At 33.7% G+C, this 65,424-nt stretch overlaps 4 protein-coding genes and 1 non-coding gene across 9 annotated transcripts; 2 read left to right on the top strand and 3 right to left on the bottom strand.

Annotated features, from left to right (window-relative positions):
* The first annotated feature begins 5,264 nt into the window (after positions 1 to 5,264).
* On the top strand, positions 5,265 to 10,494 carry LOC110029413 (sucrose synthase 2). Of its 2 annotated transcripts, none has more exons than XM_020731693.1 (16): positions 5,265 to 5,386; positions 6,372 to 6,509; positions 6,736 to 6,865; positions 6,968 to 7,119; positions 7,206 to 7,398; positions 7,495 to 7,613; positions 7,715 to 7,931; positions 8,122 to 8,217; positions 8,294 to 8,467; positions 8,555 to 8,671; positions 8,757 to 8,923; positions 8,995 to 9,219; positions 9,305 to 9,623; positions 9,707 to 9,951; positions 10,042 to 10,180; positions 10,268 to 10,494. In XM_020731693.1, the coding sequence occupies exons 2-16, from the start codon at positions 6,409 to 6,411 to the stop codon at positions 10,322 to 10,324; spliced, it is 2,451 nt and encodes an 816-aa protein (XP_020587352.1). In that variant the 5' UTR covers positions 5,265 to 5,386; positions 6,372 to 6,408; the 3' UTR covers positions 10,325 to 10,494. The 2 variants fall into 2 exon arrangements, with proteins under 2 accessions (XP_020587352.1, XP_020587353.1); XM_020731694.1 differs by having other exon boundaries at positions 6,377 to 6,509.
* Positions 10,495 to 14,372: 3,878 nt separating this feature from the next.
* On the top strand, positions 14,373 to 20,581 carry LOC110029434 (mitochondrial inner membrane protease subunit 1-like). Of its 4 annotated transcripts, none has more exons than XM_020731732.1 (5): positions 14,373 to 14,595; positions 14,669 to 14,893; positions 14,995 to 15,105; positions 19,459 to 19,550; positions 20,420 to 20,581. In XM_020731732.1, the coding sequence occupies exons 1-4, from the start codon at positions 14,443 to 14,445 to the stop codon at positions 19,501 to 19,503; spliced, it is 534 nt and encodes a 177-aa protein (XP_020587391.1). In that variant the 5' UTR covers positions 14,373 to 14,442; the 3' UTR covers positions 19,504 to 19,550; positions 20,420 to 20,581. The 4 variants fall into 4 exon arrangements, with proteins under 4 accessions (XP_020587391.1, XP_020587393.1, XP_020587392.1 ...); XM_020731734.1 differs by having other exon boundaries at positions 20,432 to 20,581; XM_020731733.1 differs by having other exon boundaries at positions 19,459 to 19,540.
* A 4,345-nt stretch (positions 20,582 to 24,926) lies between these two features.
* On the bottom strand, positions 24,927 to 27,908 carry LOC110029450 (ethylene-responsive transcription factor 1). The gene is given in 3 exon segments (XM_020731754.1): positions 24,927 to 25,272; positions 25,274 to 25,889; positions 27,558 to 27,908. Coding segments are annotated over 3 exon segments (1,050 nt in total). The 5' UTR covers positions 27,814 to 27,908; the 3' UTR covers positions 24,927 to 25,094.
* Positions 27,909 to 36,478: 8,570 nt separating this feature from the next.
* TRNAP-AGG lies at positions 36,479 to 36,550 on the bottom strand. The gene has a single exon. It is a non-coding gene; the product is annotated as a tRNA-Pro (tRNA).
* Positions 36,551 to 37,937: 1,387 nt separating this feature from the next.
* LOC110029452 (translation initiation factor eIF-2B subunit alpha) lies at positions 37,938 to 49,882 on the bottom strand. The gene is made up of 6 exons (XM_020731756.1): positions 49,324 to 49,882; positions 40,762 to 40,914; positions 40,555 to 40,696; positions 40,039 to 40,280; positions 38,618 to 38,828; positions 37,938 to 38,244 (listed from the first exon to the last, which is right to left on the bottom strand). The coding sequence occupies exons 1-5, from the start codon at positions 49,795 to 49,797 to the stop codon at positions 38,622 to 38,624; spliced, it is 1,218 nt and encodes a 405-aa protein (XP_020587415.1). The 5' UTR covers positions 49,798 to 49,882; the 3' UTR covers positions 37,938 to 38,244; positions 38,618 to 38,621.
* Between the last annotated feature and the right edge of the window lie 15,542 nt (positions 49,883 to 65,424).

Raw genomic sequence — 65,424 nt, forward strand, 5'->3', positions numbered from 1 at the left:
GTTAGGCTTAACGAACGAGCCGAACACGAGCTGCTTAACGAGCCGAACACGAGCTGTTCACGAACAACGAGCCAAATTGACAGCCCTAGTCAAGGTTGGTTTCATTGAGTTCATCTCGTTGAGTAGGTCATCTTGATTGTAAGTTTTTGGAATCAGAGTTTTGAATGTTTTTTTTATCTCAATTTGAATGTTTCTTGCTAAAAAACTTCCCCGAGATTAGTGTCGGATGATGAAAATTTGTTTTTGACATATCAATTACCTCTCATTTTTGGGCGAGGCTAGCTTCATCATTAAAAATTACTAGAATTTTGAATTCTTGATATTTACTTCTCTTTCTTTTTTTTTTAAATATATATTAGAAGTATATCTCTATAAGTAAAGCTGTGTGGTTGAGTTGACATGTGCGTCGTTGTCTTCCCGACTGCTTCGGGTTCAAACCTCCTTGGCTTCACGTATAATGAGATTATTTTATTGGGGGAGGCGAAGGCGATAACCGATGGTGGACAGCATGCGGCGGTAAGTGGCGATTGTGAATCATCGAGTCGTGTCGCAGGTCTGACATGTTAGACAGGTTCCATTGCAGAGTGTGTCCAAAGAGTCAGGTGATGTCGCGGCTGTGTAATCATTTCTCATCTGCGGGACCTCTATCTGTGCATATAAAGCAATAGTAGATTATTTCTACTTGGGCTAAGCCCCATGTCTTTTTCCCTTTCCGAATTTTCCACATAAAAACTTCTTGTGTTTCTACATGTAGCTTTTATCTGAGTAAGAATGTTTTTTGCTAAGAAAATTATCCCGAGATTCATGTCATATCCAAAAATTTGTGTCCTATGATGAAAATTTGTTAGGTGAGCCTAGCTTCATCGTCCGAAAATTCTGTAACCTTGGATTCTTGATATATATATTTTTTGTTTCTATTTTTAAATATATATACCTATATACATACATGTGTGTATTTATTTATTTATAAGTATATAAGAAAAGTTAAGTAGCCCAGTTGGCATGTGTCTTATAGTCTTCGCAGTTGTCCCACATTCAAACTTCCTTTGCTCCACATATAATGGGATTATTTTGCTCGCGGCAGCCACGGAAGCAATGACTATCGGTGGCCGGTGAGGGCTGGCAGCGGAATTGATGACCGTCGGCAGTGGACGGCAGCGGCCAGCAACAGATGGGTCATCGGGTTGTGCCGCAAGTTCTACAGGTCAGGTGGGTCTCGACGGCGAGGCAGGTCCCCACGACAGAGCCGGTCCAATAAGCCATGGCTGAAAGTTATGCAGTTAAATATGAAAGTTTGAAGTGATAAATAAGTAAATATATAGGAATTATGTGATTTGCATATATATTTAAATGCCCATAAAAAAATTATAGTAAATAAATAATTTATAATTGAAAAAAATTTAAATTGCGTTCTAACCCAACATCAATCATTTCCCTAATTATTGAACATGACGCAAAATTATTAAGCCATTAATCCTCAATAATTTTTTCTGTTATTATATTAATCTAATATAAGAGAAATTACTGCTTTTAATGTATTTATATATTAAATTAACTATTACCACATCTTCACATAAAAGCTTCATGATTCTTATGTATTTACATAGCTAACAACTAAACTTTTAATATTTACATACATAACACTCAAATCTTTATTATCACATTAAAATATGATTATAATTAAGTTTTTAAATAGTGAAATAAACTTTTCTTTTTATAGTTTATGACACTAAAATAATATAAATATAAATACCAAACTTTGAAGGATTCATATGTAAATACAAAAAAAAATTGTGTGAACTGTGTAAATTTTCCTAAATTTTGATAACCTAGATTGGTTATCTACTTATCTGTTAAATATGTCATCTGGGATAACTAAAATATTAAACTTTCATATTTGAATTGTTGTAAATATATCGTGTTAGTTTCTTATTTATGTGATCCACTGTCATTTATTTTAATAGTAATTCATTAACTAAAAAGAAGAGGGTCGCGTCTCTTCCCAATAGACACTGCATCTTTTCACTTTAATTAATTAATTCAATTATCCTAAATGAAGAGTCATGTCTCTTCCCAAAAGGCATCATATTGTTTCACTTTAATTAATTAATTAAATTATCTTAAATCTTATCTTTTCTCTTAATCGGAAAGTACAGAAAAAAATAATGATTAAAGAGAGAAATTCTATCTCTTCAAATTGAATTCTATGATCATAAATACAAGTACATATATCTCATTTATGGGTATGTGAAAATTATAAATTAAAAAATCTTGGTCATTTAATTTTTATGAATTTTGAGTCATGAAGTTGAATTTTATAAATTAAAAATCCTAACATATCTCATTAAAGTTAGAAAATTAAATATTACTTTATGTAACATACTAAAATACATTATATTAATATGTTATTTTATTTAATTTTAAATTTTAAATTTTTAGGTTTACCAATATCTGGATATTCTTAGCATGATTCCCATAAATTTCAATTTATAAAATGCATTTTTCTAAATTTGTAGGGACAATTATCAATAAACAGGTGTTGGATACGAAAATACATAAGAATTGAGTGGTATCTTTGTAAATCTTCCATTTTTATAAGATTTCATTGGTTTGATGAATATTAATTCTCCCTTCACCACATAAGTCGCCATCTCTTATCTCTACAAAAATTAGACAAAAAAAGAAAAAAAAAATCTTTAATTAAATAATCATAAATATTGTATGCCTTTCAATTAAACCTGCATAATTTGTTTTATTAAATGGATAAAAATTAATTAATTATTTTAAAAATTATATAAAAGGACCATCAAATCAAGCATACGTAATTATATCATATACTCTAATTATTTTAAAATGAATAAAAATTTTTATTCCCTTAATTATTCAGGATTGTGAATAAAATATGTGCATATAAATGTCATAAAAAATAATTAATCAAATTAAATTATTCAGGATTATGAATAAAGAATATGTACATAATATCCGTGTATTTGGTCTTTCTTTTCAAAAAGTTCTTCCGAAATATGCACTTTTTTGCGTCTATACCTGCCTAAATACAGTGGTAGAAAGCTGCAATATGAACTTTAAGAAAAATGTAATAACCACCATAACTTTTTGAATAAGTGTTTATTTTAAAACAATTTTATATCTGATTCTTCAAACAGCTGCAGTTACAATTAATCATATTATCAGTATTTTGACCAAACTAATTTAATTAATAGTTTTTTTATGAGGCTTATAAGGCAATACTTTTAGGTGACAATGACATAGTATTTATCCATGGAAGTATCCACGTTAAGAAAATTAAATTTGTCCGCATGCACATTGGATGCCATCCTGCTGGACCTGACATGCATGATGCATCTCAAATGATTCATTATTTTTGACCCAAATTATGTGAGGTGGGCCCAAAAAGGGCTCTACTCACACTCTCAACTACTACTATGCTTTTATGTAAAATTTAGTATACATTTTATTATAGAGGATTTAATTATAAAAAACTAAGTAAGACAATTTAGAATTAATTGAAATTGATCATATTGGATCATAAATGAATCAGCTATGAATTTTTATATAAAGTTTATAGGTTGAAATGAACATTTCTATAAGAAAATCCAATGAAACCAAATTGTTATGATCCAAATCTAATTGGATGTAGATTAATCACTTGAAGAGATCTTAAAACCTTCATTATAATACTTTTAAGTATGAGGAATTAAGATAATCATCTTAAAAAGATAATCTAACGGCTAGTAGTGGGCGGGGTCCTCAAAAGAAAGACTTCATAAAATCAAGTGGTTGACGGAGTTTACACCAAATAATTATATAAGTCTGGCCTAAGAAGGTACAAGTGCACTAAAAATCTCATAAGACTATGAGCCTCAAAAGATTCAATTACATCAAAAGCCTCAGAAGACACAAGTCTTGGAAGACAAAAATCTGAGTACGCGACAAATTTCGGATGATACAAGTACATCAAATGCCTCGGAAGGCACATACCTAAAAAAACACGAACCTCAAATGACATGAGCCTTAAATGTACATGATTTTTCTATATGCAAATAACATAAGCTAACCTTGGGGGAGACGGATTTTGCACAATCATGAACGTTAGCAGCGGAAGTGACCCTTGTTCATCGTTGTACATTTTGTCTTCATCTTCATCTAATTTAGCACCTTGTGGTCATCGCTTTGCAACGTCCCATGCCTATCCAAATTTTATTGCGACATCTCTAATTTTATTTTTGGAACCACATAAGTACTATTTAAAAGCAAACCAGAGATGACTAATATATATATATATATATAATTGCTATATTTCAAGCTAGTGTCTTTTCACAAATCAAGAGGCATATCATTATCAGCAGTGAGACAATGCATCATTGAAAAAAGTATCAGGAGTCTAATGAAATATATAATATATGCAACTTATCGGAAGCAAAAAAAGCTCAGCTCAAATAAGAATTCGAGCCAAACACACGCCTAATTCGAACAAATGAATATGATTCAAGCTGAACACAAACAAGCTACCCATAAGTCATTTCGAACATAAGCCGAACACGAACATTTTTTCTATTTTTTGAACTAGCGGAGCACAAACAAATCTTAATCTCTTTAAAATACGACTCCTTTACACCCCTACCTCCAAGCCACCTTTTTTATGTATCATTCAACAAATTCTAACTTTTTTCCATTTTGCAACTAAATAAAAAAATAGTTGGATACTAAATTTACAATAATCTAATATTTTATTTGCAGCTAGGAGACAAAAATTTTGCGGGAAGGAGAAGACCAGACAGTTATATTTTACATTAACCATACGTTGCTTATGTTTAGGATAAGATCAGAGTTAAATGGTAATACTTCAGAACACTAACGTCTATAGCAACAAATTAATTATATAGCATTAATTACCTCACAATATGGTAATGATATAAATGAAAATATATTTTTATAAAACATAAGTAAGGACAAATACTTTGAAAATAATCCAAATATGAAGGAGGAAATATTGTCAAAAAAATACGAAATAAATTTAAATACTGAAGTAAAAACTGTAAAATATTATTAATTATTATATTTTAATTAGTTAATTAATTAATTTTCTCGGTTATATCGATCTTTCTCTCTCTCTCTACTCTCTTTTCTGCGCTGTGGGTGGTGAAAGCGACGGCCCAGCAATGGGAGAGTGGCATATCCACCTACTTTAAAAAATGAAACTTTAATTCGCCTTTTTTTTGGGTATTTAAAGGGGCGGAGTGCAGCTATTCTCTTCATCCATTGCTCCTAACTCCGTTCACTCCGTTTTCTTGTTCTCCGTTTGCTTTCCCTCATTGCAGTCTGCCTTTTCTCCATTATTTTCTTCATTTTGGTCTTCTTCTGCAAGGTAAAGGTCACTTTCGTCTGCCGAAAGTCCTACAGAAAGTGAAGCTTTTTTTCTTTTGAATCTTTGATTAGGGTTTTCGGTGGGTAATTTTCTAGCTAGCTTCTTCATGAACTAGTGCAACTAAATAATGGAAGTTCTGAACGGAAATTAATGGCAAAATTACGATTTTTATATGAAGAAGATGATATCTGTGGAGGCAGGGGGGAGTGCTCTTGCTCCACTGGAACTATGGAATGGATGGTTTAATGGTATTCCAACATATGTAAACTGTGAGCACTGCGAAGCATGTCCTTAGACAAATATAAACTATAATTTTCAGCAAAAAAATGAACTTTTTATGCGGGGGATTTGAGTGGTTTGCACCGGAAAAAAAGAAAAGAAGTAATTTTATTTTCAAATTTCGTCATCTTATCATTCCAAAAATATCAGCTTTCTATCTACGGATTTTTTTTTAGTCACACGTATCATTCTGAAAATTTTCTTCTTTGTTATGCTTAGTAAACTACGAAAGATCCGCCTTTTATCAGCAAAAAAACATCACGTTTCTGATTTCAATCTCGCTGCCTTTTATGCCTTCATCACGTTTTCTAACTTATCTTTAGTAAGGCGTGGGAGTGCACCTAGTACTGAGCGAAAACCTCACTTGTTGTTTTCTGAAGCCGGTCTAATTTTCCTGGTCCATTTCTGAGTTTTTCTCAAGGAAAAAGTAGGAATCTTGCTTAAGATCTGCACAAGTTTGTTACCTCGAGATTAGATCTGGCTAATCTCCTAGTTTATAAAATATTTGTTTGCTTGGCTTGCCATGCAGGATGGTCTCTGCTCACATGTGGTTTATCAACTCTTACATTTTATTTTATTTTATTTGTAGATATGTTATTGAGCCTTTCTTGTTTTAATTTCTAAGTCAAAGATCTAAACTTTTATAGATTTTGCTAGAGATTTCTGACAAACTCTTGCTGTGCTTCTCTGTTTTTTTATTATGTAGTTTAGCTCTACTGAATCTGTAGCGGAGGAGAGGAGCCATGGCTGATAATAGATTTTTTGGCCGCGTTCATAGCGTTCGTGAGCGGCTTGGAGACACACTTTCAGCTCACACAAATGAGTTGCTTGCACTCTTCTCAAGGTGCTAAATTATTTTCCTGTTCTGTTCTTGTTTCACTGTTATAATTCACCATTAATCTCTTGTTAGATTGAATGATCGCCAATGAGTAATTGGTTAAATCGATCTTTTAATGATAAGATGGTTTTCAAATCATTAAAAAAAATCACTTATTCTCTGTTTAAAGCATTTGAATCTGCATGGCAAGTTTTGGTTAAAAGAAATTCATACAAGGAGTTACATCGTGTAGATTTGTCAAACAAGGGAAGGGGATGTTACTGCCCCACCAGATTCTGGCCGAGTATGAATCTGTGATCCCTGAAGCAGATCGTGAGAAGCTCAAAGGTGGTATTTTTGAAGATGTTCTCAAAGCTTCTCAGGTTTGATCGATTAGTTCCCTTTTTCTGCGCTTCCTTGAGCGTTTTTTTGTCCAAAGTAGTCCCTTTTTGTTCATTATCGACATCATTGTGTATGTTTTACAGGAGGCCATAGTTGTACCTCCATGGGTGGCGCTTGCAATCCGACCAAGGCCTGGAGTGTGGGAATATGTGAGGGTTAATGTAAGTGAATTGGCTGTGGAGGAGCTCACAGTGCCTGAGTACTTACAGTTCAAGGAAGAGCTCGTGGATGGGAGGTTGGTTCTCAAATTTCGTGGATCTATGGCTTAATTTACAGATTACAAATTCAATTTAAGCTGATTTACTTGTTTGCTTCTTCCAGATCTCAGAGCAACTTCACTTTAGAGTTAGACTTTGAGCCCTTTAATGCATCCTTCCCTCGCCCCTCCCTTTCGAAATCCATTGGTAATGGTGTGCAGTTTCTGAATCGCCATCTTTCCTCGAAACTGTTCTATGACAAGGAAAGCCTGTATCCGCTGCTCAATTTCTTGAGGCATCACCATTATAATGGGGTGGTGAGTTTTTTTCTGTCATGTTTATTAAGTTTCTCCTTTCCTTTTGTTCCACTGATTAGTAGTAGTTTGACTTGTAATCCTAAAATTGACTTGTAGAGCATGATGCTGAATGATAGAATTCAAAGCCTAACTGCTCTCCAAACTTCACTAAGGAAGGCTGAGGCACATCTACTCGGTATCCCACCGGACACACCTTATTCAGAGTTCAACCATAGGTATTCCATGGCTATCTTGCCTTTCTGTTTCATGCATATCTGAAGATTACCAGTGGCCACCATTAAATTTTTTCATTCAACGGAAAACTGTCTGCTTTTAGGTTCCAAGAGCTTGGCTTGGAGAAAGGTTGGGGCGATACAGCCGAGCGCGTGAAAGAGACCATTCATCTTCTCCTTGATCTTCTCGAAGCCCCCGATCCATGCACGTTGGAGAGCTTCCTTGGTAGAGTTCCCATGGTGTTTAACGTCGTCATCTTATCGCCTCACGGCTACTTCGCTCAAGCTAACGTCTTGGGTTATCCCGACACCGGCGGCCAGGTGATTTTCTCGAAGAATCAGTTCTATATTTTGAGCGAAGGTGGTATTGGGGTGATATTTTAATTTTAATACTATCTCAATATCACCAATTCACACCTAGCTCATCTGCACCTAATATTTTTAACCATATTTCAGTTCATGTTCATTCTTCCTTTTTCGGTTCAGCCATGATTATTAGTTTGATCTGCAGGTTGTGTACATTTTGGATCAAGTTCGTGCCTTGGAGAATGAAATGCTTCTCAGAATAAAGCAACAGGGGCTTGATATCACTCCAAGGATTCTCATTGTATGTTTTAATTATCTGATCTGATCCGATCCCTTGCGTATATTTAGAAGAAATTAAAGTATTCTCTCTGATACAGGTGACCAGATTGCTGCCAGATGCAGTAGGAACCACTTGTGGGCAGCGTCTAGAGAAGGTTATTGGGACTGAGCACACACACATTCTTAGAGTTCCCTTCCGAACAGAAAAAGGAGTCATTCGGAAATGGATATCGCGTTTTGAAGTGTGGCCTTACGTCGAAACTTTCTCTGATGTTCGTCTCTCTGATCTCTGCATTTCCATGAAAAGGCTTTAATCTTGTTTTGAAAGCAGACTCATTTGAATGATTGTTGTGAATCAGGATGTAGTGAACGAGTTGGCTAGAGAGCTGCAGGCAACCCCGGATCTCATTATTGGAAACTATAGTGATGGAAATCTCGTAGCTTCTTTGTTGGCGCACAAACTCGGAGTTACTCAGGTTTCCAAAATCAAATTTTTATTTATGTATTGATGAATTTATGAACTCTTGATTGTTTAATCACTGATATTTTGTTAATATCCAGTGCACAATTGCTCATGCCTTGGAGAAAACCAAGTACCCAAATTCTGATATATATTGGAAGAATTTTGAGGAACAATATCATTTCTCTTGCCAGTTCACTGCTGATCTTATTGCCATGAATCATGCTGATTTCATTATCACGAGCACATTCCAGGAGATTGCTGGAAGGTACTAAATTTTCACTAAGTAAATTCTTAAACATATGTTAATGAGGATTATTAACATGAATTATATTTCAGTAAGGATACTGTGGGGCAATATGAATCACACACTGCTTTCACTCTTCCCGGACTCTACCGAGTCGTTCATGGCATCGACGTCTTCGATCCCAAGTTCAATATCGTCTCCCCTGGAGCAGACATGTCGATCTATTTCTCCTATGCTGAGGAGAGCAAAAGGCTTACCGCACTTCACCCTGAAATTGAAGAACTGTTATTTAGTGATGTTGAGAACAGTGAGCACAAGTGAGATCCTATTCTTTTGCTCTCTTAAACATTATAAAGTTAAGATTTTGATTTCTTGACTGAGTTACAAACTATATGATTTCAGGTTTGGGTTGAAGGACAAGAACAAACCTATCATCTTCTCCATGGCTAGGCTCGATCGAGTGAAGAACATTACAGGCCTTGTTGAGCTCTACGGGAAGAATCCTCGTCTGAGGGAGCTTGTTAACCTCGTGGTGGTTGCTGGAGACCATGCGAAGGCATCTAAGGATCTTGAGGAACAAGAGGAGATGAAGAAGATGTACAAGTTTATCGAAGAGTACAAGCTCGACGGCCACATAAGGTGGATTTCAGCTCAGATGAACAGAGTCCGCAATGGCGAGCTGTATCGCTACGTCGCAGACAAGAAGGGTGCATTTGTTCAGGTAGAAAGAACTACATCTCTACTGGATTCCCAGCTTTCAAGTTTGAATTTTTAATAAAAATTTGTGTTCTTCTCTTTGTTCAGCCTGCATTCTATGAAGCTTTCGGATTAACGGTTGTCGAATCTATGACCTGCGGTCTGCCGACGTTTGCCACTGTGCATGGAGGACCTGGAGAGATCATAATACACGGAGTTTCAGGTTTTCACATTGATCCATATCAGGGCGATAAGGCTGCTGAGCTGCTCGTGAACTTCTTCGAGAAGAGCAGGGAGGATCCCGGTTACTGGACGAAGATCTCCAACGGAGCCATCAAGCGAATCGAGGAGAAGTAAAGATCTCAACTTTAAGCTCAAAATGACGAATTTTAACAAGATTTTCCGTGTTACAGCTTTGATTAACTCGATTCGCGAACTTGCAGATATACCTGGAAGCTCTACTCTGAGAGATTGATGACGTTATCTGGCGTTTATGGTTTCTGGAAGTATGTCTCGAATTTGGATAGGCGTGAGACCAAGCGCTATCTTGAGATGTTTTATGCGCTGAAATACCGTAATCTGGTACGCATAATTTGGATTTAAATTGATAAGAAAATTTCTTTGGATCTGTTTTAAGTTAATATTTTGCGTTTTTTTCTGCTGTTTCAGGCATTGTCTGTTCCTCTGCATTCTGATGAAGAGGCGGTTGTGAATGGAACAAAGTGAGGTTGTGCTAGCTGTGAGTTTCGGTGAGGGTTGTGAGATTGGCTTGTGTTGTTCTGTTTCTGCTGCGTGTTTTGAATTCATAATGTTTGCGTTTTTGGCCCAAAAATGTCATATTTGTAATGGAATTTCGAGGTTTCGGTTTGAATGTGATTTGATGTTTTTATCGCAAATATAATTTTTTTCCTTTTCTTGGTGAAAATATGGTCTTTTGAGATCTGAATGCACAACATGGAAGTAACAAAATTTTGTATTTACAGAACAACGATTAAAAGCTGTAGAAATATTGTTTTGTGCCAAGTATAAATTTTAAACACTCAGCTCGTACTTATAATTAAAGAAAACAAAAAAACAGGAAGAGGAGAAAGATTGAGAGATGTAGACAGAAAGAAATCAGAGTTGGGAGCCTGAAGAAGATAATTAGATATTTTATTATTTCATTACAGCTTGACACAATGTGATATAAATAGATAATCTGATGGCAGTGTAAAGGTTAAAATAGATATAACACACTTTATTTACACTATAAAGCTTTTGTTCCGGCAGAATCCCTAAGCTTTGGAAGAGTTGGCCGAAGCAATAGATGAGCGGCCAAAGGAAGGCGCAGTTCCTTCCATTGATCTAGGTGAACCTCTCGCCGACCTAACCAGAAGAGGCAAGTATGAACATGAAGGTCCTTTTTAACCCTCCTTGAAGATGAGGATCAAGTTGAGAGATTGTCATCTTGTTGGTGAGTTTTTTATGTCGAGCAGTTAGTAAAAATGCGGCATTTTGTTCTTCTGTCATTAGATGTTGTAGATGTATGTTTTCGAGCTAGATATATGGTCTTTGATAAAAAAATATTCAATTTCTATATGTTTAGTACGATCATCAAATACGGGATTGTGCGCAAGTGGGATAGCATGAGTGCTGTCATTATGTAGAATGGTAGAACGGGATGATTGATTTGTAAGTACATGCAACAATCTTCTTAACTAAATTATTTTAGTTGTGGCCGAAACAAGAGCCCTATATTATGTTTCGGTGAAAAATTTGGTGACCATGGGTTGTTTCTTTGATGACCACGAGATGAGATTGAGAAATAGATGTAGAATATAGAAATGGATTTCTTGTCGTTCAATCGACTTCTGTATATGCACTTAAGAGCAAAAATTTTGAGGTAATAGGTAAATCATAATTAAGCGTACCTTTTAAATACTTGAGAAGTAGTTATGATTGTTGGTAGTGAATGGCAGATGGTTGATGCATGTGTTGACTTAGGTAATTTAAAATGAATGTTCTATATGGGCGAGTAATTGTGAGACACTGTCGTGATCCTATGGCTTGTCTGTAATCGTTTAGATCGGTCAGAGGGTTGGGGTTATCGGTGGGTTACTGAAGTATTGTGGGCAAAAGTGTTAGAATTGGATTGGCTTGAACCATTTGAGTTTTGTGTAGGATATCAATGAGATATTGTGTTTGATTGAGAGAGTGCCCATGAGAGGTGTGATGTATGTGTAAACCGAGAAAAAGAGATATTGAGCCAAGTTGTGTTAAATTAAACGGAGCGCTTAGTATAATAATTAATTTGATAATAACAGTGGAGAATTTTCAGTTATTAAGATATCATCAAAATAAACTAATAAATAAATACATATGTTATGGTGATGATAAATTAATAAAGAGAGGTCGTCAGTGCTTAGAGTAAAATGTGTGTATAAAAAATTGCAAAAAGTGGAATACAACTGTCATGGATCCTATTTCAGATCATAAGTGACCTTGGTTATTTTGGAAGTAGGGCTAGGACGTGTAGAGTTAGTGAAGTCAGATGGTTGTGTCATGTAAATAGTGTCATCAAGTTTCTCATGGAAAAAAAATATTGAAAACATCAAGTTTTTGAATTTCCCATTATTTGGTGGTGGATAAAACAACGAGAAGATGAATGACATGAAATTTAACAATAGGGTTGAAGGTTTCATTGTAATCTATGCCTTGTTTTTATTTAAAACCTTGAGCCACAAGCCCAACTTTATATCAGGCTATTGAGACATAAACAAGATATTTAATTCAAAATGTCCATTTAGATCCTAGAATATTTTAATTTTTGGTGGGAGGAACAAGATCCCAAGTACCTTGCAGTTGTAATGCCATAAATTTGTCGGACATGGCTTGTCGTCTGTGAGAGAATTTGACAGCTTGGGTATAAGTATTGGGAGTGCCGAAAGAACTAATGGTGTGTTGAAGATCAAAACATTTTGTTAATTTTAAACTGTCAGCTTGTTGTCAGTTTATCATAGGATGTTGTTTGGTTTGGGAAGGTAAAGAAGATATGGAGGGGGAACACATCCAAGAGCAGGGTGTATGAGGGAGGGGAGTTGAGTTAGGATGGGCATCATATTAGTGGGGGAGGTGGGCAGAGAAGATTGATGTGATAAAATTGAAGAGGTAATGGGACCAGTTAGTGATGTGGATTTGTTAGTGAGAGATAGGTAGCATAAGAGGAGTATTTGTGGAGTGACTAGGTAAAGAGGAGGAATCCAAAGATTGTTTGAAAGAAAAAAATATCTTCAGCAAAAAGAACATGATGCGAAATAAAAGTGTCGTTCTTTTGAATATCATGACATTTGTAACCTTTATGAGGAGGGTTATAGCCAAAAACTATATATTGAGATGCTTTTGGATAAAACTTGTGAGTGATATGTTGTGATTGCCATGGAAAACATAAGCACTCAAAGGTTCAGGTGACATACTATATAGAAGTTGAAATGGGGATAGATGATAAGTGATGATAGAAGGGAGGCAATCGATTCGATAGTTGGCAGTTTGGATGGCATTAATCAAAAACTAAAGTGGAAGATGAGAAGTGTTGAGTAATATGTGTGTGATTTCTATTAAATGCCTGTTTTTACATTCTATAATTTCATTTTGTTCAGGAGTATACGAGCAACTATATTGGTCATGTGATGTGTATTCTCCTCCTCCTTCAGTTCTTAAAAAATCTATGTTAGCTTGAAAATGATTTTAAACATTTTATGCAGAGAAATAAACAGAACAATGGTTTTAAATTTATTTTGTAAGAGAATGCACCAACAAAAATGAGAAAAGACATCAATGAGAGTTACATAATATTTGTAGCCTTCTAAAGAGGCATGAGAGAAAGGTCCCTAGATATCTGAATGTAACATTTCAAAAAAAAATGTAAGTAGTGAACTATGAGAAAAAGATAGTTTGAGACTTTTATTTTAAGCAAATTCAGTACATAATTGAGAAGAGAGATTTTGAGGTGAGGATGAGAATGAGCTATCCTTTCAAGAACTTTCTTATGGTGATGACCTAATATGTGATGCCAGAGATTGAAACGTTTAATGCTATGAAGAACTGTGATCGTGTATAAGCCTTGATTTGCAGTTTCATAAAGAAGAATTGTCTTTGTTGATAGATCTTGAAATTAAAATTTATTGGCTAAAAAATAACTTGATAATTATTATCTTGTGTGAGTTTTTGAAAAAAAAAATGAGAGATATATTGAGAGATGCAGAAGAGAGGAAATCAAAGATGGGATTTTGAAAAAGATAAGTCAATCCTTTATTATTTCATTTCTTTGATCATAATTACAGCTTGATACAACGATATAAATAGATAGCCCAATGACAAACTAATAAATAATGTGAAGGATAAAATAGATATAACATTCTCCTTATTTACAAAATAGTATTTTTGTTCTACCAGAATCCCCAAGCATTGGAAGAATCGGCCAAAGCAATAGATGAGTGGCCAGAGGAAGACGCAAGCCCATCCATGGATCCAAATGAGCCCCTCTTAGAGATAATTGATAGAGGCGGGTATGAACACTAAGCTCCCTTTTTACTAATAAACTCTTTTGAACTTATTTTTGAAAATAATTGATCGTCAAAGTATAGGTTTTATGTAGATAAAATTCGTGAAAGTTTTATTTATGTACACCACTCAATCTTATGTAATTACATATCTAACCTCTAAACTTCAATTATATTTAGATATAAGAATTGGGTGACATAAATATATAGTTAAGGTTGAGCCAATTATGTAAATACATATGAATAGAGTGGTATGTATCTAAATGACGTTTGATCTCCGTCGGGCTTCTTCCTCTCCCGAAGTCCATGGCGGCGGGTCGCTTCTCCTCCTTCTTCAGCCGAGCCGCCTCCGTTCCATGGAGCAGCATCGCCGGAGAAGCCTTTGATCGCGTCGTACTCGTCGCCAAGACCGTTTGCTTCGTCCATGTCATCAATAACTACGTCTGCAGCATCGCTCTGGTCCTCTCTCTCTCCCCTTCACACCCTCTTCTCGAATCTCTTCGCATGGATTCCTAAACGCTGATGCTTTCAGGTTCGAGGTCCGAGCATGCTGCCGAACATTAACATGACAGGAGATATAGTGGCGGTGGAGCGGTTTAGCCCTCGTTGGAACCTGATCGACGTTGGTGACGTCGTGCTTCTCCGATCGCCGGAGAACCCAATGAAGACCGTCACGAAGAGGGTGCTCGGTCTTGAGGGCGATACCGTCACTTTTCTGGTCGATCCCAGCAATGGGTTCGCGTCTAAGACTGTTTTGGTGGGTGCGGTTGTTTCTCTCGTACTTCGGCATTCAGTCGATTATCTCTGAGCTCTTCTCCGCCCTTTTTGTTTTGCTAAGAATGTGTGTTCCATTATTAGGTGCCGAAGGGACATGTTTGGGTGCAGGGGGATAACATTTATGAATCTAGGGATTCAAGACAATTCGGGCCGGTACCTTATGGATTGATACATGGGAGGGCATTTTGTAGGGTGAGCTTCTAGTTTTAACTTTTTTTCTTCCAACATATGTTTTTGTTCAAGAAGCATTTTTTTAACTAGTTAGCAAGCATCATAATCATTCTGAACTTTGCTTTTCTTTTCCTGTCACATGCAACATATTTTTCATTGTTTCAGTGCTATGTTGAGAAGCAATTGTTCAACTACTCAATGGGGCATTTTGGGTTCCCCTTCTTCTCCCTCCACCACCATACTCTCCCTTCAATTCCGTATACATATTTATGTTTCAAATCAATTTTTAGATCTCAGCCTCATTCCATTCAATTTTCAAGAAAGTCGTTGAGCTTAATAAAAAAAAGGCATTTTTTATGCATACGGCCCAATTCTTGTTATTTAAATATCTTTTTTACCTCCCAAATCTTTCACATGACATTAAAAGGATCACTATTTTAACTTTTAGAAAGTGAAATACACTTTTTCATGCATAGGTACGGTGGGCATGTATGTAAAGTTGAAGTTTACATGCTTAGATGTGTAAATACATGGGAATTGAGCGGTTTGCATTTAAATCTTCCAATAAAAAAATGCTCTACCAGAAAGTAGAGTTGATTGATTACCATTAAACATATTTGTCGTACCAGTGAGGAATAAATTATACTCTTACTTGCTTCTTTATGCATACAGACAAGGTTCATTTGGTTATAATGCTCTTTGTTATTTGCTTTCTTGATCAGTAGAAACAGTTTAAACTCTTCGCTACTACGCTGTTCATTTTGAGTTGCCCTTGATCTCCCATCACTAACATCCTCTATTCCAATTTCAGGAATGTCATTAAGCTTAAAAATAGGTTCTACGAGCAAGTAGAGTTGATTACCAATAAACTGGTTTGGTATACCTGCGAGGACTACTAAATGGGTTTGGTGTTATTACATTATTCAGTCTCACTTGCTACTAATAGAGAGTAAGGTTCATTTGGTGATTTTTTTAATTTTATTATATTCTTGATCAGTAGAAAGAGTTTAAAGAATCTGGTTTAACTATTGTGAGGAATGCAACTTGCTTTCAATGGTAGGTTAGATGGCTTCCTAGAAATTATATTTAATGAATAAATAAATTATTTAAATTAATCATATTTAAATTAAGTTTATCTTATCCTATTATAATGATATTTATTTCAATCATGTAATTGCTCATGTCAGTGTCACGATAGTTTTCTTAACCAAACAACTATAATTTTTACCACACCTTAGTCATTTAGTTCATCAAATACGTATCCGTTTTGCTTTGCAGCACCAACACATCATATAACAGCTCTACTATGTCATATTGAGCTTTAATTTTGGATCTCCTATTGAACTATTAGAATTTGATAAGTCAGCCTCAGCTGTAACAGGCATATCCTGAAAATTAAAAACGAAGTCATTGTTATAAAAATCTAATTGTTAATTTCTTCCAGCTCATCGGAATCATTTAAATTATTATGATTACTATTCCTAATCATATCATATTAGTTGCTAACTTGCTATATAGGCTTGTCGATTAATATATTTCACAAATTCTCTTCATGTCCGCTCTGTTTTAGATGCATTAAAAAAATTGAAGTATGCCTTGCATTGAAAAAAATTATATATGATAAGGAAAAAAAGGAATACTCCGCCGCATTACATAATTTTAGTTTGCCACTTCAATTTTGAATTTCATCTATGTTTTTTTTTATCAGAAAGGTTATTTTTTGGTGCGTTTAAATAATGCTTAACATTTGACATGTAAAACTCTTGGATCTTTTGATATTTTGTAGGCTTTCTTTATCCAGACTTAGGAGCACAAAGTAATGATGCCTTGAAGTTTAGACCGCTTTATTGAATGCTATAATCTACAAACTGATTAAAAATAAAGGGGCAATTACATATAGATCACCTAAAACATTACTATTTATAAATCAACCACCCCTCTTTCTTCCATTTTTCAAATTCTCACTTAAATATCAAAATTCATTGTAAAACTCCAACCCATATTTTTCATTTTCATGAAACTATCAATAGTATGATTGTGGCACACATATAAATAAATCGGTTTGGTATTTCAAAAGAATAATTTGGGTATTTGGTTTGTAAATAGCAATGTTTTGGGTGGTCTCTATGTAATTATCCCAAAAATAAAATGAGACTCTTTAAATATTTTAATAAAAATGCAAGTGTTGTTTAGCTCATTATTATATACATAACAATGTTATCTAATGACCTGAGGATCTTTTAGGAAAAATCTTTTTATGATCACACAGTTGGATAGGAAACTTTGATACAGATGGATCATCCATGGAATATTATATGAGGGAGATCAATGAATGGGAAGCTTAAAAACTCATTGAAATCATGATTACAGCTAGATAATGATGTCTTTTTAACATCTTTGGCACACAATTACTTTGTAATTTTCACAAGATTAGTACGCATGACTCTGGATATATTATCTTAAGTTCAACTATATAAATTCAACCACATGAATCTATATATATATATATTATAGCTTAAATTTTTATTGGTATCTATCCGCTAAAATATTAGATTTATTGTTGTTGTAATGTTCCACCATACCAACAAATGGTATTAGAACCAATGATTTGACTAAAGATCAATGTACTATGTTCCATAGGTCTTAGGAGCATCTACTAAGTTGAGCAAGGTCATTATATGGTTGCTCTTATGCAGGCTTCATTTATTTGAATGTGCTCTTTTTGCTTGATATTTAATGATATTTAAGTAAATTTGAGGAGTAATGACCAACATGGAGAATGCTCATACGATAAGGAGATTGTTGCGATACACATTAAAGTGGAAAACAATCTCAAATCAGAAGTTAAAATAAGCATTGAGCTCCTATTATTCTATTTTTAGACAATATATTGTAGTGTTTAAGCTTTTGTGTTGTTGATTATCCATTTAGTAATTTATTGGCCATTACTTGGACCCTTGATGTTCTATCCTTCTAACAGCCTTGTATTATCCCACTAAATAAAGTTATTAAAGCATGTCGCTTTTATATTGTTCCATGCTAATATTCACTGACTATTGGGATGAGATCTATAAAATGTGCCATATTTTAAACTTTGAGTGTACTACACAAATAGGCTTATTTATATGCAATATGCAATATTTCAATCCTAACCTAACCAGACAATTTAGGAAAATTTATTCTTTCCTAACTCCATCATGAAAAAAAACAAGGAAATTCAAATTTAAATTTAAAACACAAACATATAAAAAACAACATAAAAATTTAAAATTGATCTCAATCTTGTTGTCCTTTGAATCACTTTGTCTTCAAATGAATTTTAAATCTTTGGCTCCTGAACTTGATTGGTAGGTGTTCAATTGAGAATTCTCCTTCATTTATGGACTTACTAGCAATTTGATCTTCAATCTCGACAAAATGAGCTGAGAATCTCCACCACCGGTATTCTCCATTAAAATATTGAACTATCAAAATTTTAACCATCACGATTCGTATTATCTCTTCATTAGAAGATGCTCAAGTCACGATTATGGATGATCATCCGCTTGATCCAATCCCTAGAGCACTGGTAGTGAAAGAAGTTAACTTGGTTCAATTCGAATTAATTTTCTAATTTGAGACCTCTAGCTCTATCCTTCCCAAATGGACTCATCTTAGCTTCTCATTTCAAGCTATGTTACACGGTTTACACTTCCACTTGATGAAGAAATAAAAGCACTTGGTTGAAGAGAGCGACTATTACAATCAAGGAGAAAATCATTTAGAAATTTTTAAAAAATGTTAATTTATTTAGGAATTCGTAATATAAAGCCATAAAGGTATTCAAAATTAACAAAGTACTTGGTAAAGACCTGGGGTCCCTGGATTAGAATAGTATTTGGCAAACAATTATAGTGCTCAGCACTAGCAAAAGTGCTTGCCAGTAAGTAAATTCTCAGGAAGTAATAAGAACTCGATATTCAGAAACTAATGCTGAGAAATTGTCGGAAATAAGATAAAAGTATTTAGAGTACAAATGCTCAGTAATCTGTAATCACTTCTCAAGACACATTGAATTGCAGATGTCCTTTCACAAGCAATTTACTTGTCATTAAAATTAGAAAGATTTACAAATATACCACTCAACTCCTATTTATTTACATATCTGACACCTAAACTTCAATTTTTACGTGCATGAAAAGGTGTATCTCTCATTTTAGAAGTTAAAATGAATGTATTTTTTCTGCGATATGAAAGTTTTTGTTGGTATGTTGTTGCTTTCTTTTTCCACAGTGAACGCATAACATTTGAAATGCTGTCAGCTTTCAGTACTCATAATATTACACTATTTTGAGTTTTTATGGTTTAATTTCTGATTTTTTGGGTGATATGAAGGTTTGGCCGCCTGAAAGTTTCGGCTCTATTGGGCAAAAGATGTAAATTTTGTCGAGGCGCGCATGAAGATTATGCTTCTATGGTAATTTTCTGTGAGTACATCTTTTCTGCTCTGCCTTCTTCCTTGAAAAAAATGTTCTTTTTATAGCACTGTCAATGATATTCCTTCTACTAAGTCAGTAATCTTTCATCACTTTTCTGTGAGCACATCTTTTAATTTCTTCTTTTATGATTTTCTTCGTCCGATTTATGTCTAAGATCCCTTCGAAAATTATTGATAATTCATTCGCTTGTTAAGTTCCATGAATGACCATGACATGGAGGAAAATTAGAAAACATGTTTAGATTTAGCCATACTGATATGATATAATTATATGATTAGTTTTTGTATTAGGTTAATCAGAGAGGTTTGTTTGCAAATTAGTATTAATGTGATTCTTATACTTGTATAAATAGATTCTATTTTTAGACCTCAGTGAGTGCAAAAAAATGAAGGTTCTTCCTATTCTGTGCTTCTTTCTCCTACTTTCGCTATCTTTGAATTGTCATATATTTATGTTTCTCCTCCCTAGTTCTGGGTTGGGGGGAATCAAAGAAGTGAATCACTGATAGATGACAATTCAAAGACGGCGACTACTCTAGAAACAAGTTTTTGTTTTATTAGCAGGCGCATTTACATAAGTACCACCCAATTCATATATTTATTAAGCTTTAATTATTATATTTATAATGCTCAACTCTTTCATATCACATCAAAAATATCACTAAGTAAATTTTTAAAAACTAAAATACACATTTTTATGCATATGTAAAGTCGCATATACGTAAAAAATTGAAGTTTAGAAGTTAGATTATGTACATGCATAAGAATTGAATGGTATGTATGCAAATCTTCCTTTCCATTTATATTGCATTATATTTTTAATTTGGAAATTCTCGCCTATTGACTGACCCTTCTCAGGCTTCTTTGCAGGGTGGCTGTTTATTAAATTCAACCAATCCATGTAATCTACGTATGCTTTTTCTGTAATGTATGATTCACTCATGATTCATCTCTATGAATTAATGTTTCATCAATTCTTCATTGTGCAAAAACTAAATTTTATTGGGTGAAATATGATAAATAATTATTCATCAATAATTTTGTCTTAATTATTATTTTCAAGAAGTTTCAGAATTTGGTAGAATTTGGTTTTGATTTTATTATAAAATTTCAATTGTGATGGGTGTGATACTTTATTTTATTTTGGGAGTTTTTTATTTTATCTATTAATTTTTTTTTATTATAAAATATTACAGAATGTATATTTCAATTATTAAATAAAGATGATTATTTAACTGAGGTTTATGTTAAAGTATGAAATGTAATTTAATGTGCCTTAATTATAAAATTGCAAGCATTTATATATTTTCCACACAATTCTTAAATATTTACACATCTAACACCTAAACTTTCATATATAGGTGCATATTTTAGGCATTTACTTGTTCTCTCGGAAAAAAAATAAGTTTAATATTACATAAAAAATATTACTATTAAAATATATCTTTTGTTACATAGATTTATGATACCAAAGTAAATATCAAATTTTAGGTGTTATGTAAATATATAGAAATTGTGAGGTATGCATGCAAAATTTCTTTATATTGTATTGCATTCAATTCTTTTATATAAATTTGGTTTATTAATATAAAAAAAGATTTTATGCTACGGGTGAGATATTGTAATATTACTTCGTTAAATATATATATTATTAAGTGTAATCTTTATATAAAATAATCAACCAAAAAAATGCATTAAATTAATTAATAATAATCACCATTGTTACATTAAAATTAAATCATTATTTTAAATTTCAGTATTAGACTACTTTGGAAAAACTCAATTTACTCTCAAAAACTTTTCTTAATTGTGTGTATATATAATATATATCCAATGTGCCAAACAATTCGAGTACCACAACCCCACGGGTGAATCGAACCCCAGACTAGAGAGGACTTACAACTGACAAACAGATGTCCGACCAACTGATCAGAGCACGCGACGTGTGTGTGTGTGTGTATCAAAATATTCAAATATTTTCTTATTATGTGGATTTGTCATAAAACCACTTCCTTGGATGTATTTGAGTATAACTATTAATCTTTTCGAACTATTTGTTAATGATTGTCACATTTTTTATAATAAAATAAATAATCGTTCGGCGAGATGGAAGAAAAAATATTTATCTTCATTACCAAGCTTAGGCTTAAATTTATTATTTTGAGTTATTTATGCCTAAATGTTTAAAAAAGAAAACCTCTTTCATGATATCAAATTTTCTTCAAAGTAATGATGATTTAAAAAACTTCATATTATTGCTTGGGATAAATTTATTAAGCCTAAATATTGTGTGGGCTTGATCTTCAATCTCTAGACACTATCAATACTAAGATTAAAATCATTTAGAAATTATATAATTTTAATTCTATTTTATCTTATTGGTGTTTTAATTATTATGGCTCTATTTTGAATATTTTGTGTCTGAAAGTTTGTCCATTTTTGGAAAGATCTTATTAATATGGCTACAAGAATTAGACATTATTATAACTTCAAAGTTACTTCTGATAGTCAATTATATTTCTTTTATGACACTTCGATAATGGGCTATCTTTGAAAGAAAACTTGGGAGATATTATTTTTAATTGGTTTAATCTTCCTTACAATGCTAAAATTTGCGACGTTTTAAGGAATAACAGTTGAAACCGTGATATTTTTATAAATGCTCTTGTTATCTTGATTAATGATATAGTCAAAATTTCTAAATTTCATGGTCTTTCTTGTCTTTGGAAGAATGTTAACATGTTGTGTCATAAGTTAGTTTACTTCTTTTTATTTGAATCCTTTTTCTCAGTGTTGATTGGTTTAAGCTTACATGATTTAAAGTTTATATTATTAAATATACTTTTATTACTTAGAAAACCATACATAAAGGTCATAAACTTGTGATTTTCTTTGTCTAAGTTGAATTAATATGTATAATATTAGTGTTCTTTGTTCGAATATCATTGAGAATCACGATCATCTCTTTTTCAATGTCATGTTTTGGAATGAAAGAAACTTTAGAAATTTTAAAAATAAATTTACTCCAATTGATTCAATTATTCGTAACATTTATTGGATGATTATTTTTAAAAGCGGGAATTGGAAATTTAAAAAGGGATATAAGTAGCATTATTATTAAATCTTATGGTATTATGGATGATTTTAAGTAATTTTCTGTTTGCTCTGTTTCTAGTATTTTGATTTTGACTTGTTTGTTTTTTTGCTTTGTCTGATGTGTTTGAGCTTATCCTTTTTTCCTAGTTGTTGTTTCAATGGTTTCTGTTGGTATTTGTGATTGTTTCTATTGCATATATTTCCACCTATTTTTTCTTACTTTTTCTATGTATTCTTCTTTACTTTGTCTTCTTTTGATCTTTTGATGAGTTCCTATTGAATGTTGGCCTCCTACCTCTATTTATTAAGGGTCTGTTTGAAGCAGTTTATTTGGTGCGGTGACGTTATGAAAATGAATCTGGATTGTTTGGGTAAACTGCGTTTTGATAGCTTATGCGTTATGAAAATACGTCTAGATTGTTTGGGCAAACTTCATTTCTTAGGTAATAAATCTTTTAAGTATTAGATAAATGTTACCACCCAAATCTACTAGGCATGTCATTTACATACATACCACCCAAATCTTATGTATTTACATATACAAATTGCTGAAAGTAAAATAACTTTTCCTAACGTTTCTGGGACCATGAATGATGACAATGCGAAAAGCAACTGTGATTCTTCGGAAAAAGGGAGCATTTATATACATACCACCCAACTCTTATGTATTTACATATCTAACAACTAAATTTTACTTTTTTACATTCATACCACCAAAATCTATCATATCACATAAAAACATCATTATTTCCTCCTTTAGAAAGTGGCATACATTTTCTTGCATAAGATGTCATATATGTACAAATTAACAATTAAGATATGTAAATACATAAAAACTGAGGGGTATGCATGTAAATATTCCAACAACAAAAAAAACAAAAAACAAAAGAACAGTACCTGGTGCATTGCGTATATCATGTTCCTCACTTTCTCCAGAAGTGGCGGGCCATTAATTTTGTCCCATTCCAATCCAAATCCAATCCAGATCTATTAGAACCCAACAACTCCAAAACAATATAATTCATAAGTCAGAATCATACCAAGAAACAAATTTTTTTTTTCTTATTTTAGAATCAAAATCGAATTGAAATAGCTTTGCACAGCTTTTCATATAAAACAATTTGAAGAACAAACTCTTTGTTCAAACAATGCAGAAAAAATACATTACTAAGGGCCCGTTTGAGGCAGCTTATTTGGGTGGGGGTGGCATTTTGAAAACGCGGCCTACTGTTTGAAAAATGCTTTCGGCGGACGTTTTCAAAACGCCCCGACGCTCGGTGTTTTATTTGTGCTAGGGAGTCGCACGCGGTGCAAGGTATGCGTTCGACGTTCGCGACTGGCGTTACGAGAAGAATTCCTCCCGAGCCCCTCGACTGTTCTCTCTCGCGATCTCCCTCACCCCCTCTTCCCGATCTACTCCCTCGCGAAGAACATCGTTTCGCTGATCTCCTCCCTCGCGAAACCCTCGCGAAGCCTTTGCGCATTGATTCGCCGATCTCCTCCCTCGCGAAGCCCTCGCGCATCGATTCGCCGATTTCCTCCCTCACGAAGAACTCCCTCGTGAAGCCCTCACAAAGAACATCTATTCGCCGATCTCCTCCCTCGCAAAGAACATCCATTCGCCGATCTCCTCTGTAAGCTATCATGCTTTCTGGATTCAATATTGATTTCCCACAATATTTATCGCGTGAAGGGGCAGCATGCTCTCGGATGGTGAGAGTGAAGACATATCTTCCTCTATTGATTTTAGAAGTTTATTTCACTTTTCATATTTCATTTTTTAGCAATAAAACATGTTTGATAGGTACAAATAAATAAAATTATTTTTGAAAACAATTAGAATTACTCACATCTATTTTGAGTATTTTTAAAAATATATTAATTTCACTCTGCTCCAAACATGGGCATAGTGGTCATTTATTCAGTAACAACTATAAATAAGCTATTATGAATAAGCTCCCCCAAACAACAAACCAACTTATCTTGATAATCTGCAGATTATCAGATTATCAGAATAAGCTGATAATCTGCTTATCAGCAGATTATAAATAATCAACAGCTGCCCCAAACAGACCCTATCTCAGCAACAGATTATATATATATATATAATTGGCCAAAATTGCATGAAAATAAATGCAGACAAATCATAAATAGCACTTTGTCAGCTACAGAAAGGCCATTAAACAAGACATAGGATCACATATAATCATCCACAAATATATATTTATATAAAGAGAACATCAAAGCCAAAATCCACAGTGCAATTTAATCCATAAGATTAGCATTTCAGGTTCTGCATAATCTCCTAAACACAAATCCTAAAAAATATATAAAAAAAGAAAAAGAAAACGACATGGAATGAAAGGGATAATAAAAATATTTGACACTTTATCTCTTAATTTACAGAAATTATCCATCAAAACCAGTTCAGACAGATTCAGAACACAGCTCCTAACATTGGCATGTCTTCAAAGCTCCAAAGGTCCCCAAAACTTATACCATCCTGACTCATCTCAGACCCAAGAAGCGAATCAAATGATAAATCAGAGTTCCCTTCAATGAAAGGCATGAATTTCATGTCTGGCTCAAAAGCTGAGAGCTCTTCCGGCCGCCGCTTGATCCGCAGAAACAGCTTCACCAGAATTGTTCTTCAGTTTCTTCATTGGTGCAGCAGTTTCTTCCACAAACTCAGACTTAATATCTTCAACAATGGGAGGAGGAATAGATGTAATCTCAGGGAAATTAGTTTCACGTTCCCACCCAAATCCCGAGCAATTCAATGAGTTGCTTTCTTGCTCGGAACGGAAATTTATGATAGGTTCGAGAGGCGAAGAGATCGCTGAGTCGACCTTAAATTGCTCCTTTGCTTCCAATCCTGAACTCGAGTACACATTGTAATTCATGTTGTTCGAGTAACCAAAAGAGTTGTTGAAGCAAAATTCCTGGGACGAGTTTGGTTTACATGTTTTTGTTGAACTCATTTTAGGGAGGTGAGTTTGGGGAATTTTGGGGCCATCATCGGGGAAGTTTACCTTGGCTTTCTTACCGCGAATCTTACGAGCTGCAGCATCGTAAGCTTTTGCAGCTTCCTCCGGAGTGTCAAATGTTCCAAGCCAGACCCGCTCGCCTTTGCGAGGATCTCTAATCTCAGCCGCCCATTTACCCCATGGGCGCTGACGTATTCCTCGGAATTGATTCTTTCTCTTCCTTTTAGATGATTTATCGTTAGGTCCTGCAACATATAGAAACTCAACAATCAGAATTATGATGTAAAATTATTATTTGACTTATAATTTGTTTATAAAATGTTATTAAAATTATATTTTAAAATGAAATGAGAAGAATTAACTATTTGGGGCTCAAGATGTATTAAAATATATCTAATGATAGAGTTCTAGTAGAATTTTGGCAACTACTCAAGAATTTTGATGATTCTTTTGAATTTCCTCCGAAGCTCAGTTAAAATTCTTCAATTTTGGTTTAACCTATCGAAAAAGGCCGAAAATGAAAATATTAAGAGGTTTTGGATTGATTACAATCAGTGACATTAACTTCTGATCTACTTTTATGACACTGAAGCTCCTCCTTATAGTCTTTTCTTATTCTTCTAAGCCATGCAGTTAATTCTATCTCTATAAGATTATGAATAGATTATAGATCCACCTTCAAGACTAAATTTTTATTATCTTACCAAATCTTATACCAACACAAAGTTGAAAAATTTATGTCTGTATTCCAAGAAAATTCCTTCCTTGGAATCAACAATTCATTGTCAAAAAGCTAAACATGAAAGGGTCATTTCACAACTTATTTGTTTAAAATCAATTTACAAAAAAAAAAAAAAAAAAAAAAAAAAGGTTCCATGAAGGGTAAAAATGATACTAATTATCCATGTACTAAATTAGAAAAATAAGGAAATCTAGTGACAAATATAAATCCCTAAAACCAGTTTAAGGCGGCGATTTATAGGCGTTTTATAGACAGTTTCGTGGCGGTGCTCTGCCTAACCGTGATCTCAAAAAGCTGCATTTTCTCGCTAGACCTAACTAAAAAAGTTGTCTTCTAACTTTTTTTCGAAAAAAAAAAAAAAAAAAAAAAATTTAAAAAATATAGACACCGTAACTTTTTGAAGAGAAGTTTTTCCTTCAATAATTTCATAATTGCTTTTTCAAACAACTTCACTGGCCCCAAACAGACACTTAACGATTGATTTAACTTAAATCCAACCAAACATTAAAGTTGGAAAATTTAATCCAACGCCCTGTTAACTCAAATTTCCTCGTTTTTCTTTCTTTTTTTCAAACGTCCTGTCTGTTTTCCCACGTAAATCTGGATTTATTAAATTCTATTGAGAGGCTGATTTATTCCGTCATCGCTGGCGACCTCCTATGTCTGCAATTGGGTTTGATAAATCCGGTTTTATCAGATTTGATAAATCCCCTTTAATGAAAATATAAGGTGCAGCCCAACACCCCCTTAGAAATTCAAACCCCACAAGGTAGAACCTTTAAGCAACACAGTACCGAATTATGTTAGCTCAGAGACCACAAAATTATTCTACTGATAAGTAAGACATAGCTTTCTTCCATTAAAAGAGATACCATTCCAAAACCTAATTAAAAACAGATATACCATAAAGGCTTTAAGAAAATAGAAGCTCAGCAATATTCTAAAACGACTGCACGAAATAGAAAAGTAAAAATTCAAAAGATTAGAAGCCTAAAAGGTCATAAACCTAAAAATCCACAATCATTCACATGCTCTCCATCCAAATAAATCGATCAAAAAGACTCCAAAATCCCTAAGAAAAAACACAATCAAATCCCTATTTCAGCACAGAAAACCAAAAATAAATAAATAAATAAACAGGAAACAGTGAATTCTCCATTAATCCACTCACCTCGGGAAAAAGAAGACGCCTTAGGGCGAAAGACCAACGGCTTAACCTCGAACAAATTCTCCAGTTCCTCCTCCTCAGGATCGTCCTCAAACTCCTGAAAATCGGCCTCGAAATCATCGTCGAACACCGCCGCTCGAATCCTCCGGCCGCCCTTGCTCTTCCTCCTCCGATCCGGCCATAGCTTGTTGGCGGTCACTCTGCTTGACCGCAGGCTCGACGTCGAGATGAAATCGGAGATGATCGCTCCACCGCACATAACGAAATCGGAAAGATAATTATTTTTTTCTTGTTGAAGAAGACGAGGGCAAATGAGACGGAGGACACCATATATAGGAATGGGGAGAGAAATTCGGGGAAAGCGTGTGGCCAATGTAATTATATACAGAGCTTTTACATATCTACCACCCAATTTCTATGTATTAACATATCTACCGTTCATTTTTAATTTTTACATGAAGATCATCCGACTCCTATATTTTTTATATAAAATAATGTAGTAGCTCAAAATATATTAATTTAGGATTAAAATATAAGTATAGTTTAAACACGAATTCTACTATTTTTGTTATATGATTTAAATTTTATTTGAAGTTTATTTTAAATGCCTAAAAATTTTTAAAAGAAGTTCATTTAATAGTAGATCATGGGGAATGAGCTCTCCAAAAAAAAAATAAAAAAAAAAAAAAAAAAAAAGAAAATTGATTGTTACCTCACAAAAGAGCTCTTTGGCTTGGTGAGCAGCCCAGAACTTAAATACAGTTTTTCGGTCCTAAACCTAGCCGATGTGAGACTTTTTGTCCGTGACATTCTTCTCCACTCAATCATGTGGCGCCCTCGTCAAGGATCGACTTATCTGAGGGTCCCACTTGACCATGAAGAGTCAACACACCTGACAAACAGTAATATGTTGTGATATCACTTGTTATCTCCTAAGAGATTGTCACATACCAACTTTACCCAAGTCACATGTGTGGCTTTAGCGCTCTCATTTATCATTAAATTAGCCTACTCATTACAACGCTTAGACTTGTGAGCACCAAACACTCTTATGAAGAAGAGTAGGGAGAAAGAAACACTTCACACTTGAATATTTAATGCTTTGATTCAATACTTGGGAGATTACAAATGAGAGGAGGGACACTTATTTATAGCCCCCTCCAAGCCTAATGAAATACTCTAGAACACCTTAAATTATTATAATTTCTTAAGAGTTCTATATTCCTCTCTTATTACTCACATAGCTCTAGAACATTCTAGGTTATTCTTAATTTCTTCTTGGAGTCTTTCTTTTTTATTTTGTCTAGAATTGTGTAGAATCTTCTAGAACCTCCTGGATGGCTCCTTACATTTCAGTTTTCTCTAGAATCTTCCACTCCATGCTTGTCTTGCCAACTTCTTGAATATAGCAAAGGGTGACAATACGCTCCCCTCATAAGGGGTATTTTACAAAAAGTTTCCCTTAGGGGAGTTTCTTTAAAAATTATTTTTTTAAAAAAAATTATAATTTAGGAAATATTTTATTATAAATAATATAAATATTAATATATATTAATTATTATTATAAATAGATTTGTTAATTAATTTTTGTATCAATGAAAATATTAAATTTGTTAATTAATTTTCACATAAAGTAATTTATATTTAATATTAAATTATAATTAAATAAAGTGAAATAACAAAAAATATAAAATCCGTACAATTCATTTAATATTAAAGTATTCTCGCAACATAATATTTACACAAAAGTACTATCTTCTACACCAGGATAAAATGAGACAGAGCCCAATGTATATCGAGATGGTGGTCGTAGGATTGTTATTTGTGAATTTTTTTTCCAATATTTTTTTTTTTTTTGTTGGGTCATTTGTAGCATCTCGTGGTATTCATAATTTTTTTTCATGAAGATTTGGCGGAGAATAAAATTTGTGTACTAAAATTCTTGTCTACATCAGAAATAAGAACATAAATGAGAATGTTCTGAAATTTTAAATTCAAGTCATCCTCAGTAGTAGTTTTCCACTGCAAGTCAAATGATGAAAAAAACATATATGTAGGTTCCTACATAACTAGAGGGTATCACATATATTATTTGGACAGAAAAAGCATATGACTCGGGTTGTTGTCGTTCTTGTGACTCTTGAAACGAAGATCTCTTGGAACTTTATCGTAAGGTTTCTAAATCAAAAAAATCATATGTGGATCTTCCTTATTCTCTTTGTACTTCTCCATCAAACCTCTCAATAAATGTATAGCTTCCATATTAGACCTGCCCAACATAAATCCAAACTAATTGTGAAATTTTTTTCTGTAATACGTCTTAACCTATGTTCAATTACCATCTCCCATGATTTTAAAGTATGACACATCAACTTAATTCCTCTATAATTTGCACACTCTTGTGCATCTCCTCTATTCTTCAAAATATGGACTAAAATATTTTATTCTTAATGAGATATTCTATATTTTGCACACTCTTGTGCCAAAATTGGAGACGTCGTCCATGAGGACTATCGTATATATTTTTCACCTTCTTTAGTACTAATTCATTATAAATATCACTGAAAGCAAAATTTTATTCATCATATAAATTTATATTTTTTCCAGTTCCCTATGTTTTTTATATTTAAATTAATTTTTATAATATAACTTCTTATATTTTATTTTTTTAATACATTATTACTCCAACACTAACTGTTTTTATTTTTATTTATAGAAATTTTTTCTTTGTGATTCTCCAAGTACATCTTTTGCCACTTACTTATATAATTTGGCCTATATTTATTTATAGAGCCTTTACATATCTACAACCCACCCAATTTATATGTATTAACATATAAATCATTCATTTTAATTTTTACATAAATATCATCTGATTCCTATATTTTTAATATAAAATAATGAAATAGCTGAAAATATATCAATTCAGGATTAACCAGCTATTTTTGCTATATGATTTAAATTATATTTGGAGTTTCTTCAAATTAAGTATGTGATAAATCAAACATTTGAGTGATATTTTGAACAGTGACATGATCAAACTATTGATAATTTGATAAAAAAAAAAATGAAAAAATATGTTTTGAGAGTTTATGATGAATTTTGATATTTTAATGACAATTTAAAAAAAAAAATTTAAATTTATAAATAATAATATTTTGAGGTATCGTTGCATGTAGCTGCCCTTTTTTATTTAAAATTAAATTCCAAGTCTTTTTTTTTTTTTTTTTTGGTGGAAAAAGAGCATTTTTTTATTTTCTTATTATTATGATAATGAGAAGTCAAATTTTTCTACTATTTTTATTTTATTTAGGCCAAATATTCCCGTGTCCAGGCTTTGATGGGGCCCACTTGGTCCCCAGCTTTTCGGGGACCGAAAAGCCAGTCGACATGGTGAGCGGCATAGCGCACGTGCCCCGAAAAGTCAGTCGACATGGTCAGTCGACATAGTTTACAACTTTGCCCTCGCCAAATTACATAAATACTTTGAAAAAAAACATGTCGACAAAAAAGCTCAATTTTAAAATTAGTTTTTTTTTTTTCCTTAAACGTTAAATTATTTTAATTTTTTTAATGTAGATAACATGGAATAGCTATTTTCATTTTATATTTTTGCTTAAGAAGTGGTCGTTATTGTAATTATCTGTGATGTGAGTCAAAAAAATTCACGACAGTTGAGTAAAAATTTAAAATCTTAGTGTTGAACGAAATCTAGTACAGACACAAATAAAAATGAAGTGGATATGACTCAAATTTTTTTATGGAAAACCATGCAAAGAGAAAAAAACTATGGGGTCTAGCACAGTTTAAATAATTCAACATATAATTATAAATACATAGACGTGTTTTCCTTTTAAATTAGAGAATAAGAAATTACAATTTTGATGTATAATGTAGTTTAGTAATAATAGTTATAACGAGCCGTAAAAGTCGTAGTCAACTGATATGTTGCGATAATGTAGGTTGGTCAGAAAGGCTATAGCAGAGGGTTGTAATAACAATTGACAGCCACATAGATCATAATAGTGAGTTATGAGGAGAGATGTTCAGGTGTCCAGAGAAGGTCGTTGTATTCTTTATATGGCATTTGTAAGCAGTTATTATGGGAGTTTTACCATACTCGAGTTTTGTTATTATACGACTTTGGAATGCATCATTACATCGTATTTAGGCTGCGTCGTTATATTATCTTTGGGGTGTGTTGCTACACCTTATTTAGTTGTGTCGCTACGTCTTCTTTGGAGTGGATCAATACAACATATTTCGGATGTGTTGTTACACTATCTTCAGGGAGCGTTGTTGTACCGTATGATTCATCGATATCAGCAACTTGGAAATGGCTTGTGAGCAATGGTCGATATGGTCGGCGAATCCAAGATCAGGAAATGTTTTCCAGATCTTTCATCTAGAACATCATTGGAATTTGACTCCTCCTGTTCCAGCTCCTCACTCTTCATGAGGGGAGTAAGATTCTATTTATAGAGTCTAGGAGTAATCTCTGTAAATAAGGACAGAATTTGAACCATTTCATTGGACGACCTAGAGACATTCTCACAATCACATATCGTAATGCAAACATTCTAGTGACTTGATATCAAAATTGAGTGATCTTTGGCTCAAATACTAGAATTGATTAATCATGGGCTCATTGTATTAACCCTATCAAGAGACTTGATTTAACTATAAGCTCGTTATATTTAGAATCCATTTGACCTTCAAATTAGCCACCGAAAGCATCTAAAATGACTTGATGGCTTAATTTGACTCAGATTTGACAAATTTGTGTCATTGTGTTCGTTACGTAGAGCTGCTCTGTTTGACTATAGGTTTGCTGAAATGAGAGTTTTGGATATTTTTAATTTGAGTTTGAACATTTTTTTATAAAAAAAAATTTAATTTGTGTTAATCTCCTCGGGATTTATGTTAAATAAAAGAATTTGTTGATGATAAATCAATTTGATTTAAGGTTTAACCACACTTTAAAAATTATTTCAACCATGAATGAAAATGAATCAATCATAACATTGTCATTATTCAATCGTATTTTGAAATTATTTGATTACATTTGAATCATGGTGTTGATTATTATTCTAGGAAAATTTTGAGTTCATTTATTCAAAAAACATTTGACCTAAAATAAAATTTTAAACATATTTTAAGGAAATTATAATGTTGAATCTGAATTTATTTCATGAATCACACCATAAAAATAGAGCGTAGGAAGAGAGAGGGGGAACAAGAGAGAGAAATCACAAACATGAACAATAGAATGAGAAAATTATGTAACATTTAATTCATGAAATGATTCTATATTCTGGACAAAGGAGGTGCAATATATGAAGTTACATTTATGCCCCTACTTAAGTAAGGACTGTAAAAATTATTACAGGTATTTCACCCTTATGGGCCCAGTGCTTTATTGCTCTTTGGCTCTGTCGACTAGATTTGATGGTGCCACTGGTCAAATATATCCATCGATGTTAGGCAGCTTGCTAGATTTGGAGAGGTGAGCAGGTACTGCAATGCGAGGTAAATGTCCAAAGCATAAAGAGCCTCCCAAAAGCCTTATAGTCCAACAAGGACTTATTTTGGTGCCTTTACATGTTGGTCCAAACCTTCTAAGTGCTGGAGATTTATGACCACCCATGTGAGTCCCCAAAATAGTCAAGCAGTACTGTGAGCCTCAAAGTAGGAGTGTGTGAGGTGTGTGTGTGGAGTGGAATGTCCAAAGCCACCAAGGATCAACAAGGTGTCCCTAATGCCTCATGATTTTATAGGAACTCATCATGAAACTTTCACATGTTGGTCCTAACTTTCTAAGTGCTTAAGGTTTATAAACATCCATGTGAGGCTCCAATAAGAGTTAAGAAGTGGTTTGAAATCGTGAATGAGGTGGGCCCCATCACTAGTCTTCTAGGATAGTCAAAGGAAAAGTCTTATAGCTAGATTCTAAGTACTAATAGAAAGACTATACCTCACCAAAAATGAGGTCAACAAGGTCATAAATAGTCACATAGGTCGTAGTAATGAGCTGTGATGATGTCGATTGGTGGAGGGCTTTAATGACAGTAGTCGACCACATAGGTCAAAGTAGTGAGTTGTGAAGAGAAAACTTTAAGAGTCTCATGAAGGTCATCGTATTTTGAGTACGATAATTGTAAGTTGTTATTATTGAGAGTTACACCTTACTCAGGGTTCGTTGTTATAAGGTTACACTATCCTCGAGGTGCATCATTACACATTTTTCAAGGTGTATCGTTACAATGTATTCGGGGTGTGTTGTTACATTATACTTAGTGTTCTTTGTTACATCATATTTGAGGTGTGTTGTTACATGATCATTGGGGTGCACAATTACGTCATATTCAGGGTGTGTCGATACATCATCTTCAGGGTACATCGTTATTAGAGGTGCAAACGAGCTTAGCTGATTGATCCAAAGCTTGAATCGTCGAACAACGAGTTGTTTTGACATCCCTAATCATGCAATCACACGATGTTAAAGGTAGGGGCGAGATTTAAATCTTATTATTTATATTAAAATATTCATTAAAATATGTTTTTATTCTATATTTTTAATTAATAATTTTAATCAATTATAAATATTTGTAGCCGTATAGTCATGAACAAATCTTTGTTCGTGTTCGGTTCATTTATATATCAAGCACAAAAAAGTTTTTTTTTTTGTTTGACTCGTTTACTTTTCGAACGAATTGAACACGAGCTAAATAACAAGTCAAGCACGAGCTATTTGTGAAGGATGAGTTGTTCGAACAGCACTAATATTTATATCATATTTGAGTTGTGTTGTTACACCATCTTTGTGATGCGCTGTTGCAATGTAAGGTTGATCAACGTCAGCAACCAAGTGCAGCTGACATTAGTCGATGACGATCGTTGAGCAATGATTGATCGTGACCAGTAGCTGTGGGAGCAAAAAATGGTTGCTAGGTCTTTGGTCCAAAATAACACTAGAATCGACTCTTTCTCATGATCCTGCTTTAGCTCTAAATCCAGCTTCTCACTTTTCATGAGAGGATTAGGGCTATATTTATAGAGTATAAGAGTAGCCTCCTCTATAAGTAAGGAAAGTATTTGGACCACTCCATCTAATGACCTAAAAAAAATCCCAATACCATATAGCCTATTGTGGATATTTCAGTATCTTGATGATATCATAATTGAGTAATCTCAAGCTCGTTAGATTTGTCTCATCAATATGTTTGAATTGACCACGAGCTTATCAGATTTGGAATCCATTTGACCTTCCAATTTGTCATTCAAAACTTCAAAAAGTGGTTTAATGAAATCCCAGCTTGATTTGACCCATATTGGACCAATTTTAATGTCATTGTGCTCATCTCGTCGAGTCTGATAGTTTGACTATAAATTTGTTGAAATCAAAGTTCTCAATGATTTTTAATTTTTTTACTCAAAAAATAATTTTTGATATTCGTGTTAATCATCTCGAGATTTGGTATCAATCATTTCAACCATAAATAAAATAATACAATCATATAACACAATTACTATTTGATCATATTATGAAATTATTGGATCACATTTGAATCATGATCTCAATTTTTCATTCAAAAAAAGTTTTGAGTTCATTTATTCAAAAATAATATTTTGACCTAAAATAAATATTTTAAAATATTTTAAAATAATAATAATTATTATTATATATTTCTCCAATCCCAGCTCTCATAGTATATAAAGTCAAATTTCACAATTAATTTCCTAGTCTTGTACTCGATGGAAAATCTTATTCCTTTTAAATTAAAAATTCGAATTTTATTTAATAATTTATTGCTGGTCCAACTAAAAAATAAAATAAATAAATAAATATTTTCTTAAACAATTGATGTACTATTACTCAGAATATTTTATATATGCGAAATATTTATGTCTTCCTACAATGAATTCGGACACCTTGTGGAGATGCGCTAATTCGGGCTAAGCACGTTTATTTCTAAGGGGCGAAAAAAAAACTCAAGTGATCTTAATTAATTTATTAATTTATTTTTTATTAGGTTTGAAAGGTGGGGGCGTCCTGACGGTCGTCATTTCTGTCTCTCTGGCAACGATGGTAGTAGCTATCAGTGGCAACCGAGCAGTGGTGGTTCAGTGGTGGTCTGGTGGAGTAGGTGGATAGGTTGTGGTGGTTGTCCAATTGTGGTTTAGCAATGCGGCAGTGGTTGAGCAGTGGTAGTCCAACAATAGTGGCAGGCATGTAATGGCAGTCCGACGGTGGTGGAGCACATGAACGACGACACTCCGATGTTGGGGGAGCTCATATCTCCTTTTAGACTTCTCCAATTGTATGTTCTGGGTCCATTTTCCTTAAGGGAGTAGGGTTATAATTATAAATGTTATGAGTGACATTCTCTGTAATTATCTCATGAATTCGAACCACTCCATCGGACGGCTCAGCATGATCCATTTGATCAGATGGTGTTCTATAAACATTTCAGTGTCTAAATGATGTCAGAATCAAATGATATTGGGCTCGTTGGTTTCGACTCGACAATACACTCGATTTAACTATCATCTTGTCAGATTTGAAATCTATTTAATCATTCAATCGTCCATAAAAAAAAACATTCATTTGTTATTAAACGGTTCGATTTGTGTTGGATAGGACTTGGATCAAACACGCTCTAGCTTCATTGTTCTCTTCTAATCGAGGCAGTCGGCTTGACTATAAATTTATTGGAATTGAAGTCCCTGAATGAACTTCATTAAAATCTTAAATATTTATCATTCAAAAAATATTATGAGATTCATGCATTTCATTATAGCGGCAAAGTGAGATACGAAAACAAAAAAGTCAAAAAAAAAAAAAAAGGAAAAATATGTTAATTCCGAGTAAGCAAAATTTTGAAGAACAATAGATGGCAGAAAAGAAAAAAAAGATTAGGATTGGGGCATTCCGAGAATTGAACTCGGGACCTCTCGCACCCTAAGCGAGAATCATACCACTAGACCAAATGCCCTGTTTTGTCTTTATTTGAAGCTTTAATCTATATAAATTATTTCAATTAAATGGTGCATTTAAGGGTCAATTGTTTTTATAAAAAAATTAAAAAAATGGTGTTTTTTATATGATATGAGACTTTTGGGAGTTATAAATCTGCGAAAAAAAATAAATTTTGCTTCAAAACAGAGTTTAAAGTCACTAAATTATTTTTTAAAAGGAGTAAATAAAGATATTGATTGGTTTTTTTTTATAAATTTAGGGTTTTTTAAAAATAAATTTAGTAATTTTAAGGACAATTTTGATGAATTCCGATCAGTTGGCTCTAAAAGTCTAAGAAATATTGTTATTATAAAAAATGACAATAGAGTAAGAAATATATGTTAGTTAAACCAAACTTGGTGAAATACATCTAAAAGGTGTTTTTTTCCTCCCACATAGATCTGCTATGCCATGCCACCAAAGGCTAATTGCTATTGAGATTAACCTTGATGCCTCAATCTTACCAACAGGACTAAAACGTCAATTGACATCAACATCAACACTCTCTGTAGTTATTATCACTAAAAGTACGTTTGGGTCGGCAGTGTGTGATAATGTGGTGTTGCAACACAGTTTTTACAATTTGACAAAATTACGTTTTACATGCGCTCTCGAAAAGCCACAACTACAAGTTGTGTTTTTCAACCAAGTCTTGCTACCTATGGGGAGGTCTTAGGTGAAGCTAGGGATCAATTTGGGTAGACCCCTCTCTTAAGGTGGATTTTATTGTCAAAGTGGTTCATAGGGTCCATAGGCAAGTCTCTAGGTTTTTGGGTGGCTTAGAGCATATCTAGCCCATAGTGTTCAGTTTAGGTTCCTCACCTGGTCAAAACCCTATACCCACTCAACCATGCACGTCTGATCAACTTAGGTTCCTAAGGTCCATAAACAAGGCCCTATAGATAATTACAACTTAAGCGACCGAAGTCGCCTAAAAAAACTCATCATTGCCAACACCCAAGTGATAATTATCATCACCACAAGCCTTCGTGGCTACTTCCTCTTTTATAGAGAAAAGAAAAAGCATTCAATAACTTGAAAAACAAATGCGGGTCAAATTCTCATGTGGTGCGGCATTTCAACCATTGGGTTAAAATTCAATGATCTTTACTTAGAAGTCTTTGAAACCTTTTTCCTTTTTTACATTGGCGCCTTCTTAGGAAAACACCGCCAACTGTTGCTTGAATGACAACTTCATATGATTCACATGTCTACTTTACCACACCAGGCTACTCTTTAGGATTAGAATTTTAGGAATTAGGACTGCCACAATCTAGTACAATGTGTAAAGACATAAGAATTGTATGAACACTCAGAATACGAGATATTGAAATTGTCCATTTTATTCCAACCAATATGCTGCACATTTAAGCACGTCAATTGTTACAAATGTTTCTAAATAAACTTGTTCTGGATATAAAAGCACAAAAAAAAAAATGAAAAAAATACAAACCAAAATATCATTTGTATTATATAAGAATACTGGCAAAATTTTCTTGAATACTAATGGCTTGATGACTGATTAACCGCATCGCATACCTTCTCAAATAGCTCCACAGCATAAACTGGATATATACTCAATCAAACGCCACTATATTAGTCCCAAGGACAGCCATGAAAGCATCTGCAACAACTCCCCAGTTGCCACAGTAACAACAATGGTGAGCAGACCTGCAAGATAATTTAAATGGAATAAAACAAGGATGGAAGATTTACATACATGATACGTGACACTCAATTTTTATGTATTTACATATCTAGCATTAAAATTTCAATTTTTACATATATACCACATTATCTATACATTAAAAGGAGTATTTCACTTTTTAAAAGTTAAAATAGTGGTATTTTTTATGTGAAATGAAAGAATTTGTTGTTATACATGTAAAAAGGCAAAGTTTAGGTGTACGAAGTGTAAATATAAGAAATGAATAGTGTGTATTTAAATGCACCAAAAAGGATTTTATAAAAAAAAGGGCAAAGTTGCAGGCAATAGATTTTCAAAAGCATAGCAGAAAATCTATAGGAATTCAAATAAGCACACCTCATCATAGGTATAACTGAATCAGCTCATCACTAACAACAGATGGAGTGAGAACACCAAGATCAGTGAAAAGAAGTGTTAGAAACTGAGGTGGTGTGTAATCCCTCGCATTCCTTTCAACTTCGACGCCGGATGGAATTGGGACTCCGAATTCGATTGGTCGAATGGCAGGAGTTAAATCTTTTTGGTCCAACGGATACAGCCGGGCAAACTACAAAAAAAACACCATAATAAAATCAATAGACAGCTAAATTTTATCCTATTTGTTTTCAATTTTGTTCTATAAAATATGTTTCTTTAATATAGTTTTCAGATATTTTTATTTTTAAAATTTTAAAAAAAACTCAAAACAACTTGTTTTGAGCCGATTTGTTCTCTACCAACTTGCCAAACATCTTTTATATCATATAAAAACATAAACAAGACAAAATAAAGCCATCAAGGTGCATTTACATGCATAGCACAATTCTTATGTATTTACCACATATCTAACACCCATAAGTTTAAAAAGATAGTGTGAGTAATATTTTTGATGTGATGTTAAAGATTTTGAGTGGTATGTATGCAAATATGAATGTTTAGAAGTTAGATATGTAAATACATAAAAATTATGTGGCATGCATGTAAATACTCTAATAAAATATGCGAAAAAAATAAAAAATAGGAAAACTTGCATGCATACCACACAATTCTTATATATTTAAATATTTATCACCCAAAATTTGATATTTATGCTTTTTAACACCCAGGTGTCATAAACATATGCATGAAAAGATCTCATTTTTAAGATATTAGTGATGGTGATATATTTAATGTGATGTTAAACATTTGAGTGTTATGCATGTAAATATGAATGTTTCGGTGTTAGATATGTAAATGCATAAGAATTATGTGGCATGTATGTAAATGCCCTTAAAAAGTAATCCCAAATGATCCCTCAATATGATGCCCAGGGGGTAAAAAACAGGTTAATATTTCTAGCTTACGCATGAAAGTAGTTTGATTAAAATCACAATAATTCAAAGGAAATGTATATTGCATATGGTAGGTCAGCCGAAGAACAAAATACAGAGAATAACAAAAGCCACCCATCAATCGTATTGTCCACTTTGTTCAGGTGGTGTAACTTCTCATAAGGTCACCCATCCCAAGATTGCTCCAGCACAAGAGTGATCCAGGACAAGCCTGCTTAACTTTGGAGTTTCTAATGAAATTCCACAGTTACACTGCAATGCTCCTCAATGTTTAAAAGTTTGGCTTCAATTTACTTGAGGGGTTTCACATATATGGTCTGAATTCAACAGGTTCATATAAATTTTAATTACCAGCATATAGCAGGAAACATCTAAGTTCAGAAATCTAGCTGGCTCCTAGTGATCGTAATAAATTTTCTTTGAAATTGGTTGAAAAGGTTGTATTACCTTGTAACTTTCAGCTGCCACATAAACTGGTTTATTCAAACAATGAGCCACTAATGCAATTTGATAAGTCCCCATCATATTAATGATCCCTCCACTTTCAACCACACCGTCAGCTCCAACAAAAACCATGTCAACCTCATCCATGGCATATGCTACAGCAGAGTCAATGAGAATCTTAACTGGAATGCCTAACTGTGCAAGTTCGTTCGAGAACCGTAGACCAGTTCGATCCGGTCTTCCCTCTGCAAGTAAAAGTTGCACATTAATACATACCACCCAATTCCTATGTATTTACACATCTAACACCTAAACTTTATTTTTTTGCATTTATATGACCCAAATCCTTCATATCACATCAAAAATATCACCATTTTAAATTTTAAAAAGTGAAATACACATTTAAAAAGTGAAATACACATTCATGCATAGGTAAGGTGGCATGCATGCAAAAACTAAAGTTTTGTTAGATATGTAAATACATAGAAAATGAGAGAAAAAAATATTCCTGAAAAGAACCTGTACACAAAACTCGGAACATCTTCCTATTAGATGCCGCCAACTTCAGTACTTCCAGCACAACTCTTGAGTAGCCATGGACAAGGATTGTAGAGCCATCAAAAACAAAATCTTGACCAAGCATTGCAATGGTTCTACGCGCCTGAAAAAATAAATTATCTTTCAATCTTATAACATTAGGTGAGAAACTAGACTCCGATATAATACCTTCAAAGAAATTTCTCCAAATTTTTCTCCGCGTTCGATCAAACGAAGTTTTGCAGCATTGAAATCTTCATACTCCAAAGCAGAAGTTCTAGTCACATAGCGCATGAATAAGTCACAGCCAGCTGACAAAGATATAGAGGTTGTATCCCACGACTGTAATGCAGAAAAACATGCAAACCGAAAAAAAAAAACAATTAAATGACAAACAATAATTAAGGGACGGTACAACACAAAAGGCAAAACAGCCGTGAAAAAAATATCCCTGTCAAACATGAAAAAATTCAGCCAAAGCCTATATAGATATAACATGATATTTCTAAATCAATGACCAGTAAGAATGGGAAAAAAATTGCAATTAAAAAATTTGATGCTAGAATCTAACTAGCTTGATGTTTATAAATGACATGACACTTAACAACTGTATTTTATTTTTTACGAACAATCATGTCCAATGCTAATGATAAAATCTTCTAAATACTTAATATTAGAGTATGTCAAGGCTTAAGTTTATTGTACTGACCTAGCTATATTTATGAATGCTAATACCATGTCAGTTCAAAAGACTAGCATTTATATTTTGTAATTCCTTGTGAGCAACGAATCTGTGGTCACAAGTTTTCCTTATCTAGCTCTTCCATCAGCCTTTCTTGATCTAATGGCCCCTTAACACTCCCCATCAATTGGATGATATAGATCTCAAAATTTACTTATAATATTCCTGAATGTAGCGTTGCTAAGCCCTTCCGTTGATGCGCATTGCTAAGCCCATCGGTTGATTTGTCAGTAAATTGTATTTTTGTTGGAACATTTATCATCGCAATATATCTTTTTAAATTTTCTTCACTTGATTTTTAAATCTGTATGTTCTAAATATATAAAAGTTCATAGACACTTTGGCCAATTACCCTAAATTCAAGTAATTTATTGCTCATCCAAGTAAAGAGATCTCCGCTCAATAACATACAATATCATGTAGTGGATTGTCTATCCACAAATAATCCAAGATAGTTTGCAACAATATATCATTCAATTTGTCAAGTATCCCGCTGTTGCATAAACTACTATTTCTTTAATTCGATTTAAGATGTCCAGGAATTCAGTAAGTAATTTAAAGTGGAATTCCTTAGGTTTATGCATGAACTGACTAACAAAATGTAGTGCACATGTGATGTCAAGCTGAGCGTAAAATAAATAGATTATTTTTTAATTTTTTTATATTATCTTGTATCTACTTTGGTTACTTCCTTGTTTATGTTCAACTTTAGACCCAATTCAATTGGGTTTTACATGAAATCTGCCACTTTTATTTTTTTAATAGATCAATGATATGATTTTGCTATAAGAGAAATAATTATATACTCAAATTGAGCAACTTCTATGCCTAAAAAACATTTGAGTTTATCTAGCTCATTTAATTTAAATTCTTCAATAAGTTTCTTTCTAAAAAGATCAACATATACGATGAGGATAGAGATTTTCCATTGAAGAAGTGTTTTAAGAGTGCATGGTTTCCTTTTTTTCATCTATATCCAACTCCTCTCATAACTTCTTTGAATCTTTCAAACCAATCTTTTCAGAATTATTTGTCTCTAGAGAGCCTTTTTTTTTTTTAATTTGCACACATTATTCTTTGTAAATGCACTATCAAATCCTGATAATTATCTATATAGACATTTTTTTTAATCATCCCCATATAAGAAAGCATTATTCACAGCCTATTGTTGTCAAGATTAGAAGCCGACGAAATCATGATGTTGATTGTATATATTTTTGCAACGAGAGCAAAAGTTTATTAATAGTCTATTCCATAAGATCAAATATATCCTTTACAACTAATTTTATCTTGTACTTTTCCGGTCTCTCATTTGCTTTATACTTTATCAAAAGAAAAAAACCTTTTATTAATAGTTTTTCTCATTTTCATTAGGGCGTCTCTTATGATCTCCTTTCAATTGACAATTTCCAATGCCTCAAATAGAATTTGTAAAATTGTAAAGGGGTTGAAGTTGATATTTGCAAGAAGAGCATTGCATGCAAGGGAAATTTTAAAATGATGTATATTGAGAGATGGGATATAAAGACGTGATGATGGGGTGATCATTGTTATTAAGCTTGCTAAAGATTATGACTGAGTTTACTTCTTTTGTATAGACCTGAAAAGATAAAAAAGCTAAGATTTATTGGGATTTGAGTAAAAGGGAAGTCAAGATGAAAGAAGGCTTGTCTAACTTATCTTCCATTTAGACGTCCTCCTCCTAAAAATAAGTTTGAATGACAAAAAAATTTATTTTTTCTCAAAAATGACATCCATTGAAATAAAAAATCTTTTTATGGTAGGATGATAGCATATACACTCTGAGTGAGAGAATACCCAGTAAATACACACTTGAGAGCTTTTACATCCAATTTTCCTTTTATCATTTGTGGATATGAACATAGGTACCCAAAGACTTTTAAGAGAATCTTTGAGAAGTGATACGTAGGAAAAAATTATTTTGGGCAATTTAAGAGGCTTAGAATCGATCACCCTTACAAGTATTCTATTGATCAAGCAAGAATTAGAGCATTTTCTTCCTAATATGAACAATCATCGAGATGATTTCCAGATGGCAGTGATTTTTTCGTCTTCACACAATTTTATTATGCAGTGCCAAAGCATAAGTATTAATGTATAATAACATTTTATGAAAGAAAGATAATAATGTATAATTAAAACAATCACAAATACTATCAGTGTGAAATATTTTAACATTTGTAGTGATTAATTTTTTACCATGAATATGAATGTGAGGGGAATAATTCTTATATTATTTTTTTATTTAATAAAGAATATACTCAAGTTATTTAAGTGCAGTTATCAATGAAAGCGAAAAACCCACAGCAACAGAAACAATGAGAATTTTTTTGGGTCTCTAATATTAGAGTGAATTAAAATAAATAAAGTAGAGAATATGAAATTGTTTAAGAAATAAAAAAGAAATAAATGATATTTTGCAAGTTTATAAAACTCACAATAGAAATCACTGATGTTTACATTCATAAAAAGAAACATATATATGAAGAGTTTTAAAAGAGAGATGTTATAGCTTATAATGATTTTTGTATTGTCGGTGGAAATGAAAGAGCATGACAACTAATCCCAGTCTTTAAGATGTAACTCATCATTCTCTTAAGCTTGCCAAATCTTCTTACTTATAATGACAGATCCTGAAATATACAATGATCTGTAAAAAAATGACTTTATATTTACATTGGGAGTTGAACCCTATCTTGCAATAGTTCCAGAGAATCATCAGTCACTTTTATTTTTTTACTATTAGAAAAAGGTCTATAGGCTTGAAAGATATTAAAAAGGTTTGTCATGTGATTAGTGGCATCGCTTTCTAAAATTCAGGTTTTGAAGCTGAGTATTTATGGCATCAAAAACGTAAGAGTAGAAATTCATATCATTTTGTACAAGAGAATATGACCTAGATGTCAGATATTAGAACTAAGAAAATTTCTTAGCTTGTTAATTTTTCTGAGTGGAGTCAATTTGCTTTCACAAGGTAGTTCTATCTCCTATTTGTTCTCTTCTTTGTTTCCATCATAGCTTTCTGATTTTCCATAAAATTTCTAGCATTTCTCTTTGATGCACTCTTGCATTTTGTAAAAGTTGCATCAAAAACCTTTGAGATGAAGATTTTTGTTCTTATTTGGGAGGGAAATCTATTGCAACAAATCCCTTATCTCAGGGATCACCAACCTTTTTCCAAACCGTATAAGAGAGACAATCACATTTAGAGAAATAAGGTTTTTACCACTTAAGATTCGGACTCGAGTTTGATCAAAGTCATTATTGAATCCAACAAAAGCTTAAATACTTTCTCTTTCTAAAAATTGCTTGAGAATTATTATATCCTCATAACATATAATCTTGAAATCTTGATAATAATCCAAATCAAGCTAATAAGCTATCATGGCATTAAAATTCAATGACAGAAAAGATGTCTACTTTGTTAGTAGGTTTCATTTTGATTTATTATATGGGTGCAGTATTCTTTAATTTTTAATAAATTTGTTTATAAGCATCCCAAACTTCTTTTTGTGTAGATAGAAATATGTATAGCACAGTGGTTTTTGGTATTATAGAATTACACAACTCTATCGTAATCAAGGAATCTGTTTCTTCTCAAAATATGAATTTTGGGTCTTTCGACTTTTAAGATAAATATACAAGAAGTTAAATCGTTCCCTTTTTTTTTTTCCGTAGAAGTCTTCACAACTCAGTGCTACTTCAGATAGTTCCTCACATTAATCGATATGAGGCTTGAAATCCCTAGAGTTCTCATTTAGTTTGGATTTAACCATTAATAACAGTTGGAGTCCTTCGAAGAGAAGTCAAATAAACCAGACATGATAAAAGAAAGAAAGAACTCTGATGAAAAAGAGAGGGGCGAAAGTGTAGGCAAAACAAAATTTATAAACAGAAAACTCTAAACTCGTTTTGATAATGTCTAGGAAAAGAAATGAAGTTACAAAAACTTAAATTTTTCAGTCTTTTAATGAATATTAACATTTAAAGTTACACAGAAAGAAAAAAGAAATAATTAATTATAACAACAAGCACAAAAAAATTGTTTTTAATTATTTGTCATTTGATCATTTAAGAATTGTTGATTGATGGCAATGGAATAATCTGTAAGCTTTTTCTTTTCTTTTTTATATTTGAATCCATGGGAGATGTATTTTCTTAAAAGCAATGAATCCATAGCCTAAAATTTTTCTTAGGTAGCTCTTCTGCCGACCCTTCTTGATTTGATGGATGTTCAACATATTGTTTTTCATCTAGTTCTTTTAAGAAAATTTTTATTCAAAATAAAAACTACTTAGCTAAATATTGTAGTTTAAAGCGAGGTATTCAAATTAAAAACTATATAGCTAAACATCGAAGAGTCGTGGCAGGTTAAAAACTTAATAGCATGTGCCATGAGCTCATCTAAAGACTCCCATGTCAATTCAGATATCACATATTAACTCCTCTAATATCATATTGAAAGCAAAAAATGAACATCCAGTTTTTTCTCTCTTTTAAAAGGAATTAAATATTTTGCTGGATATACCAATATAGCATATCAGAAATATTTAAATTGTAATATTTAAACTTTTTTTTTTCTTTCAAATAGAACAAACAAAATGGAGTTTCCGGATGTCTATTTCTAAAACTTGGCCTATATGCACATATATTGCATTTTTTGGAGAAATAAAGAAGTAATAAATTTAAAACAGTTTAGAATATTGGAAAATCTACTATATAATTTAAGTAAAATTCAACGACTCGACAACTACTTTGTTCATAAGATAGTTTGAGCAGGTAAACAGACAATCACAGAAAAAACTTTGTTTAACTAAAAATGAAAAAAGAAGTACAAAAAACTGGTCTGACATGAATTTTAATGACTAATTTCCTTTAACAGACAATGTTGCAATCCCATGGTATATTACAGATAAGCAATGTTTTCCTACATAAAATCAAATCTAACCGTAGATAATATGGAATCAATATTGGTGCAAAAATATACTAATCTCCGAATAACGAAACGGTAGTTAAGTGAATCCTAGAATAATCCATCATCACAGTTAAAGAGCCTAATATCAGGAAATAAAGAAGTAAAGAGGTCATCCCTCACCTAGGAAGCTTTAATTGGTCTATTATTATAAAATGGTAAATACATTGTATTCTCTTCCACTGTTGAGAAAATGGTTGAGGAATAAACTGTTTGTTGTGATGACAATAAGAGTAAAGCATCATTATTAATAATCTCCAAGTTGAAATTTAAAAGCAAGATGACCACTTTCAAATTATGACATCATGATCTTATATAATACTTGTTTTTAGTTTGAATGCTTCTAAATTCTGGCATTGATGGGTGATATCTTCTGAGAGAAAAAAATTAATTGGAATTTGGCATCATGGAGAAATTGCAACAAGAGGGAAAATTCACATTGTGTATTTAAGGCCTTGAGTTGCATAGGAGACAAGAAAGAGATGGATGGTTCAACTAAGGCCTATGGTTTACATGTTATTTAGCGATTTATTTTCGATCAAATGGCTTTCATGAAATAGAATTTTGGAAGGTTAGATTGACAAAGTTAGCGTACGAGAAGTGCAAAAAGGATGTTGATGCACACTACTGACACTTGAAGCAAAAATGAGGAGATTTAGTAATGGCAAATATATACAAAAAAGAGGTTTCCCTGCTATAAACTCAAAGTCAAGAAAGATATTGATGCGCGCCTCCAAAACTTTTAAGAACAAAGAAGTTGATGTGGTGATAGTGTATCTATGCAAAGAGTGGTTTCCCAAAAACTCCTACTACAAATTCAAAATCCATGCTAAATTACAAAGAAACTTGAGCTAAATACATAAGGCTAAATAAATATGAAATTGAGTTGCCAAATAGGATGGTTATTTTTCAAACATTTAATATATTGGTAGTGCTCCCTTACCAAACTTGAGTACTGGCCCTCTTTATAGAAATGAGGATGATGTATCATAGTGTTGTTTGATGGCTACTAACACCAATGGCCACTAGTAATGTTTAGCGAAGGACTTGATAAGTAAATGTAATAATTCACGTCTTAAATTGGACCGGTTCCCATTCATTTCAAATATGTAATTGGCTAAAATAAGCACGTGTATTTGGCAAACTATGAGCTTTTTCTTGCCAACAAATTTTAATTGAACGTTTGAGAGTAAGTGATTTGGTCACATTAAACATCGACCATCTGATGATCCGATTAGAAGAGTAGATGTTTTAAATTCGACTTTTGTTAAGAAAGGAAGAGGTAGACCTAGGAAGACTTGAAGAGGTAGACCTAAGGAAGAGGTAGACCTAGGAAGACTTGGCCTTATTGAATCAAAAATGATCTTAATTTATTACAAATACATGAAAATATGACACTAAATAGGAATCAATGGAGAAAAAGGATTCATGTAGCCGACCCCACATAGTGGGATTAAGGCTTGGTTATTATTGTTGTTGTTTGTTTGAGAGTAAGTGATTCCACTTGAATGGTTGAGTCCTAAATCTTGTCACATAGCGAACAATAAAATCCCTCTCATGTCTTTGTTCACTTCAAATCATTGAACTAAATCAACAAAAATATGCATACAAAACTACGATTAAAATTAAAGTTGATACATTAGCCAAAGAAAATAAATGAGATGTGTCGAAAGTAGAAAGAAGGCATATCCACGTGATCTAGAAAGCTAATAAAGGTCGGGCAAAGAACAAAGAAACCACTAAAAAACATAACAATGAAAACTGAAGTATCCTCAAATCAAAATCTGTATCCAAAGATCTAGAAGAATGTCACTAATTGAGCAAAGTAAGTAGGTAGCAGCACATGATAGCTTGCAGTATTAATGGAATAAAGTAAAAGATATGAGCTAAAAAGCAATAGCGAAATTTTAGCTCAAATATCAAAGATCATATAAAGATTGAATTGATTTTGGCTCTGATAGAGATTGAATCAAGCCATCTAAGCTAATTCATGAGTCAACTTTTTGGCTTGGTCCATTTTTCAAGCCTATTTTAAGTCAAGCCTAAATCAGATCGATTCAACTAGAGATTGATTCAAAATATAAATAATATGTATTATTGTATACAATAAATATACATATAGGTGTATCTATGTATAAAATAATCATAAATATTTTTTATGAATATATAAAGATACAAAAAATTAAAATAAGAAAAAATATGTGATTTCAAGCTAGTTTGATTCAAGTTTGAGTGAGCTCAAAATTAGACAGGTTTGAGCCAAGATTACTCAAAATAAACAATTCAAACTCAAGCAATTATCTGATTAACTTGAATCGGATCATTAACATACATACCCAAAAACTATGAAAAATTCAAAAAATAAAGAAGCTAGAGTGCATCCGGCCACCTTTGAAAAATTTTTATTCTGCCAACCTATCTGCATTGCAAACGTTATTAGAACAACTAGCTATAGAAAATTCTTCACAATTTTACAATAGCCAAGCACAAAAGTTGCATGCCCATCTTTTAAAAAAAAATATAAAATGTGAAGTAGTGGTAGTTACCATCATACAACACTCAAAGCATATAGATAAATAACATGATGTGGAACTCAAACAAAAATTGAAATACTGTCAGAGCAATGTTGCTTGCCTCAGATCATACTGAAACAATCTACATAGCTTGAATTAAAAACTTTTCCGATATCACTAGCGATTCCTATTCATACACATAACTTCTACAAGAAATGAAACACTGCAAATGGTCCACAAAAGCTTTGATATTAAAAAAGGAGTGCGCTATATCAAAATGTCAGGCCTCATTCTGTCTAATTAATCCAGATGATGCTTCAAATGAAGTTTTTAATGGTCAAAGTAATTCAACTCTAGTAAAACACTACAACTTATGAAGCAAAAAAATCAGCATTTTTTATATGAATTTATGAAAAATTATAAAAAATATATATAGAGAAGCAAGCTTTAAAGATCAAAAATATCGGAACCTAACGCGGAATAAATTCTGTTATAAGCTTCACCTTGAGCATATCAGATGCTTTCTTGAGCTCGATCTCGAGCTCCATCATGGTTGTAGCCTCGCTGGAACGGATGAAAGCCGCAAGGGCCATGATTGCCGCTACGGCCTCGGCCAAGTCAGGCTTCTTCCTCCAGTAATTGAACTCATCGATGACGCTGAAAGTTTTCCCACTGCCAGCAGGCCTGCTCCCTCCTGCAGCCGCTGGCTTAAGCGAAACCTCAGGCTGCGCCACGTTTCGTGTGACGGCGGCCTGGGCTTGTGCGAGCCAGTCACTGGTGACGACGGCGTGGTGTTCTGCCCTCGTCTGGTAGTATGCAGAGATTCCGTGATCAGGGTTAGGGTTAGGGTTAGGGTTGGGGGTTTGGAGGGTGTTTGGCTCCATGTCGTCGCTGGAGGGTAGAACTTGCTGGTGAAGCGGATATGCTTCAACTTGTTGCCTCTTGTCGAGGACGAAAGAAGCGGATCTTCTCCACATCCTCGGTCAAAGGACTTCGTATAAAGAAATTGGAATTTCAGCTTTTTTTTTAAGTGGGAGAGGAAACGAAGAAGAGAAATGGCGGTTTCAGAAGAATTGTTAATATATATATATATATATTATATATATATATATATATATATATATATATATTTAGGGTTTAGTTAGGGTAATGTTAAACCCTAAACCCTAAATATGTATAAATACTATTAAAGGTAATGTTATGCATGCACATTTTATGGTCTCAAATTTTTAAATAAGATAACTCTAATTAAGGAACTACCCAATTCTGGAATTAATGATGATTTTATTAGAAATTTTTTAATTATTTTATTTTTTTAAGAAGTCCTTGATATCTAATGATAACTAAAGATTAAAAAATAATCTAGATAAAATAATATTATGAAGTTTGTTATGATAAATTTAAACTTAATGCACTTGAGCTTTTACTAGGTATTTTTGATATTCTTGACTAGAAAACTTACATGTTTGCATTTTAATAATTTTTAAATAATGAGTATAATTTTCTTTTCCCCTACAGATGCAACTCCTCTCTAGTAATCACTGTCATGAAGTTTTTTGTAGCACCATCCAATATAGTTAAACTTATATCTTGGATCAATGATAACATCAATTGTCAGTATAATAAAAATTTCATATAAATATTCCTCAAACTTTGTACATTTATTTTTATATTTTTATACACTCATAAGCACTTAATTTTTTATGCTTTAATGTTTCTTGAGGTGTATGTATAGTAAAATAAAGGTTTGACATGGAATATTTTGTTTAGAAAATATATATGTGATATTAAAAAAAAAATGTGTCAAGAAGTTTCATATGTTTATCAAATTTTTTCTTTCATGATTTGATGGAAAATTCTTGTAATTTGAGTCACTCAACTCTAACTATAAAAAGCACATGTAAAATAAATAGTACTATCAATTATAATAAAAAACAAGTTATGCCTTCTATGAATAATTTGCCTTAATATATTTTTCGTGTAGGTAATTTTGTATTAAACACTCAAAAAAAATTTAGTTTATAGCTTGAGAATATTTCTCATACTTAATGTCTACACCATCTTGCAGGTGAAGAATAATGTGTATTTTATGCTTAGTTATTATATTTGAAGTTGGTGCTTTGAAGATTTATCGTTGGGTGTTTGGTTTTTTTCAAAAATATTGTCATATTTTATTATCAAAAGATGTCATTTATTTGTTCGCCAATATCTTAAATTGTAGCAATTTAATAGCATTTCAACTACAAAAGGTTGAGATGCACCTGATAGATTCATTTAAAATGTGTATTATTATTCATTGTGAATCTACTAGAATAATCATTCATTGAGACTCGATTGATTAATTTTATTTATTCATTTAATATTTGTATTATTTGCTAGTTATTAATTGTGAGTTTTTTTATTTAGTAAAGAAATCTAATACTTTAGTAATATTGTTAATACCAAAGAGAATGAATTATAATTAGGGCAATGGATCTGCATAAATAGATGAGGAGGTAAGTGATAGAAATATCATATAGAGGAAAAGATTGACTTTATCTACATGAGAATATTTTGAGCTATTGCCTCTTAGAAATGATATAAAAAAAGATGCAAAGGTAAGAAATGTGGCTTATTTTACATATGTGACATTAAGTTTGACACTAATAATTTGAATTTTCACCTATAAAACTACAAGAAGAGAGATACATATGATATATGGAAACATACTATATTTATAAAGTTATTTTAGTTCATTTATGTCTATGTATGAGGCTAAGTTTGACCACCAAGTGTTCTGTGATTTACTTATAACTTGCATTATTGTGCTTGATTCATCTTTTTCAATGTGTTGCATGACCTAGTTAAAGTACTTTCATTGTATTGAGATTTCCATCTCGTATCTTAAAATATTGCTTAAAATGATTGCAAAATATGTTTATCATAGAGAAGGGGCAAAAAATCTTGAACTTTGGTTTTATTTCACCCTTATAAAATGGTATTGCATTATTTGAAGTGATATAAATTTTGTTAATTGAACGTGGAGTTGATGGTACGAATTTTAGTTTCACTCATGATAATACTTTATCTATAACAACACAATAGTACATGGGCATAATTAGAATTATCTTTTTATCATAAATAATTATTGCATAAATATACAAAACAAATAGATGCACAACAACTTGCAGCTTTTTAATAAATTGTAGTTGCCCCAAATAAATTAATGGTCATCAAAATCAATTACGTGCATTTGCTCGTGTTTTCAAGCGGAATGTCCCATTGACCATGTTTTTGCGCTTTCTTCTTATCAATGACTACTATAAAACCCGGGCCACAACCAATGGATGAGATAACTACACATCATCATACATATATTTGAGTCCCATACTGTCTAAAATGCATATATTTTTGGTGTATCGTGCATCTCAACATTTTTGTAGTTGAAATGTTATTAAATTGCTACAATTTAAGATATTGGTGAACAAAGAAATGACATCTTTGGATAATGAAACAAGGCGATATTTTTGAAAAAAAAATCAAATACCCTGCAACTATGTATCACACTCATAACATACCCTACAACTACTATCGGACATCCAAAAATCCTGCGATACATATGCAGGCTCAGGGAGTTGAGGGAACAATGATTTCACTAGCTCTAACAATTCAAAGAACATGTTCTCTTGGGTTGCAATTGACCATGAAGCCCTTATCTTGCTTATTCTGTTGAAGTCATTTCAAATGCAACTAATTATAACCACTTTCTTTTGTCGGACCTTATCTTTGTAAGGTGATGATGATCAATGAAACACAAATCCCTTCTGCTGTGATGGTCAATGAATAGCGGTACTTTTTATTCAAAATCTGTAAAAAAGCATCAACCTGTCTATATTAGGGTTCAATTAGAATTGCAACTGCACAAACAGATAATAATAAAATCAAGATTCATAAATAAAAATTACACTTTAAAAGGAATCAATAAAACATGCATATATTTTTGGAACATAATATTGCACTTTAAAAGGAATGTATTTTTAATGTTTTATTGCAGGTTGTTGATTTTTAAAACTTGGAGCAAAAAAGAAGTAAAAAGAATGAAATTTGGAGTAAAAATAGAGTTTTTGAAGAACTGTTCGACACCGTTTGACAGTGAGCGCGGTCTAATTAAATGACCACTGGCACCGACAGAGCCAGAATGGGCGTCGACGATGCCAATGTCGGTGCATGCCCTATTTCTAGAAGATTCGACGAATTTAAACGTTTTTTGAAGAGTTTTTGGATGCACATATTGGAAAACCGACCTTAGGCTCTATTTAAAGCCGAAATTGATCAAAAAAGACCTCTGCTTTGCCTCTCTTCGCCCCCCTTTACCCCCCTTCATGCTATTCCACACCATTAGTCATTTATTTTTTTTATAGTTTTGAGTTTGTGTGGTGAGTTTAAGTGTGAATTCTTCTTTAAGAGTGTTAGAGAGGGTGAGAAGTGAGAGATTTCTTCTTCTTATATTTCCTAAGAAAGGCTACAAGGGATTTTCTTTGATAAAAAGTTTCATATAAGTGTTATTTGTTTATTGTTGTTGTATGAAGTTTTTTTTATATATGAAATTTGTGTTTTGTTGTATCTTTCTCATGAAGTCTAAGTAGTTTCATTTATTTTTCTCTCTACTCTGAGATATTGTGAAATAAAGAGATAATTTGGATGTGCCAATATTAAAATATAAAATAAATTGTGATAGTTTTCAACTCCGAACTTAATTTACTTTCAATCTGGTTTACTTTTCGATGTGGCCAATTGAATTGTTAAAATCTGTTGTGAAACATACTATCCGGAAAATGGAGTATGATTTCTACAACAAAGTAAGAATCACATTCTGAGAATCACATTTAAGTCCATGAAGGAGTATTTCGTTCGTGGAATTAAGTGCAAATAAATAGAAAAATATACATTATTAGGTGTGAAATTGGAGATTTTTAGGGTGATAGACTAAAATCCTCAATTTGATCTTAGTGTTTAAGAACTAAAACAAGAGTTAGCCTTCAGGGGAAGGAAAGTGGGAGCTTTGGAGTGGGAGTCAATATCCTCCTAGCCTAGCCACAGATTTAGGGACTAAACCTGAGATTAGCCAACGATTTTCTATAACACTGAATCAGGATAGATAACTAAAATTGCTCTTATTTGGCACAATACATATTTAAATCATTTATCTCATTTTATTTCACCAAAAACTAATTGTAGTGAGAAAGATGTTTTTTCATATTAAAAAACTTCATCACATAAACATAGTTTAGTAGTTACTGTTTTAAATTTTGTATTTAAATTTTGCTAGTAGTTATTAATTTAGTTCTTATATTATCTAAAACATTCGAAATTAGTGACAGTAATTTTGTTGTATTTTTGTGAATTTTCTAGTTAATTTATCATCCTAGTTAATTTATCATGAATTTCCTAGTTAATTTATCATTTCAAATTTAAACCTTCATCGTGGGATCGATATTTGGGACTTAAATAGAAAGTTTTGCATTACTTGATAACGATACGTATACTTGCGTGAAATCCCAACATTAAGTGCTTGACGTTATTATTCATAAAATACCACATCAAATTTTTTGCACCGTTGTAAAGCGGAGTTAGTTTTATAAATTTTACACAAGTATATTTTCTGGAATCATTGCACCTGATAAATTTATTTAATATTTTTATTATTATTCACTGTGAATCTACTAGGTTAATCATTCATTGTGACTCTATTGATTAATTTTATTTATTCATTTAATATTTGTATCATTTGCTAGTTATTAATTGTGAGTTTCTTAATTTGGATAAATAATTCTAATACTTTAGTGATGCTGTTAATACCAAAGAGAATAAATGATATTGATGTAAATTTTTAAGGCAATGAATCTACATAAATGGATGAGGAGGTAAGTAAGAGAAATATCATAATGAAGAAAATATTTAGTAGTTCATCTACATGAGAATAGTTTGAGTTATTGTCTCCTAGAAATGATATGAAAAAGAAAAAAATATAAAAGTAAGAAATGTGGCTCAATTTACAGATGCGAAATTGAGTTTGGCATTGATAATTTGAATTATAACTTATAAAAAATGCAAAAAGGGAGATACACATGATATATGGAAACATACTTTATATATAAACTCATTTTAGTTCATATATGTCTATGTATGAGACTAAGCTTGACCACCAAGTGTTCCTGTGATTTACTTATAACTGTGATTTACTTATAACTTGCATTATTGTGCATGATTTATCTTTTTCAATGTGTTGCATGCCCTAGTTTTAAAGTACTTCATTTGTATTGAGATGTGCATCTTGTATCTTAAAATATTGCTAAAAATGATTCCAAAATATGTTTATCATAGAGAAGGGGCAAAAAATCTTAAACTTTGATTTTATGTCACCTTTATAAAAAGGTATTGCCTTATTTGAAGTGATATAAACTTTGTTAATTGAACGTTGAGTTGATGGTGCAAATTTTAGTTTCACTCATGATAATACTTTATATATAACAACACAATAACACATGGGTATAATTATAATTATTCTTTTATCATAAATAATTACTGCATAAATACACAAAACAAATAGATACACAAGAACTTGCCGCTTTTTAATATGTTATAGTTGTCACAAATAAATTAATGGTCATCGAAATCAGTTACGCGTATTGACCCATGTTTTCAAGCGGAATGTCCCATTGACTACGTTCTGCGCTTTCTCCTTATCAACGACTACTATAAAACTCGGGTCACAACCAACATATGAGATAATTGTTGGCATCAATTTTTGATGTCACGAGTGTAGGGTGTCCACCTGCATGACTCAGGATAGTTTACGGTTTGTCCGTAGCCATCTGGTAGTTTAGACACCCACCCGAAACCTTTTTGGCACGTGTTGAGGGGCACGTAGTCGGGGTCATTCTGCTGGGCTATGGCTTTTGCTTAGGTGAAGGCCGATCGACATTTGACACATTGGACGATTCCGATCAAGGCGAAAAAATATTATGCGGTGCGCCGCATGTGATTTTGACTCGAATTGGCCTGATCGCTTGACGAAGTGGTCTATATGACCACAGATGATGAAACGGACCCCACTAATGTGTCTGAAGCGTCGATTTCACTTACGGAGGATGTCCGCTTCACTACGGCTTCGTGGGCAGGGTAAAAATGTGTAAATTATCGTTTTGGGCACGATAGTAAAAAACGTGGTCCGGATGACCCCGGATGAAGAAATGGACTGCGCCAACACGTTTGAAACGTCGATTTTAGCCAGAAAAGACATCCGTTTCTCCGCGATGACGTATACGGGTGAAGAATAGGTGAATGATAATTATGATAATATTATTAATATAATATAATATATATATATTATCCTTATAACATATAACTCACGCATCTCTCCCTCTCTCCCGAATCGCACGCAGCCGCCGCCCTCATCGCGAGAGCCCTAGTCGGCCGGATCTTCTACCTCGCCGGCGAAGCCCACCGACGCCGGCCACCTCCTTCGCGCTCCTCCAGCCGCCGGATCTCCTCCTTCGCGCTCCTCTAGCCGCCGGATCTCCTATTCTCAGGCCGTCCACCGGCCTCTTCCAACGCCGGTGACCAGATCCGACCGACCTCAGTTCCTCTCCGAGAAAAAATCCGGCCTTCTCGCCTCCTCCTTTCCTCTCGGCCGGCCGAGCTTTGGCCTCTAACCTCGCCGCCGACGCACTACCGGTATTCCCCACCGGCAAACACCTCCTCCTCGAGATCTTCAGCCTCCGATCTTCCACTTGTTGGCCGAGCCGCCACCTTGGACATCTTCTTTTCCTTGGCCAGTAGAGCTTCTTCCTTTAGTCGGCCCAACTTGGTGGACCTCTTCTTCACCGGCCTTTTGCCTCGCCGGTGTCGTACTTCGTCGGAGTAAATCAGCGAGAAGATCTTCAGATTTTGAGCTCCCCTCCATGTTTCCTTCGCTCCTGGTGCGCACCGCCGATGAGCTAGCATCTACACATCGCCACCCCACCTTGTCGGCGATGGACACTTCGTCGGATTCGAACAATCCTTCTCGAAGGTTCATTTTTGGTCGAGTAGTTTTATGCCAAAAATTATTTATTTTAAATACTTTGCATCCCTCCCATTTTTTTTTTATTGTCTTGTGCACGCCCTACGAGACACACTGAAGCATGGATTGGATGTCGGCGAGCTTGAAACAAGCAAAGAAAACGCGTCTACAACTGGCACGGTGGTGAGATTTTCTACCTCCTAGTCAGTCTTAAGAATAGTGGAGTCTAGGCGTGTGGGTTCGATCGCCCACACGGGGTACGTGTGCCGGCGTGGGTCAGCGTGACGACGTGCCTGCATGATGGATCGTTGGATTTCCTAGAGCCAACCTTTAGGTTAGGACTTCATGCGCGTGACCAAATACCCCTCCGTAGAGTCGAGTGTCTCCCTTTGTTATGAGCCTTAGCACAAGTCTTGATGGGTCGGAGTCCCTCACTCCCCTTGCTTTAGATTCCCCAGCTTTACTTGGAGAAGTTGAGAAGTCGGACTTGACAAAGCGAGAGAAGCATTATAGCTGACTCGCTTTACAAAGTTTGAAGGAGTTTGCAAAAATAGGAAAAACTTTGTAGCTATTTTATTTCGCGACGCCGTGAAGAGTTTCCCTCTCGGAGATCTGAGGAGAAACTTCTAATATTTCCTCACCAAAGCAAGAGGCGGCGATGCCGCTCATCTAAGGGTCTAAACCTTATGTCTCCCGGGTGAGGTCGTTAGCACGAGTCCGATTTGCTACCTGCATGTTGGTTGACTGCATATTGCATTTTTGTTTTGTGCATGTTGCATTTCACTTTGCTTCGACCGGCTGCCCCGGCCTGGTGAGCATTTCACTTAGTTTCAACCGGCCGCCCCGGACCGGTGAGCCTCTCACTTCGCTCTGATCGGCTGTCTTGGCCTGGTGAGCCATCTTACTTCGCTCCGACCGGCCGCCCCGACCCAATGAGCATTTTCACTTCGCTCCGACTGGCCGCCCCGACTCATTTTGGTTCGACCAGCCACCACGACCCGGTCGATCGATCACCTGCATTTTTGTCTGCTTTTGCATTATATCACATGCTTGCCTGCTTGCATGTCGCACCATACGTGTTTGTATTTGCATTTCAATTTGCACTTGGGTGATTCTCTCTAGCCAGAATCACCATTTTCTCCGGGTCACTACCGCCTCGGTACACCTTTCTTCGAGTCACTGCCTCCACGGCACGCCCATCTTTTGGGCCCCTGTTGCCACGACACGCCCGTCACTTTTGGTCACTGCCGCCAACCTTTCGGGTCACTGTCGCTACGACACACCCATTTGTTCGGACTGTTGCCTCCACGACATGCCCCTCTTTTCCTGAGTCACAACCTCACGGTACACTCATCACTTCTGTCACATGACTGTTTGCATTTGCATTTGCATGTTTGCATGGATAACGAGTCAGACTAGTTAGGAAAGTGACCCCGTGTCGGTCGCGATGCCTTAACGAGCATTGCTTGTTGGTTTGATCCCAGTGAGCAATGCGAGTTAAGTCATCGGAATTGACACGAGTATTACTGTGCTAAAGATCTAACTCGTGTCATTACTCTTCGTGACACCCTTTAGATCCTTCAGATCTTTAGGATGAGGTCGGTATGACGACCCTGTTAAAGTCATACTATACCCAGACCCATCCCGCACTTAGATACTAGGTTGACGCACTTTTTGTTAGATGATGTGTTAGGCTAGGATTTAGAGTGCTAGGTAGTCTTTTTGATGTCTGACTACTGTTCTCTATTGGATTGACTGCCCTAGTTGGATTGGTTGCCCTAGTCAGATATTTGTGGTTTGTCTGCATTTTTTGCATTATGTTTGTGGTGTGACTGTTGTTGCATATGTATCGTAGTGTGTTAGGGTGTTTTTTCTGCAGGGAGTCATGCCTATTTATAGACACACACACATGTACCGCTATGGGGGGAGCAAGTAATGCTTTATGACCCTTTTGCTTGCATGTGTTATTACCTCTCCCACTTTTAAGACATGGTTCATGATACGTTATTTGCATGTGAGCTTTCCCACTAACACTTGTTTTCATGCAGGATTGAGTCTTTTATTTCCTATGTACTTTCTAGAGTCAAGGAGAGTTTTATAGCAGAAATAAGATATGGGCACGGGTTCCGAGGCGTTTGGCGCGGGAACCAGGTGGAGGGGACCATGAGCAGATGCTCGTGCCCCGTATATTGATGTATAGAATTAAGACTGAGCGTGTATATGCGGAGTCCGACCGCCCCTTTCTTTTCTGGGATATGTTGCCGACCCAACGACACCGGTCTGTTTATTATTTTGATTTGACTTGCTTTGTTTTTTGTATCATATTGCATGTCTGCACTTGTATGTGTTTTCTTTGTTTCTGTCTGTGGTTTATCTGAGATTTCACGATATAATCTAGGCTCATTAAAGACCCTAAAAATTGTGATTTTCTACAAAATCCTAAATAAAATATTCAAGATAATTAAAATTTAGGATTAAAATATTCAAGATTTAAAAATTGCAACATTTACTTTCCTGCATATGTTAATAAGGTCTCCGCAATACTTAAGGACCGCTCTAGATAATTGCATCATATTTGCATGTCCCGAGGAGGAGTCCCCGTGCTTCTCCAACTTGACTGACCCAGCATACCTCTTTATAGGTGGTTGTCTAGTGCGCTTAGGATGTTAGAAGGCTCCCCGACTCAGACGGGGTGTAAGTCCTTTTGTTTGGAGTGTTTCCAGCTTTGTAACTGAACCTCTACTTTCTTTTTTTTTTTTTCCTGAGGCATACTTGTCACTTTGACATGTATAAGTCTTACCTCTTGGAGCTCCAGTTTTTAGTCATAGAATAGAGTTTCTTTCCTTTGACCTTAGGGCTACCAAGGTTCCCGTGGACGACGCAATTCACAGATTGCTGACCGGGGATCTTAGGATGTGTTGGGTCGATTACCTCACGATCAGGTAGACTTAGGGTCCTAATAGTTGTGGATGACGGGTCCGTGGTACCTCGATCCAGTTATCTCTACCTTTTAGGATCACTCTACCTTCCTTTTTGTTGAGCCCTTTTGAGTCATGTCGCTCATTGTCTTCATTGAAATCACCTTGATGACCCGATGTCAATGAGCTGCTGTCCATTTGGGATACAACGATTTGTTCTCTGCCCTTATGGCCCAGACATGCTTTGACGTGTTGAGATATCCCCATCAAGCTGATTTAGGTTATTTCGTGGGTCTCGTGTGCCGATGAGCCGCTACCCATTTGGGATATGAGAGACTCACTCTCTGCCTGATGGTTTAGCGCGAGCTTTGAAGCATCGGGACCGTTCCCACACGAAATAACATTCCTTTGAGTACCTATTGCCCCAGATTCATGATAATCCAAACGAAACTCCTTTTATCGAGAGTATTCTTGGGTACCCCTCAAGATGTAATTAACCAAGTGGGATACGTCCCATTGAGAGTGCTCTTGACCCCATAACAGACACCTACACCTGACTCTCTGATTTTTTATAGTCTACGTAGGTATTCTTTCGCGGATATCAGTTTAAGATGCTTTCGCCCGATTCTGTTTGGGCGGACACTCTTAACCTATCCTCGCGAGGTTTACCATACGTAGACTCTCCACGTTTTGTGTTTTCTCTTGTTTGTCGCTTTGTTGTATGTCCATTTTTATTCGAATTCTTATTCAGTTCCTCTCCTCTTCGAATCACTGATCTTCGAATCACTAATTTGATTCGGGAGGGAGATTTATTCGAATAGGGGAAATATACGATGATCGATAAGCTGGCGACTTCTTCTAAAATAAAAGAGAGAAAAACAAACGAAAACAATAATTACACGTCATCATATATGTACATGGGCCCCTTACTGTCCCCACGTATATGTTCCCTTCCCGCCTTTTTCCGCATGTTTTTTTTGTTTTTCCTTAAGAAAAAAAAAAGTAAAGTATCGGCATTTTCTATATTTTATTTCGGAACACTATTCTCTAATGGTTTTCATCCCTAAGGTTTATTCACATTATGGGTAATGTGATTTATCTCGGGTCAATAAGGGTTATTTTATTTCTGAATCTTGAATTTTTTTTTTTTTTTTTTTTTTTTTTTTTTGTTTCAATTGAACCGTAGCATAGACAAGTTGGTGCATTTTTACAGATTTTGAACAAAAATACCACTATTTATTGAGCATCACGGTAGAAGGGATTTGTGTTTCATTGATCATCATCACCTTATAGAGATAAGGTCCGACAAAAGAAAGTTTTTATAATTAGTTGTATTGAAATGACTTCAACAGAATAAGCAGGATAAGGGCTTGAAGATCAATAGAAACCCAAGAGAACATGTTCTCTAAATTGTTAGAGCTAGTGAAATCGTTGTTCCCTCAGCTCTCTGAGCCTGCATATGTATCGAAGGATTTTTGGATGCCTGATAATATTTGCAAGGTATGTTATGTGTGTAATACACAGTTACAGAGTATTTGGTTTTTCTACAAAAATATTATCTTGTTTCATTATCAAAAGTTGTTATTTATTTGTTCACCAATATCTTAAATTGTAGCAATTTAATAGCATTTCAACTACAAAAAGGTTGAGATGCACCTGAAAAATTCATTTAATATTTGTATTATTATTCATTGTGAATCTACTAGGTTAATCATTCTGTGTGACTCTACTGATTAATTTTATTTATTCATTTATTATTTGTATCATTTACTAGTTAATAATTGTGAGTTTCTTAATTTGGACAAATAATTCTAATATTTTAGTAATACTGTTAACACCAATGAGAATGAACGATATTGATTTGAACTTTTAGAGCAATGAATCTACAGAAATGGATGAGGAGGTAAGTGATAGAAATATCATAAAGAAGAAAAGATTTACTTCATCTACATGAGAATATTTTGAGCTATTGCCTCTTAGAAATGATATGAAAAAAATATATAAAAGTAAGAAATGTTGCTCAATTTACATATGTGAAATTAAGTTTGACACTGATAATATGAATTATAACTTATAAAACTGCAAGAGGGGAGATACATATGATATATGGAAACATACTTTATAAATAAAGTTATTTTAGTTCATTTATGTCTATGTATGAGACTAAGTTTGACCGCCAAGTGTTCTATGATTTACTTATAACTTGCATTGTTGTGCATGATTTTTCTTTTTCTATGTGTTGCATGGCCTAGTTTTAAAGTACTTCATTCGTATTGAGATTTGCATCTTGTATCTTAAAATATTGCTAAAAATGAATGAAAAATATGTTTATCATAGAGAAGGGGCCAAAAATCTTTAGCTTTGGTTTTATGTCACCTTTATAAAACGATATTGCATTATTTGAAGTGATATAAACTTTGTTAGTTGAAGTTGGAGTTGATGGTACAAATTTTAATTTCACTCATGATAATACTTTATATATAACAACACAATAATACAGGGGTATAATTATAATTATCCTTTTATAATAAATTATTATTGCATAAATGTACAAAACAAATCGATAACAACAACTTGCAATTTTTTAATAAGTTATAGATACCCCAAATAAATTAATGATCATCGAAATTAGTTACGCACATTTGTCCATGTTTTCAAGTGGAATGTCCCATTGACTACATTCCCACGCTTTCTCCTTATCTATGATTACTATAAAACTCGGGCCACAACCAATGAATAAGATAACTACTAGTCATCATATATTATACGTGGGCTCCTTACTATCCCCACGTATATCTTCCCTTCCCATCCTTTTTTTCACATGATTTTTCTGTTTTCCTTAAGAAAAACAAATCTAAAGCATTGTTGTTTTCTATATTTATTTAGAAACACTGTTCCCTGATGGTTTTCATCTTCGAGGTTTAATACACATTTTGAAGGTAATGCAATTTATCTCGGAACAATAATGGTTATTTTTATTTTTGAATCTTGATTTTTTTTTTCAGTACAGTTGTAGTTCCAATTGAACCCTAGTATAGACCGTTTGGTGCATTTTTTATAGATTTTGAACAGAAATACCGCTATTTATTGAACATCACGGCATAAGGGATTTGTGTTTCATTGATCATCATCACCTTATAGAGATGAGGTCCGATAAAAAGAAGTGTTTATAATTAGATACATTTGAAATGACTTCAATAGAATAAGCAGGATAAGGGCTTGATGATCAATGGAAACCAAAGAGAACATGTTCTCTAATTTGTTAGAGAGAGTGAAATCGTTGTTTCCTCAGCTCTCTGAGCCTGCATATGTATCGAAGGATTTTTGGATGCCCGATAGTAGTTGCAAGGTATGTTATGAGTGTGATACATAGTTGCAGGTATTTTTTTTTTCAAAAATATTGCCTTGTTTCATTATCGAAAGATGTCATTTATCAGTTCACCAATATCTTAAATTGTTGCAATTTAATAGCATTTCAACTACAAAAAGATTGAAATGCACCTGATAAAATTTTTTAATATTTGTATTATTATTCATTGTGAATCTACTAGGTTAATCATTTAGTATGACTCTACTGATTAATTTTATTTATTCATTTAACATTTGTAACATTTGCTAGTTAATAATTGTGAGTTTCTTAATTTGGATAAATAATTCTAATACTTTAGTAATACTGTTAATGCCAAAGAGAATGAATGATACTGATGTGAATGCTTAGGACAATGAATCTACAGAAATGGATAAGGAGGTAAGTGATAGAAATATCATAAAGAAGAAAAGATTTACTTCATCTACATGAGAATATTTTAAGCTATTGCGTCTTCGAAATGATATGAATATATATATATATATAAGTAAGAAATGTGGCTCAATTTACATATGCGAAATTAAGTTTGGCACATATAATTTGAATTATTACTTATAAAATTGCAAGAAGAGAGACACATTATATCTGGAAACATAATACATATATAAAGTTATTGTAGTTTATTTATGTCTATGTATGAGACTAAGCTTGACCACCAAGTGTTTTGTGATTTCCTTATAACTTGCAATATTGTGCAAGATTTATCTTTTTCAATGTGTTGCATGATCTAGTTTTAAAGTACTTCATTTGTATTGAAATTTGCATCTTGTATCTTAAAATATTGCTAAAAATGATTGTGAAATATGTTTATCACAGAGAAGGGGCAAAAAATCTTAAACTTTGGTTTTATGTCGCCCTTATAAAATGGTATTGCATTATTTGAAGTGATATACACTTTGTTAATTAAACGTGGAGTTGATGGTACAAATTTTAGTTTCACTCATGATAATACTTTAGCTAACAATATATGTGTTAAATTTTTAAGAAATCATTTGAAACTAAAAGATGATTTTCTTTTAATCGATAAATTTTTATATATAATATTGTATATATATTATAATATGTTCTATGAAAATTTTTAATAAAATTGCAAATGCTTAATTTGGACGTATTTGGGTTCAGATCAAACCACTTTTGATGCAGCTAAGTTTGTATCGGTGAGATATTCATACTGATTATAAATTTAGGGTATGTTTGGGGGAATTGCAGCTTAATAATAAGCTCTAGCACAACAGATGCCACAAAAAATTATTGCTTAGAAGTTGCTATGGATAAGCTGATTGACAATTTGTTTTTTGCAGTTTGAAAAGAGATGTGCTTTCTTTTTTGGAAAAACGACCATTCTGCCCCTGTATAGTAATATTGTTTGTAATATAAATTTTTATATCAATACATTTTATACTTTAAAAGTAAAAATCTACTCCAACACCTCACACACCGACACATCAAGACACCAACACATTCACCGCACTACCACCACCACCTCCACACACCCAACACCTCCACACCGACACAACCACCTCAACACACCACCACATAAACACCACCAGACACCACACAGACACCAACACCTTCACACATCAACACATCAAGACACCACCACCTCTATCACACTAACACCACCACCACCACCACCTCCACACATGCACAACCACACACTAACCACCACCTCCACAACCACAAGCCAACACCTCCACATAGATACTGCTACCTCCAAACACCACCAAACACCACACGGACACCAATACCTCCACCAGACACCACCGCCTCCACACCAACACCTCCACGCACCAGCACATCAAGACACCAACACATCCACCACTCTACCACTTTCATACACCACCACCTCCACATAGACACCACCACCTCCACACACTAACCACCATCGCACCACCTCATAACCAACACCACAACACACCACCTTCTTCAAACCACACATTAACCAACCCAACACCACCAACCACCAACATCAATAGCACACCACGCCACTCCACCACCTCCACATCAACTTCTCCAACAACACACCACCACCTCCTCGCAACCTACAACCAAAATTAGCACCCTCTTTCATTCATTTTTCAAATTTTCACACAAACATCAAAGATAATGGTAGAACCCCATCATATATTTTTCATTTCAGACAATTACATACAGTCACCTGAAACATTGCTATTTACAAGTCAAACACTCTCTTTCATTTGAGGCAATTACTTACATGGAACACGAAAACATTGCTATCAATCCACATTTTCAATTGATGCAGTGGCATTCCCGG

Source organism: Phalaenopsis equestris, unplaced genomic scaffold (assembly GCF_001263595.1).
Source record: "Phalaenopsis equestris unplaced genomic scaffold, ASM126359v1 Scaffold000572, whole genome shotgun sequence".
Classification (NCBI taxonomy): domain Eukaryota; kingdom Viridiplantae; phylum Streptophyta; class Magnoliopsida; order Asparagales; family Orchidaceae; genus Phalaenopsis; species Phalaenopsis equestris.

Excerpts from the sequence above, each read along its gene's own strand:
- LOC110029434 (XM_020731732.1), top strand. The coding sequence starts at position 14,443 with ATGGCGGCGGGTCGCTTCTCCTCCTTCTTCAGCCGAGCCGCCTCCGTT. Across the intron at positions 14,596-14,668 it reads ACGTCTGCAGCATCGCTCTG|GTTCGAGGTCCGAGCATGCT; the intron begins GTCCTCTCTCTC and ends TGATGCTTTCAG. Across the intron at positions 14,894-14,994 it reads TCGCGTCTAAGACTGTTTTG|GTGCCGAAGGGACATGTTTG; the intron begins GTGGGTGCGGTT and ends TTCCATTATTAG.
- LOC110029452 (XM_020731756.1), bottom strand. The coding sequence starts at position 49,797 with ATGTGGAGAAGATCCGCTTCTTTCGTCCTCGACAAGAGGCAACAAGTT. Across the intron at positions 40,697-40,761 it reads TTGGAGAAATTTCTTTGAAG|GCGCGTAGAACCATTGCAAT; the intron begins GTATTATATCGG and ends TTATTTTTTCAG. Across the intron at positions 40,281-40,554 it reads GTTCCGAGTTTTGTGTACAG|AGGGAAGACCGGATCGAACT; the intron begins GTTCTTTTCAGG and ends TTTTACTTGCAG.
- LOC110029413 (XM_020731693.1), top strand. The coding sequence starts at position 6,409 with ATGGCTGATAATAGATTTTTTGGCCGCGTTCATAGCGTTCGTGAGCGG. Across the intron at positions 7,399-7,494 it reads ATCACCATTATAATGGGGTG|AGCATGATGCTGAATGATAG; the intron begins GTGAGTTTTTTT and ends ATTGACTTGTAG. Across the intron at positions 10,181-10,267 it reads CGCTGAAATACCGTAATCTG|GCATTGTCTGTTCCTCTGCA; the intron begins GTACGCATAATT and ends CTGCTGTTTCAG.